The sequence below is a fragment of the Scomber japonicus genome, chromosome 4, assembly GCF_027409825.1.
Source record: "Scomber japonicus isolate fScoJap1 chromosome 4, fScoJap1.pri, whole genome shotgun sequence".
Lineage (NCBI taxonomy): Eukaryota > Metazoa > Chordata > Actinopteri > Scombriformes > Scombridae > Scomber > Scomber japonicus.
Window position 1 is genome coordinate 30,149,672 of NC_070581.1, and position 72,089 is coordinate 30,221,760.

Sequence of the window (72,089 nt, forward strand, 5' to 3'; positions counted from 1 at the left end):
CCTTTAGCTTATGAGATTGAAAGAAAGAGAGGAAAAGGAAAAGTCATTTGCTCATGTAGGTGAGTTACTCTCATTAAACATGTCAAAATCAGAAATTCAGATATTCCTGTTAAATTTTCCTCCAAACAATACCAGGCAGCTCTTTGTTTCATGTTCAGTGACTGAAGTTAGAAATTTACGAAAAGTTAATGTTAAAGGTTAACTGTCTAATATACTATAATTATTTGAGTAAAACATGCAGTGCTGCAGGACATTATACTTCTAGATGGTGTTTGCTTACCTGTCATCTTCAGCACAAATAGTTCAGTCTGAAAGAAAAAGAAAATGTCACCAGAAGATTAGAACTGATAATAAACTGTATCAAGTAAAGTGAAAATATTGTTGGTAATGGAAATACATGGTAAATAGACTGTGCTTATATAGCACTTTTCTAGTTGTTGTGACCACTCAAAGTGCTTTTACACTATGTCCGTCATATTTGCAACATTAAAACAAAGATACCATTAATATTTAACTATTCTGTTGTGACAAAAAAACAGGCTACTGATCTCTTGTATGAAAACAAATTAAATAGTTCTTACCTGAACGAGGCTTGGTTTGTAGCAGATGTTATATGTGGAATAAAGTCGATGCAATTGCTGGAGTTCATCTACTGAGGCTGTATAAATACCATACTCTCCACCCTCCCTGTATGTGTGTGTGTGTGTGTGTGTGTGTGTGTGTGTGTGTAAAATCAAAACTGAAAGTATGACTATGAAAGCTATGACTTCACTTTTTTAAAAATATTAACATATATATCATACATAACATGTATAATCTTATCTTATGTAGATCTTAATATCAATAAGGCTTTTCTCTTTAATGTTAAAACTGTGACTTATAAACATAGCGTTATAAAAATATAAGATAATTATATAAAATATAAGATTTTGGATTGTTTAATTGGGCTCTGCGTGAGGGATCAGCACATACAAGAAACCTACTCGCACACACAGGGAGATTTACTTTAAAGCCTTAATCTTCCCTGAAGCTTTTATTTTCACTTTCTATTTCCTGTAATAGAGTGGAAATCTGAGAAAACAGCCATAGAGGGCCATCCTTTCTGATTTGCTTGTCATTGTTTTGTTTCTGCATCCTGGGTGGAAGTGAGAGACTGAAAACAAAGAAAACGCTAGGTCAGTTTAGTTTAACTTTTTACTTTCATACTTTCTGCATCAGAGGTTCATTATTTTTGCAGGACTGGTAAGTAAAAGGTTCCAGTGGTTAATTGTTGTGACTTTATCCCCTGCTCTCTTGATACTTTACAGGAGGAATGGGCCGAACACTGCTCTCTGAGGGTGAACCTGACCATCTTGTTCCAGTAGCATCAGAGGTGCTTATTGAAAGTGAGCTATTCTGGGTTGCAGGAAGTATGTTGGCCCACAGCTTTCTGCATGACGGCCCCCATGTCAAAGGATTAAGTCCTGCTGTAATTCATATACTGTTGATGGATACATTATAATTTGGGTACCCCAGCTTGCAAAGACACATCCATACCCCCGTCACATCAAGTCCCAATGAAAGTCACGAACCAAACAGCAGTGAGTGCTAGTGTTGGAAGAAGTATTCAGATCTTTTATTTAAATAAAAGTACTAACACAGAAATGTAAAAATACTCTATTACGAGCAAAAGTCCAGCTTAAACACCCCTGCTCAGGTATATTAGTATTAGAAGCAGAATGTATTTTAGGCATTTGAGTAAAAGTATGAATTGAATCCCTCTGAATAATATGTTATTATATATGACATCATTATATAATTGATACGGAAGCATCAGTGTGTAAGCAGTGTGTTACTGTTGTAGCTGCTGGAGGTAGTTTACACTACTTTATCCCAATATAAGAGTTGGGTTCCTCAAAAACACTGAAGTAACAGGAGAATTAGCACATACAAGAAACCTACTTGCACACACAGGGTGATTTATTGTAAAGCCTTAAACTTCTCTGAAACTTTTACTTTCACTTTCTATTTCCTGTAACTGGTAACTGGAGTGGAAATCTGAGAAAACAGCCACAAAGAATAGATGAGATCGACAATGACACAGCACTATTGAAAGAGAAACACTATTAACACTACTACCACAGATGTAATGGAGCATCTTAGCTTTTTCTGACTGATTGAGACTTTGTGGTGTCTGATAGACATATTTAATAAGAAAACAGACAGGAGCATCAGTGTGTAAGCAGTGTGTTACTGTTGTAGCTGCTGGAGGTGGAGCTAGTTTACACTACTTTATATACAGTTAGCTAGTTTACACTACTTTATATACAGTTAGCTAGTTTACACTACTTTATCCCAATCCAAGAGTTGGGCCCATCAAAAACACTGAAGTAACAGGAGAAACTATTAAATGAAAAAAAAAACAATATATGTACTCAAAATAAACCATAACTATTTCTTTGTGACACGATTTATCTGAATTCAAAATCAAGTATCATATTGGCTGTCCCAGTGTGGAGTACAAGTCATGAGCCATGGTGACTGCATTGAGGGTCTGGTAGATGGATAATGGATTGACGTTTTCGTAGCCAGACTCCTCCAATGTGGAGACTGGAGCAGAATTCTCATAGATGACAGACTGAAAAGAACAACAGTATAATTTAACAAGGTGGCAAGTAATGATAACATACATGAGATATACAGTCATTTGAACAGCTCAGACACTCCTCTGTTATTTAAACATTTCGAGCACAGATACCATGATGCAAAGTAAAAACGGAAAACAAAAGGTTGGAAAATAGTCACCTCCATGTTTGTGTCGGTTAAGTAGCTTTTCAAAACTGTGGAAGACAAAGTACAAAAAAGGTGTTTTCATTGGTCTTGATTTGTGAGTATTTAAAGAGTTAAAACAGGAAGGTAACTCACCACTGGAGCTTTTTCTTTTCTTCCACTTGTACAGGAGTGGTAGAAAAACAGCCAACAGGACAACAATCCCAGCCACAGAAACAGCCACATACAAGATGTTACCTGGATGAGAAACACAGTGTTCAAATTAGTTCAGTCTATTTGGACTATTTATCTTACCTTTATCAGTTATGTTTCATATGTTCATCAATATGCAAGGTCATTGATTTGCAGAGGTGATAATATGTTTCGTTGTCACCGAAAATCTCTGTAGGCAAACTTTTTTCTACACAAATAATTGATGGGGAATTGATAAAGAATAACAATAAAATCTTACCAATTCTCATCCCTAGTCATTATGGAAAAAACACAGGTAACTTATCTCGGAGAGTCCTCTTATTGAGGTTGTCCTTAAAAGTAAATGTACCTCCAGTTGTTGCCTGAGTTTGCTGCTGGTTGGACGTTTTAGGGGAAGATGAAGTTTTGGGGCTTCTTCTGAAACTCTGTGTTGTTGTTGTTGTTGTTGTTGTTGGAGCTGATGAGGCCGATGTTACAGAAGGTTTGAGAGTCCACTCTAGTGTTGAAGTGGACGGAGCTGTGAACAATTTAAAAAAAAACACTTATACAAAATAAATCCTGATGAGAGAAATAAAATGTTCCTTTATCTGATCGGCTGCTTATAAAAACAATAGCAACTTTGAATGGAAGTAATCAGTATATCATTTTTATTTCTAAAAACACTGATACAGTAAATAGACACTAACAGTGATTTAAATAGACCAAATATCAAAATTCTTAAAATATCAACTGTAGTCAGAAAAATAATAAAACTTTCCTCTGACCTCCAGAAACATGAAGAAATATTTTCATGACTTTCAGTAGAAACTCACCATCTGTGACGATGATCTTAAACTCCTGGTATGGATCAAAAAAGAATTTGTCCAAACCACAGCCATAATGTCCAGAGTCAGATTTGTTCAGATGTGTGATGGTCACATACAGACAACTTCCTGTATGTGTGGTTTCATATCTAATGCTGTATCTGTCTCTTTGTTGACTGACAGTAGTCATTGTAATAGGACGTTCTTTACATTCGTCCTTACAGAAGTACCTCGTGTCTCCAGTCTTGGTAAAGATACATGGAACTGTGATATTTTGTCCTTCAGTTCCTCTAAAAATGGGGATTTCTGCATTGACGAGACCAATGTTTCCATCCTGCAGCACTGCTGGGAAAAAAAATCAACAGTCAATATTTCACATTTACTCTGATCCAGAGTCACACTGGGAGCTGCCCAGTTCAACCAGTCTGTGATTTGATTTAGTCTCTGTCAGGAAGGACTCGATGGATGCAGAATGAATTCTCACATTTTTCCAAAGATTTTATTCCAATTAAATTACATCTTTGTCCTCTTTACTTCTTTTAGCTGCTGTCTTTCATTTCCCCAAGTGTCTTTTCATAAACTATTGTACTTCCTTTTTAAAACATTTTTTCTTGATGCCTTTTACGTTTGTAAAGCACAATGAATTGCCTGTTGCTATTTTGTGTTATAAAAATAAACTTGCCTGTATAATCACTCTTTCTTTCTATTTCAGCAACATAGTATAAATTCCCACTAACTAGCTTTATAAATATCTAAATATATTTTTGTCTCAGTTGGTTTGTGTGTATATCAGTGTTTGATAGACACTAGCTGGCAGTCTACAGGTGTTGCATTTTTCATATTATCTGGATCAGTATGTTTTTATCTGCCAGCAGACGTTATATAAAGTTCCCACTCTGCGATGCAACATGCACTCCCATGTACTGGGGAGAATGTGTGGGGGCACAGCAGCAGCAAATATGCCGAGTTAAGAGAAACCATAAGCATAAAACTCACTCAGCAACATTAGTTGGTAAGAAGAGCCAGTCATAGTTATAAAACTCAATGCTGTAAAGTAAGTTTTTACCCCTAAATGGTGTTAAGTTTAGAGGCATGCATTGGTGGTTATTGAAGTTTTAATGATGTCATAGATAATCTAAACTTGGAGGGGCAATTCCTAGGGCATTTGCCTAAAGGGAGAGAAAAGAGTTTGCTTGTTCTTGCATTTCTGTGTAACTGAAGGCATTGAGACGTAATGCAAAGGAGATACATTATACAAAAAAGAAAAAAAACAAACAAATGAAAATACATCAAAAGAAAAGGAAGGACAAAAGTAAAGTCTTCAGCTTCACAGTAGTGCGGTTTCTGAGGGTGCTTTTAGCTGACATTCTTGACTTCTGGCATTGCAACACTTGCTGTATGTGTGAAACGAGTCTAAAAACATGTGAAGGAAGGTGTTAGAGTGTCGTTGTATTAAACAGAGAAGCTAAAATGGGTGACTATTGCTTTTACTAAGTTTTGGCCAAATGAAATGGTCAAAGTTAGTCAAATATATATATATATTTTTTAACAGGTATTTGTTGTATCAATCCACCACATGATTAGGTCCTTTCTGATAATAATGTAATTAAGTTATAAAACACAGGAGGGAATTAGTGAGGAACTGAAAAGACCTTCAGAACTCAGCTTGGTTGTTTTGTCGTTGCATTACAAGATAAACAGTGATGTTTGTGTTAAAAGGGTAAAAATGACAAGCTGCAGCTTCCGCCCACACCTGTTTCAAGTGTGATGTCAAACTAACACAGAGACTCAGACAATGACTGAGCTGAAAACCAAAACCTATATAGACGATGATAGATGATTACAACAGGACACAGGTGAGTGAAACAAGACACAGGTGAAACACATAAGGAAATTAACTAAGGTGGGATAGCACAGGAAGTAAAACTAACTACATACACGAGGAGAAAATATCTTTCTTTGATATCTGAAAGAATAGCTCTTTCAAATTATGACTATACCTAATAAAAACATACCTTGTTATTACATTTAAAACTGGCAAAATTATGTTATAGGCCATTATTAATGTATTGGCTGCTACACCATGTAACACCAGTAACACCTTTACACATGGCAACACATTTTACTCAGCAACAACAGACAGGTAATTGGTACTTGCCTGATAAGAAGCAGTAGAGCAGAACAGGGTGGATCTTCATTCTGAGGTTGTTTCTGATGAAGAAAAATATTTAAAATGAAATTATGACTTCAGTATCTTCTGTTTTTGTACAAACTTGTGTGTGTGTGTAGTTCCTCTTTTTAAGTTCCGCATGGCACCACAAAGTTACAACACAGTTTCCTGAACTCCCACGCTCTCAGAAATGAGCTCTAATCAATGTTATATACGATCTTCCTTGCTTATAACAATTCATTCAAAATGGTGACTTTGATGTGTCTGAAAATGCTCTTAGAGGCAAGTGAAAAAAATTCTGCTGATGCATTTTCTATGTCTGATCTAAGTTTTTGTTTTTCTCCTGTGCCTATGACACACGGAGGAACAGGTAAAACACATCTGTATCATATACCATTTAAGTTAAACAAGGGACCATTTTTTCCAAGTTGTAAGATTTTAAGTTGAAAATAATGTTTTGTTCTGCTATAACAGTTGATTGTTTTTTGTGTTCACTGTTGTAATTCTCATTTTGGCGCATGTCTTAATTTCTCACTAAACTAAAAAAAACAAGTTGCATATATTGTGTGTTAACAAGTTATGTAACATTACTGTGTCATATCTGTCTTTTATGTAAAATGAAAATGAAACCAATCTGTTTATTTGAAGAGATTACATAATCTATCCGGATTACCCTGATTGGCCCATTAGTCAATTTGTCAGTAGTTGTAAAGGATATCAGCTTGTTTGTCCACACACAAGTAATGGAAGTAGTTTGCACCAATGTAGTCAATAGATTAGATTAAATTAGATTAGGAGTGGTTCAAAAACAAGCAAAGGGACAATGTTAATCTCTCATAGTAATTGATGACTGTGCTCACATTTGAAAGCTTTATATGTTATGATACTAAACTGGCATCTCTTTCAATGAACAGGAGACCACAACGCCTCAATTTTCTGAGAGTTGGCTGTGCTCAGAGAGGGTGCACGAATACATTTATAACAAATCAAATGATAAATATGAAAAAATGACCATCCACACATTAACATTATTAAGTCTTTAAGGTCTCAGTCTGAAAGCATCCAATAGCATCTATATTGATAGCATAAAACAACCTGTGTCATCAGAAAACCTAATTTACAGAAGTAAAGAGTTGTGGAAAGCCTCTGGTGTTGCAAAGTTCTTTTAGCTTTCTGGTGAACAACTGTAGCAACGTGGTAAAACAAAACCCCACGTCACTTCTGGTTTCTATTGTTTGCAACAGATGCGGCATTTTCTTTTTACATTTCTGTAGAAAACACATGTTGCAACAATGCATTTCAATCCAATGCAGTATATTATGAGCATGTGAACAAGTAGAGTTTGGATTGAAAACATATATAATGTATAATCCAAATAAAACAACAGCCGAAATATGTTTTACTGTTCATGTTTATTTACTGTTCATGCAGTCGTTATGTCCTCCAAAACTTTAGGCACAACTCTGACAAATTAACACATTCCACAGTCAGTTTATGATTTTTTTGTCTCTCAGTGATGGAGAAGAGATTTGATTGTGATGTGATGTTAAACCTGAGAAATGTATAATAAGTGTCTCTATAAGAAATAACAGAAATGGTCCTGTCAGTTCTGTATTTTGAATATGTGCAAATGATATAACAGTCTGTGTCATGACTGTGTGCTGTTTTCATATTACGTACCCCTATGCTATAATGTGTTAGGTGTTAACTAGTCTTTCAGCAAACGGTGTATTGGATGAAGGATGAAGAACCACGCACATTTTTGAGAGACAGTAGAAAGTTTTTATATGTTTAAAACAATAAAATAAAATAAAATTTTCAAGATACTGTTTATTTTACAGTCGTTTGCAGTTAAATAAAAGTACCATACCAAACCAATTCCATTTCAAGTATCTTCTTTGTATCTGAAACCGCATACTACATAGTACAGTACACTGACTATGTCTATTTATGTTATTGTTGTGGTCGTCACTACTGCATTGCATTGTGGGATGTTTATGCTGGCATAGTGTCCACCGCTTGAACACCTATATTTCCCCAGAAATAGTATGCATCTATCATCTATTATTGGTTTCATATTAAGGTGTCGGACATATCAAAATATCCATACTGTTTTAGAGCATGTTAGTGCAGCTCGTCTATCTTAGTGTAGAATAAAGTTGATTCTGATCCCTGGTGGCTGGATTGAGGTTCTGGTAGGTGGAGTCTTCACGTCTTGAGAATGAAGGCCAATTTTCATAATTGACAAACTGATTAAAAAAAGACAAAACAACTTAATGACAGTACACCAAAAATACCATCAGAGCCAAATACTGACAACAAATACTTTTTAATTTTATAACATGAACCAGTTATAGAAGCAAAGATCGGTGAGGACTAGTATAAACTGAAATACTTAATTTCTTTCTCTTTTTCTTTCTCTTACCTAATGAATGTAATAGCTGAAGCTTAAAGGACAGGTTCAGAGTTTCTCAAATATGTCTTAAAACAACAGTCAGGTGTCCATATGAACAATAAAAGAGGTTTTCCTCTCTGTAATCATCATTCCTGTTCATACTGACTATTTGAAGATCTCCTTCAAATGTGCTTTCAGTGTAAAGTGATGGAGGACAAAATCCAAAGTGTGTCCACACAGTCATTTAAAAGTAGATGTGAAGCTTCTGTTCAGCCTCAGCAGTCTGAGTTAGTCATATCACGTGATATCTGACACATTTACAATCTTTTTAGCATCAAATTCCCTCATTGTGTTTCCCCGTTGAGCTGTGGTGGAAGTATAGTTACAAAAAGAGGAACTTTGGCACTAAAAAGACTGTAACGTTTAAACATATCTTCTTGATTTGACTCATTTGGCCAGTGTTGGGAGGGTTAATTTTAAAATGTACATGTCCTAAAATGCAATCTGTAATGTATTTCCTTGGATTACTCAAGTAAAGTAATGTATTCTAAATACTTTTAGCAAATACTTCAAAATCGTGTAGTTGAACGTGTTTATCTAGGACACTGATTTTATTTAACATTTGCCTTAGAGAATTATCTTATTCCTGTCATCAGAGAAAAAAGTTATGCAAATTCATAAAACACAAATGTGGTACGTGTTGTCCTGCAACTGATACTATTTTTTTTTAAAAAAGGCATCCAAGAATGAATATTCTTCAATTTATTTTACCGTTATTATTTCCACACCTCAGAAATTAGGGAAATTAAAATTATTTTTTTTATTCTTCAATATTGATGAATGAAGAAAAAATTGTGCTCCAGCAGCACAGTTAAAACACTAGATGGAGACAAAAACAGTGTTCGCATGAGGCAGACTATCAAGGCAGGCTAGCAATTCATCCCTCATGCCATGTAAATAAATGGAAACTGGCTTGAATCGACTCGAAATGATCCAGAGACATTGGAGTAGCTGTTACTAGGAATATTATGCGACCAGACACAACTTTTAACCATAAAACAGCGAAGGTATGACATCATTTGTAGTTGTAAATGTACAATGGGAAGTTTGTTCCGCGAGTTACGGTGTCTAGTGATGTTACCTGTGACCATAGACATATAAAGAATGGCTCTCTCTTTATATGTCTATGCCTGTGACACCAACGATTCGAAGCGTGTATCAGAAAAATGAACCACCGAGCAGTGAACCACTGTGTCGGAGCGTGATTCGTTTGATGATGATCACATGACCAATGACGTCCGAAGCTTCATTTGTCACGCACGCCCACATGACTGGTTCAAATCTTTAAAGCGCCCTGAAAACGGACGCGCACTTGTGGGTTGTGTAGGAGTTGGTTTGGAGTTTGTGATTTGTGAGTATTGTAAGAGCATGGAATCTGTGGCGAAGAGAGGACGGTCGAGTATGTGGGAATATTTCCACTTGATTTCCCCAAACAAGGTTGGCAAATATGCCAGATATTGAGCTTTATTCCATTGATAACCCGGACCTTTTTTGTATTCATATGTATGTTTATACTGTCTATGTTTTAGGTCCAGTGTGTTATTTGTGACCAGCACTTCGACAAGAGCTGCAACCATCAGCAATGACGGTGTCATATGACTATATTCGTGCTTGTTTAGCTGCCCTGAGACGTTTTGAATTTATGGGGGGCGCTGTTTCCTCCACCGGCGGCTTTCAGGTTTAAGAGGTTAATTTTTTGCGGGTTAATTGATCTGTTATTGTGTTAGTCCCCACTCCCCACCCAATGGTTATAATTTACATCACCCGACCGGCTAGCTAACGATAATTAGCCAATTTAAGTCAAGATGCTTCTTCAAATTAGACGTGGAGTCTCTCGATGCTGAAAGCAGTTTCGTTGATGGTAAGCAAAGCTTGCAATGCACTCTGATGTTCCAACCTTCTTTACCAGGTGTGTAGGTAAAATGTGCTCTGTATTTCCATGCCAAAAAGGCATTTTTGTCCTCCTCCTCTTCGTCATTCATGTCATTTGGTGTTGTGTGGAAAGTGCTCTCCCGTATTGATTTGCAGCGTATTTGCTCGTGCATAATGCCACCTGCATGCGCACAGTGAAAGTAATCTTATTTTATAGTAATCTTTTTTAAGAAAGTTACTGTGTTCTGAATAAACCAATTTAAACTGTAACTATAACGGAATACAGTTACTTTTATTTTGTATTTTAAATACGTAACGCCTTTACATGTAATCCGTTACTCCTTATTAACTTCAGAAAAGGCTAGGCAAGTTTAATTATCAAGTGCATTTGAACATCAAGGCAGTTCAAAGTCCTTAACATTAAACATAAAAGGCATCAAGACATAATGTAAAAGCAGCTCAAACGCAATATAAAAATGCGTTTTTTTATTATTTGTAAAAGTGGTCAATTGGAAATAAATATGGGCTAAAATATATGGACTTTTAAATACATTCTTGCACAGGAGGAGGACTGTGGATTTTGTCCCCCATCACTTACATTGAAAATACATCATGGAGGGATCTTCTAGTTGTCAGTAGAAATGATTACAGCAAGACTAATTTGACTGTTGTTTTAAGACAGATGTGAAAAAATGTGAGCCTGTCTAATTGTAATTTTACAGTAGGTTTTGCAGCCTGTGCTCTTATCTTCTTATCTACAGTTTTGATTTCTTTTCACTGTGTTGTATAATCATTTTTAGACACTAACACAGAGAGTCAGCTATGAGATCAGAGTCATATATGAAAAAAAATTAAGTCACCTCCATGTTTGTGCGGTGAGAGTTTCCACTGTTCAAGTTCAAACCTGTGGATCAGAAAGGGCAGACCTTGTATTTGGTTTGTGTATACGTGTGTATTTGAATAAAGTACAGATAAGGCGGGAAGGTCGCTCACCATCAGCATTCCTCTTTGTCTTCCATTTGTAAAGCAGGAATAGCAAAACTGCCAATAATGCAACGCTGCTCACTGTCACACATATGGATGCAACCAGGGGGTAAACTGAGTGAGATAAAAGAAGGAAACAGATAAAAAGGAGAGAGGAAAAACAATAAGAAAACAATTAACACACGTAAATTGCTTAATAATTCGTATGTATTGTATACTACTTAATTGGCATGTTTGTTTGTTTGTTTGTTTTTTACCTACATAAACTGAAAAACGACTGGACTCTGTTGCGGGGCTGATATTGCATTGTTTTTAACTATCCAGCAGAGGGCGCCAAAGAATAAAACCAGGAGCCAGAAAAAAAATAAGACGAGCTTGGTGTGGATGCAAACAAGGTAAATAAATAATGAGTAACCGTTTCTTTTTGGTTTTTGAAGTTAAACATCAAAGTTTTTTTTAGCTGTGTTCAATGTTGTTGTTTTTTTGTGACCATATTGCCTCAGAAACTGGAGATGTGGAGAGGATTTAATAATAGATATTGGTGCATCCGGGACCAGGACTAAGAATCAGACCAGAATATCTCTACCTCCACTGCTATCTCTTGCAGGTCAGCCAACAGTACCTTTTTTAATACTCAGCAGATTTTGACTGGTTGCAGTTTAGTAAGAACTCTACAGTGGGTTCTGCCCTATTTATCACAATGTTAATTTAGGTTTTTTTTTTCTATTATTATTATTATTATTATTATTATTATTATTATTATTATGATGAATAAAGGAGAATAAAGAAAAAATACCTATAATGTATGAAATGAGATTTAGCTAGAATAAAAAGATGATTTTGGATGAAAAAGGAAGATTATACAAAGACTCCAAGCCATAAAAATGATTCAAATAGATGCTGCTTTTTTAAAATAGCCTTGCACTTAGACGATGCTCATGTAAATATATGGTTTAGGATTAGGGTTAATAGTTCTAGTAATGTCAATGTATGTGCAGAATTTGGCTTTTAATGCTCTTCAATGTTCACATGGCAGACATTAAAAGCCTTCTCAGAGAAATAGCTTCCAAGATAACCACCAGCACCCTTGACGTTCATGGCAGTGATGTGTCATTGAAAATAAGTGATTGAGTTAGTATTTTTATAGAGAAGTTGATGCTTTTTTCAGTGGCATTGCACTTTAAGATCCACATTTTTGCTCCCCTTTATTAAAAATTCTATAAAATAAAAATATAAAGGAAGAAACAAATAAATAAATAAACCAGCACCTCTGTAGGTTTGATCTTCGATGAACTGAACCGTAATTGTAGGTGATGTTTTCTCAGTTGGCTGCTGGTCAAACTGATCCTTGGTTGAAGATAAAGTAGTAAAATCTGTGAACAGTAACAAATGTAGTAAACGCCACCGTCACTCCTCAATCAGGCTGTTTAGCTTAATGGAAGTGAAAAAAAGAAGCTGTGCAAATATTCATGGAGTCATTGTTAGTCATGATCTTTGACTAGCTAACTGTCTAATTCATTGTGACTAACATGACCTATTTGAACTCTTTCTGGGCTTTTAAAAGCAGAACTAAACTTTCTCAGTATTGTGTCGACATCATTACACACTAACGCCCTGACGCCCACACATGTTGACACTGCTCCCTGTAACACATCTATAAAAAACTTGACTGTGAAACTGACTGAAGAATAATAATATTTTTTTTAAAATATGCTTAAAAGCCCCTATTCAGATTTACCTTCTGTTACATTGGACATTACAGTGCTTGGTAAGATATGGAAATAATAATAAAAAGATGCAATAGTACTGATAAAGAAGAAAACTGAAGAGGCCACATTCACATCTCAATAACCAAGTTTCTGTCTAAAATTTAACAACAGAATATGGTTTGTGCTAAACGGTGAGACAACGAAAATAGTAATCACAACTGTAATTTGCAACTTGTGTAAGCGCAGTTTGGAGTTTGCAATTGTAACTTCCAACTGGGAAGACCTCAGGTATTTTAGGATGGTTTGTTATGTGGAGGGTTGCATCATGCAGATGTGGCTGTGGTTTAATCCAAACTGGGTTGGAAAACCATAGACAACACCGCCACCTACTGGATGCATGTGGTAGAGCAGAGATTAAGTTAATGGTTTCTTGAATGCAAGTTGTGTTTTGTTGAGTTGCGCTTCTTTCATTTTTGGCACGTAATGGATGACGCACCTGAGCCTGCAGACTGGAGGATAGAAACGCAAATCCGCTTGTGCAGTTTTACAAGTGTAAAATTATAGTTACAATTTGTTTTTTGCAGTTTTGCAAACTCACCATTTTCAACTCTGACCTCAAAACGCTCCTCATATAAATCTGGTAAAGAAGAGCTGCCAACGCCACACTTGTAAAAGCCTGAGTCTGACCTTTTCAGCTCTCTGATGGCCATTTGTAAATATCCATCATGATATCTGATGCTGTATCTTTCACGCTGAGCTGAGGTGAGGTGTGTTTCAATGAGCACGTCTTTGCTTTCGCACTCTGCCTTGCACAAGTACTTCCTGCTGCCTTCAGCCAGAGTGAAGGGGAACGCAATAGTGAAGTTTTGCCCTTCAGTCGCTGTGTAGAAGAGGTTTCTGGAGTGGGTTTCTGTTGGAGTGTTTCTGTGACAAAGCGCTCCTACAAAAAAAAAAAAAAGATCAACTACAAATGAAAAGTTTAATGTAAGCATCTTTTTTTCCAATTAGGCTGAAAACATAGAAAGAAGTGTAATGCAGTAAAAGCAGAGAAGTATCAAAAGTAAAACTACTCCTAGTGTTTTCTAGTGGAATGATGTCAGTGTTTTATGATTATATAATATATAATACAATTACTGTGGTTTAACAATTCATCATATTTTAATAAATTATTTTTTATTTTTACTGTAGAATCATAAAATGCAAACGTAACCTCTGACAAATAAATGAAGTGAAGGGTAAAGCATAGCTAATATTTTCCACTAAAATGTAATAAAGCAAAAAAATTAAAAGTAGGAAAAAGATATAATAAAGTAAATTAAAGTTGTACTGAAGTACAGAACTTGAGTAAATGTTCTTAGTTTTGGTAAAGCAGCAGCACTATCTTTGTTTTTTTTGTCTAATTTTTTGTAGTCATAGAAACATGAAAACATCTTACTCAGATTACGCAAAAAAACTGGATTTCTGATAGTCGATCAAGAATTCCACCAAATCAATCGACTTAGACTAAGCTTGAAGAGTAAGAATGGATTTTAATGTCTGTGAATAATAGCTAAGTGAAAAAAGTAATAGCGTATACGTATATAAATATTCAGTAAGGTAATTCATCTTTACCTGATGAGAAGCAGAAGAACAGAACATGGTGGAAATTCATTTTGAATGTGTTGAAGAAAAATCAGAAGAACGGCTCCTCTCTCTCGCTTCACTCCGTTACTTCGTCTCAGATGAATAAACCTTCTAATTTTTTTTAACCCGTTCCTCTCTCTGTCTGTCTGTTGCTCTCTGTGAGGTTTACATAATACTGATGATTAAGTTTAAATGTTTCTGCTTACATCTGCGGTTTTATTTTAGTCGGTGTGTCACCCTTTGACTCTTCACACATTTCTTCAGTTTAATTCACAAACAACAATAATTTCCAAATCAGCTTCAGTGTGTTATTATGTAAGATGTGTTATTGGAAGCAGTCTTGGGGTCAGCAACCCTTTTAGGCTTCAGATCTGTGCTCAAACTGTATGTTGCTGCCACTGCACATTAAAAGCTGGTCGTGTAAAATTGGTCCGTAAATACTGAAACATCACAGCAACTATAGTGTCTCGAAATACTTCTGAGCAACACATTGAATTGCCACCCGCCTGTGAACTCTGCTGGTTTTCTTTTTCTTTCTCTGTCCAACTTACAGCAGTAAAGTGATCAATATACATTTTCCTAAGCTGCAGACACAGCTGGAGCGTGTATTGTGTGTTTGGCGTTATCGTTCATAAGTGGACGCTCACATCAATGTCATTATAGGTTATAGTGATTGATGTGGATGGCCATTAATTCATTTCCCAGAAAAAGAAACTACACTGTAATCAAAGTTAAAGATTATTTGACTGATAACATTTATTTTGTTTTATTCATTTTCTACAGATATCACGTAGATATCTTCACAATAGAATAGATTTTGATATTGTGATTTATCATGGTCACAATAATCATGTCGTGAAAATCTGATAATGTGACAGTTCTGCCTCAAACATTTTCTTTCTTTTGGACATCTGGAGACATTTTAACATGCTTTGCTTACGTCAAGACTTCTGCAACTCCTGTTATGTGGAAGTCTGTCAGTTTCGTCTGGTTCATGTTGCAACAGTGCATTCATACCAAGAGCAGAGTCCATACCTCTCCCCCGATACTGGCCTCCCTCCACTTGTTATCAGTAAAATATTGAATATGTTTTTAGGGCATTAATGATTCTGCTGATTACTTCCTTCTTTCTTCTATAAACATCAGAGAATAGTGAGAAATGTGAGATATAATTTCTAGGATCCCATGGTCATGTCTTCAAATGTCTTGTGTGCATAATGAAAATAGTTGCAGCTCTAAAACCTTGCATGTATTCGCATGCAAATTCAGACCTGCAGTATAAATAGAGACTGAGGGGCGGAGGAGCAGAGCTGTGGGCATGTTTGTTTGTTTGGAGGAGGGACTCCATCATTTAGAGAAGTGAATAAGAAGTTCCTGGTTTTAAGACAGAAGAGAAGATTAAACCATCAGAGCGTCAACATGACAGTTCATCACACTTTGATCTGCCTTTTCTTCTTCAGTGAGTAAATTCACTTCATATTTCTGTCTCTTTATTATGTTATATTCTTTACTTAAAGTTAATGAGTGATACATTTTAACACCTTCTCATTTCTCTGTAGCACTTGATGAACAGTCACTTTAAAATGTGAAGTGCACTTGTTACTTACTCAAAATAATCCTTTAATCTGTGAAATTTTACTCACAGAGAACTTTCAGTAATTGATTTTTTATTTTTATATTTTTATTTTTGGCAGACAAACAGGTTTTATTTCAGTTCATTTGACAGTTAATGACTGTAAGTCTTTATTACAGTGACAGTAGAGAGTAGACAGGAAACGGAGGGAGGGGGGGTGAGGAGGTAACATGCAACAAAGGCCTGCTGCCGTAATTGAACTGCGGATGTTGTGGTTATGTGGTGTCCCAATCCCAAAGTTCTTCTTTTTTTAGAGAGTTGGGGTTTCCCTTTGTTGTATTTTTTTGTCCATATTCATAACAAAGTGTGTGTTCTGTTTCAATCTCTTTTAGCTGAACTGCTTTTGAAACTATCTTTCTTGTACATTTTGCAAACAAAAACAAAAAACAGACGTCTTACTGAGAACCAGAGAAACATGAGTAGCAGCCAAAGTAAATCAGCATTTCAAGTGTCTGACTGTTGAATCATTATGTTCACGTTCATGGCAGTGATGTGTCATTGAAAATAAATGATGGAGTTGATGCCTTTTTCAGTGGCATTGCATTTCAAGATTAAAATTTGTATAAATTAAAAATATAAAGGAAGGATTAAAAAACAAACAAATAAATAAATAAACCAGCACCTCTGTAGGTTTGATCTTGGATGAACTGAACCGTAACTGAAAGTGAAAAAAAGAAGCTGTGCGAATATTTATGAAGATTCATGGTAGAATTGTGCCATAAATACATATAAGGGCAGACTATGGTTTGCGCTTGTAATCACAGTAATCACAACTGTAATTCACGACTTGAGAAAGCGCATTTTGGAATTTGCAATTGTAACCTAAAGTGTTTTAGGATGGTTTGTTATGTCGAGGGTTGCGTCATGCAGAAGTGGGCATGGTTTAATCTAAACTGGGTTATTTAATATCTTTCCATCACCCATTTATCAAAATCAGATATCACAATGTGTGTTTTTACCAAATACCTTTTATATTACTATCGTGACAATATTGTATGGATGACTTTTGGTGCTTTCACAAAACATATTCTATGTGTGTACATGTGCATTGTGACACTGGGAGCATGTGTGATGCAGCAGCTTGGACCCCAAGACAAGTTTCCCATGTGGGACAATTAAATACATATTATCTTTAATATTATCATATTATATTTACAAGTGAAGACTTTTGATAAATCATCATCAGTAATGTGGATATAGTGACTAAGTGGGTAAAGAAATAATAGAACAGTTAGAATAGTCTGTTTAGTTCAGAAAATCTAATCACTTTACTGTAATGCAGCCTTTAAAACCAAGAAAAGACAACACTTATATCATGATATCCAAAATATACGACAATATCTAGTATCATATTGTGATATTAATTTAATATTGATATATTGCCCTGCTTAAAGCTGGGGTCCTTTTTTCAATTAAGGAAATACAATTTTTAATAAACTGTACTTTACGTAAAACATAAAGGCATTAAATTAAATGCAAAAGAAACACAATACTTCATAAAAGGCATCTGGAGAATTAAAAGACAGCAGATGAAATAAGTAAAGTTAATGAGGTCAAAGATGTAATTTAAACATTTAACTTGAATTAAATGATTTGGGAAAATGTGAGAATTTATGCTGCATCCATCGAGTCCTTCGAGTATTTTTATAACACGAGTCCTTCCTGACAGAGACTAAACTAAATCAAATCACAGACTGGTTGAACTGGGCAGCTCCCAGTGTGACTCTGGATCAGTGTAAATGTGAACTATTGACCGTTGATTTTTTTTTTTTTCTCCAGCAGTGCTGCAGGATGGAAACATCGGTCTCATCAATGCAGAAATCCCCATTTTTAGAGGAACTGAAGGACAAAGTATCACAGTTCAATGTAACTTTACAGAGACTGGAAGCCAGAAGTACTTCTGTAAACACAAATCTGAAGAAAGAACCAGACCTAAATTCATTAATGACTGTGATAGAAAAGAACGCATTCTTGAAATGGATGATGACAGTCATCAAAGAGACAGATACAGCATGAGATATAAAACCACACGTACAGGAAGTCGTCTGTATGTGACCATCACACAGCTGAGAAAATCTGACTCTGGACGTTACACCTGTGCTTTGGACATACCTCGGTCAATAGATCCATTCCAGCAGTTTAAGATCTTCGTCACAGATGGTGAGTTTCTACTGAAAGTCATGAAAATGTTTCTTCATGTTTCTGGAGGTCAGAGGAAAGTTTTCACATTTTTCTGAATGCAGAAACTAATCACTGGTTTAACTAATCACTGTAGAGATTGATAGTTAGTGTCCATTTTCTGTCTCAGTGGTTTTAGGAATGAAATTAATAAACTGATTATTTCAATTAAATGTTGCCATCGTTTTTTAAGCAGCCGATCAGATAAAGGAACATTTTATTTCTCTCATCAGGATTTATTTTGTATCGGTGTGTTTCTTTTTTATTGTTCACAGCTCCGTCCACTTCAAAACCAAAGTTGACTCTGAGACCTTTTTCCACATCTTTACCAACAGCTTCAACAACAACAACAACAACAACAACAACTTCCCCTAAAACCACCAACCAGTCTGAAGAGGAGCAAACTGAGACAACAACAGCTGGTTCAGGTACATTAACTTTGAAACTTTACTTTAGTAAACAAAAAACCCAAATATCTTTCATATTTTAGGAGGTTCCTCAGAGTAGCCACTGTTTGACTTGATGATAGGTTAGGACAATAATTATCAATATTATAACCAGCTTCATGAGGTCTTCATCTGGAATGATTTTCTGTTAACAGGTTTCTATTAATGTGTTTGAGACCATCAGTTGTGTAATGTCAAGGTAGTGCATCTCAAACATAGCTGAAATGTGTTGGTCTAACAACAAAGTAGTTCTTTACACTACACCGTAAAAAATAAAGGGCTATGAAAACTCAAAAATTCTAGGCTGCAATAGATTTTTGCGTTTTGAGTCCAACTAAAACTCAAGTTTTGAAGAAAACTACATACATTTAAGACAAATTATCTTTTGTTGAGATCATTTATAAATTAACTTTGAGATAACTTCGATTTTAGATTTTTTAAACACTTAAAATTCAGCAGTCTCAACTAATTATTTTTGTGTCAGATAAGTTACCTTTCAAATGCATCAAAACTCAACATTTTGAGTTGTACTCATAAATACTCTAACATGAGAAGTTATGGCAACTAAAATGTTTCTATTATGCCTATATATGATACAAATACTAGCTCAGTAAAACATGTTTATTCAAACATTAAATGCAACATTCCAGCAAATATGCAGGAGGATGAAATCGCTTGGTATCTACTAATAGTGCAATTACTAGACTGCACACAAAGAAAAAGATGCAGACTGGTGTGCCAGACGATAGTGCTTGAAGAGACCCTCTTTCTTTGTGCAGGCAAAATCACAAACTTTGCACCTCCATAGGATAACTGCAACAAGAAATAGAAGTCCAGTTACTTGATAAAATAAACAAATAAATAACAAAATATACACTCTCTGTTGGTGCTGTCTCATAGGATGTATAGTATGTGTTGTCATACATACTGGTGGTGTAAACTGATTAGATACATGGTCTCATTTTTCATCTCCTACACTTTTCACTGTGGTCCAAACCGCATCACTGACAGAGCGTCATGTTTCCATGGCGACCGGCCGGAACAAGACGAGCAGTATGTCATGTTTACATGACTCCCGATTGTAAAAATGAGTCTCTAAAGTAACACTGAACTTTAACATCAAAGATATACGTGCACAGTATACCGGTTATTTGTAGCACTGCTTATTTTGTTTAATAAATGAGCTCCAGTTTGACTGTAGCCGCATTAACAGAGCCAACAGGGCTAACAGAGCTAACAAAGCTAACGTAGCTAACTGGTAAACAGATGGCAGTATGAGAGGCATATCTGATACCGGTATTGGAATCAGAACAACTCTAGTCCGGTTCCCTGTTATATCTTGATGACTCTGGCTGTAATTTTAACTTGGTAACACGTTTTGAGTTGCTAACAGGCTACCTTGCTAACACGACATACACAACGTGTACACAGCCCTCATACAACAACCACAGGTAGCGAGTGAGCTCAGTGTGTCTGTGTGCTCCCCAAGTGCCTGTTCATAGGCACCCATTTGTGCACCCATTTGTTTATTTAACAATGGTTAAGTTACTGGCATATTTAAACGAGTACTTCCTATTTAATTTTATACATAATGTATGCATTGAAAGAACTCTCTTTAGCCGTGAGAGGGATACTTCTCTGGATCCCAATGTTAAAAGGTCAATAAATGTATAATATAATAAAGTATAATCTACACGCGTGAACCCCCGACTTTTAGTACCATATTGAGCATAATACTCACCTTGAGAGTAAAAAATCTCGAAGAGATGTCGGCAGCACATGGACACAGTGTGGTTGTGATGGAACCCCTGCAGATATGCATTGGAGACCCCGAGTTCTTGTTCTCTAACTTTTTAGAATTTGACCTCAAATACACAGTTTTGAGGTTTGTTAACTAAAATTATTAAGTGAGACCAACTTTAGCCAAGAAACTTGAAAAAGATAGTTGGAATACATAGGTTGATTAGTTTACAACACAACTCAACCTTTTTAGTTTAGTTAGCTGAAAAAATATGGTTAGGCCAACAACTTTAAGTTTTCATTTTTAGAGTGTACAAGTGTTGTTGTGCTTTGACGTTTTTAGTCTTTTTGCCTTCTCTGTCCACCTTGGAAGTCGGCGAGGTGACAGAAACCTCAACTCAGCTTCTCTTCTACTGTTCAAACTACAACAGGTTCACTGCTGTACGTTGCTCTGACTCTGGCCATCGTCGTGCTCTTGTTCTCCGTGGCTCTGCTGATATTCTGCAAGAAAAGATCATCTAAACCCAAAGGTGAACATCAAAAACAGTTTCTCACAAACCTAACCAACCACCAGTTTTTACTCAGCTGAAGGGACCATTTTCAGAGTATTGTTTCAAGACAAACTAGGTAGATTAATGCATAACCGATAGATAGATAGATAGATAGATAGATAGATAGATAGATAGATGTCCAGCTTAGTCCTGGATATTTGGGCACACATAAGTCTTTAGTCAGATGATCTTCAGTACTGTGCAAAAGTTTTAGGCCACCACCATTATATAAACAGAAAATACAGGAAGTATCTACAAAAATGTAACATTAATTATTAAATATTATTACTAATTAAGGTTACATTCCTTTTAGTTTCATGAGACCCGGGTTTCTGCTATTGCTCAGGTGTAAGGGGAGGTCACACTAAATACTTGACATTGAAGTCTAGGATGGTTGTAATATGCTCCCTCTTTTTTTGACCTTCTAAAACACCTTGCTGCTGTATTTTGACCTGGTTGGAGGCACGATAAATACGTTTAAATGATAACAGACTATAATGAGTTGCAATTATCAAACAGGATGTGAAAACATGGACGACTTACTCCTGGTCATATGAAAAGAGAATTGAGTGTGGAGATTATACAGAGCTTCATGAAGTTTAATTTTACTACCTGATTGATTTGTTTGTCTTAAAGTCAGGTATGAATTTGTTTCACATTTGTGCTTATCAAGCTCTGGTTAACTCTAATAACTGTCCTTTTAGCCGCTCCTATTTGTAGACTAGTAGCTAAAAGGAGGAAAATAGTTGAAAAACCAACAAAATACACAGTATTCAGTTTTCAGTCTTCTTTTTATTCATTCATCACATTCAACTCAAACATCAGAGTCAACAGGATGACTGTGTGATGTGATGAAATGTTTTTTAACCTGTCATCAGTCACATTTAGCTAATCTTAAGGAACTCAAAGAGGAACAGGCAAAAGTGTTTACTTCCTCTTTTGACAAATGTTTTAGCATGTACTTATTCTTCTGAACCTCGTGTTTTTCAGAACAACCTGAGGAAACAGAGTATGCTAATTTCACAGAGGTGAGTTTAAATTAATTCAACTTTATGGTTGAGTGCTTCTTAAAAGGAGTAAGAAGACCACAACCTGTGTGTTCCTTGGCATGTGTGTTAGTGCTTGTGGCTCATTCCAACATCAGATCAATGAATGATGCTACCTCCCGAGTGTCGGACTCAGTCATTCTGCTTTGTACAGCCATGCATGCTAAAATCCCTCTCAGTGTATGAGAGCCATTTCTGCATATTTAGTTTGATTATTGTTATGTTTAATAAGACGGCATTATGGACAATAAATAATGAATGGCTTCAAGTAAAATGTTTATATGATGAGGTCCTCCTCCCAGGAAATGACAGATAGAGGAGCGAGGGACAGGTGTTGTTGATGAGACAGGGGAGAGCCGTATCTCAGGTTTTGTTGTGGAGACAGTTCCATCTACAGTATAATAAAACCTCTGTTCGATCCAAGCCAGACAGTGATAGTTTTATTGGAGCGCGTCAGCACCGTAGGTCTCCTCTGAATTAAGGAAGGCGACCTAAACCCAAAGAAAGACCGCCACACTTTGTAAGCATAGTTAGTACAAGTGTGGGGTCAAGCATGGACCTTGACGTCACAGTAAAGGCAGAAAGACATACTGTCTCTCTCCTTGAGATGGTGAAGGCAACTGTGGTGTTTTGGGGAAAGCAGTGAGTCACTTTGATAACGGCGGCGCAGCATTGCTGTGGCACCCAACGTCAAAGGAGATCACTGTCTGACTCCCTAAACCTACGGATGGGTAACTGTGTTTCCTCGTTTGTAGAATAATGAACCAATAAGCTAATTCCATTACTGTAGATGCATTGAATATGACCATTTATGGGCATCGAGTTTTCATGGTACTATCTGTGAAGGCTTAAAGACGAGTTTCCTCAGAATCGTGGTGGCATCATTCATTACTTTGATTTTACTCTGCCTTTTCCTTCCTTCCTTCCTTCGTTCCTTCCTTCCTTCCTTCCTTCCCCTGCTGTATACGGTGGTTGCTCTCTGCTTGTCCCACCTCAGCTTCACCACTTTTTAGGTTTCCTTGTTCCAAACAACTGACAAAAGTGGCTTTAGCACAAGATGGTAATTTGCGAAGTCCGTCACAGCTTTAGGGCTCCGTCGGTTATTTAAAGAAAAGAAAATGTAATCAATTACTAACTGAAGTAGAAGGTTTAAGTTGCTATTAAGACTAAAACAGTCTATAACATATTAAACTTGAGCTCTTTCTTTTCTTCCAGACTGAAGGCGACTCCAGTGATGTCGTCTACACTCAAGTAGATTTCTCCAACAGACCTGCCGCCTCACACAGCAGCGCCCCCAGTGTTCAGGTCGATAATGTTATCTACTCTGCACCTCGGTAACGCCTTGATGCCAAAGAAGTTTCATGGTCCCTGTAACCAACTAGCACTTCACCTCAGCAGTAGTTTTAATGCTGTCGACATCTTGTTTCCTCCCTCAGTGACAAGCAGGTTTTGGTTTGGATGAGTGTCACTCACACAGGAAACAGTTTTTAACGTATGATAAGAAGTCATTAACAACAACAGCATGCTACAAGTTAAGACTTACTTTTACTACTCCAGTTAACCTAAAAGAAGCTTGAAGAGTAAGAATAGATTTTAGTGTATGTGAATGATAGTGATGCATTGAACACCTTCAACTAAAAAGTAAGAACATGTAATTAATCCTCAGCTGATGAAAAGCAGAAGAACAAAACATGGTGGAAATCCATTTTGAATGCGATGGCGTAAAATCAGAAGAAACTGCTCTAGGCTCTCTTTTCATTCCATAAAGAAGCTGAACTAAGTACATGATGCATGAATGTTTCTGCTTACATTTTCAATTTTATGACGTATATTTGGTGTATCTTCTCCTGTCAGTCACCACTTTTAAATCCGTCCTAAAGACATACTTTAATTCAAGCGCCTTTGTTTCCCCTTAATGTTTAATATAGTGATGAAATTGTTTTAATTGTCTTTGTTATCGCAGATTTTTTATTTTTTTTTGGTTTTATAAACTTTGTCCTAAATTTCTCTGTAAAGCACTTTGGTCATCAACACCTGTTGTTTTTAAATGTGCCTTGCAAATAAATTTGACTTGATTTACTTCGCCAACCTTTTAACATATCATTCACACAATGTGGATCATCAGAAATGATGATTATTTTAATGGTCCCAAAACTCCAGAGAAGTGTTTGGAGCTCTGGGAACCAAACAGCTTAATGTGCAATTTAGCGACTCCTGCACACTTGTACTTAAGAGTTTCTGGCTCACATGTAGACATGGACACATACGGGACAGCAGCACATTCGTAACTATTTCAACAAACGAAGGATCAATGTTTCTGAGTGTGCTGCTTTCCCATTGTAAGGCTGCAACTTAACAATTGAATTAATGATTCTGCTTATTATTTCCTTATTGTGCCTGTAAATGTCAGAGAACAGTTAGAAATGTGCGTTATAATGTCTAGGATCCCATGTTGATGTCTTAAAGTGTCTTGTTGTGTTTGATCAACAGTCCAAAATCCAAAGAGATTTAGTTTACGTTCATATATAACACTGAAAAGCATCAAGTCATAACATCAGCAGAAGCAGCAACCAGCATGTTTGTTATCTTTGCTTAACAAAATGACTTAAATGATTATGTCATGATGAAATTAGCTGCACTAACTGTTGCAGCTCTAAAACCTTGAATATATTTGCAGACCTGCAGTATGAATAGAGACTGAGGGGAGGAGGGGCAAAGCTGTTTGTGTTTGTTAGGAGGAGGGACTCCATCATATAGAGAAGTGAACGAGAAGTTCCTGGTTTTAAGACAGAAGAGAGGATTAAACCATCAGAGCATCAACATGAAAGTTCATCACACTTTGATCTGCCTTTTCATCTTCAGTGAGTATATTCACTTCCTATTTCTGCCTCTTTATTATGTTATATTCTTTATTTAAAGTTGGTGAGTGATACATAGCCGCACATTTTTCTGTGGTTAAACATGATGAACAGAGTCACTTTCAAATGTAAATCATTAGCAGCACTTGTTGTAACATTGAAGATTTTACACACTGAGAATTTTAAAGTTACTGACTTTTTATATTTTTGAATGTAAACAGGTTTTACTTGAGTTAATTTGGCAGTTTGTAACTGAAAGTCTTTATTACAGTGACGGTAGAAAATAGACAGAAAGTGAGTGATGTGTTGGGGGGAAGTCTGCTGCTGGACTCAAACCACGGTTGTTGTGGTTGTTATTTGGCGCCTTGGCCTTTAGACTACCGGGTCTCAACTCTTGTTCTAACGGTTTGTTTTCTATGAAGCAGAATTCAGTTTCTCTTTGTTGTATTTTTCCCCATATTCATAACAAAGTGTGCGTTCGTCGGCTTCAGTCTGACTGTTTCAGCTTAACTGCTTTTGAAACTACCTTTCTGGTATATTTTATAAAAAACTATTACTTCCTGCTGAGGACCAGAGGAACATGAGTAGCATATGACTAGCAACTTTTGTTCATTTGATGGTTATTGAACCAAGTTCCCCTTTTTGGAGCTAAGAAAAAGAACAGTGAAATAACTTCTCAGAAAAATAACTTCTCAGAAAAATAATTTACTGTGTTTCGTAAGGATACTTTGTGATTCATAAATGTTTCTGTAAATAATAGTGAATGTTTAACGTGCAATTAGCAGCAATGAATAAGATTGCTGTCTGTTTCAAAGCAAGAGAGAAAGTGTTACTACAATATGAGATCTCATGTTCATTTAATGTCAAAGAAAATGTTGAGAAGATAAAAGTAAAACAGCAAAGATTCAAAATAAATGACATGGAAATAAAATATGTTGACTTGAGATTAGGGATTCTTCCTCTTTGTATTGAAACAGGGTGTGTTTGAAACTGATTATTCATTTCATTTGGTTCTATATTCTAATTTTTACCTCTGTGTGAAAGTGTTAAAGAGAAATGAACAAATGAACATAATTTTGCTATTTGATACACAAACCACCTGAAACGAAAAGGAGCGTTTCCTTTTTTTATTTATTATTAAAACATTTAAATTGAATCAAATGTTTGGAAAAATGTGAGAATTTATGCAGCATCCATCGAGTCCTTCCTGACAGAGACTAAATCAAGTCAAATCACAGACAGGTTGAACTAGGCAGCTCCCAGTGTGACTGGATCAGAGTAAATGTTAATTAGTTAACACTAATACACACACAGACCATTCTTATAATACAAAACTACTAACTACATAAAATCCAAAAAACAAAGTAACAAATGTATTATAAAAGCTGTAGTTAGTGGGAGTGTATTATGTTGCTGAAATAGAAGGAGAGTGATTATACAGTAAAGTTTATTTTTATAACACAAGTCCTTCCTGACAGAGACTAAATCAAATCAAACCACAGACTGGTTGAACTGGGCAGCTCCCAGTGTGACTCTGGATCAGTGTAAATGTGAAATATTGACTGTTTTTTTTTTCCCAGCAGTGCTGCAGGATGGAAACATTGGTCTCATCAATGCAGAAATCCCCATTTTTAGAGAAACTGAAGGACAAAATATCACAGTTCCATGTAACTTTACCAGGACTGGAGACTGGATAAACTTCTTTACAGAGACTGGAGACAGGAAGTACTTGTGTAAACACAAATCTGAAGAAAGAACCAGTCTTAAATTGTTTAATGACTGTGGTAAAACAGAACGCATTCTTGAAATGGATGGTGTCAGGGCTCAAAGAGACAGATACAGCATGAGATATGAAATCACAGGTAAAAGAAGTCGTCTGTATGTGACCATCACACATCTGACCAAATCTGACTCTGGACGTTACGGCTGTGGTTTGGACATACCTTTGTCAATAGATCCATTCCAGAAGTTTAAGATCACCGTCACAAATGGTGAGTTTCTACTGAAAGTCATGAAAATGTTTCTTCATGTTTCTGGAGGCCAGAGGAAAGTTTTCACATGTTTCTGACTACAGCTGATATTTTAATAATTTGATATTTGGTCTAACTAATCACTGTGAAGATTGATACATTTAGTGTCCATTTACTGCATCAATATACAGTTTTTAGGAATGAAAATGATAAAACTATTATTTTAATTAAACATTGTCATTTTTTAAGCAGCCAGTCAGATAAAGGAACATTTTATTTATCTCATCAAGATTTGCACAGCTCCATCTACTTCAAAACCAAAGTTGACTCTCAGTCAGACCTTTTTTAACTTGTTTCCCATCAGCTTCCACTAAAACCACCAACCAGTCTGAACAGGAGCAAACTGAGAAAAAAAGAGATTCAGGTACATTTACCTTTAACTTTAATAAACAAAAACCCAAATATGTTTCATACTTTAGGTTCCTCAAAGTAGCCACTGTTTGTCTTGATGACAGTTTTGCACAATAATTATTAATATTATAGTCAACTTCATGAGGTCTTCACCTGGAATGATTTACTATTAACAGGTTTCTATTAATGTGTTTGAGACCATCAGTTGTGTTGTGTCAAGGCAGTGTTGGTATGCAGATAATAGCTCTATTCAACTATTGTAGTAATCCATACTATGACAGAAACTAGTCAACTAAGAAGAAGAAACAATAGTCTTTGTTTTAAACTTTGTTTTAAACTTTTTGACTGGTACTGTATATGTAATGACAAACTAAACAATGGAGAGTCGTTGTAGACCACAAACCTGTTCTACTGTTCAAACTACAACAGGTTCGCTGCTGTATGTGGGTCTGACTCTGGTCATCATCGTGCTCCTGTTCTGCATGGCTGTGCTGATACACAAGAAAAGAGCCTCTAAACCAGAAGGTGAACATCTAAAACCATTTCTAACAAACCACCTGTTCATGTGCCTCAAACAAGCAGTTTGTACTCAGCTGGTCCATTTTCAAGAAATATAATGGTCCATAATGGTCCAGGCAGAGACAGTGTGTCTTCACAATAGTTTAAATTTCACCACATTATCTTTAGGAGGACTTTTACAAGGAAAATAGATTTTGAGTTCCTGATAAATTTGGATTAGTCCATGTTGGTTGGTGTCTGTGTCAGTCTGTGTTTTCATTTACTACAAACTGTCCAACTGCCAAATTAACATAAATAAAGCCATTTGCTTCACATTTGTGCTGAAAACACTGTTACACTCCAGCTAATATAATAACTACCTTTTAACTATTCCTATTTGTGGACTAGTGGTTAAAAGGAGCAAATGGCTGAAAAAAACAACAACATATTTTTAACCAACTAACATTTTAACCATTCATCACATTCAAATCAAACATCGGAGTCAACAGGATGACGGTGTCGCTATGTGTGAAAATGTTTTTTTAACCTGTCATCAGTCTAATTTGACTAATCTTCAGATGTTTTAGCATGTACTTATTCCTCTGAACCTCATGTTTTTCAGAACATCCTGAGGAAACACAGTGTAATAATGTCACAGAGGTGAGTCTAAGTGAATTTGTGACATCTGAGCATCATTAGTGTTTGAAACCAGCTGATATCAATACAAACCAAACCCGTCCTCTTCTTCTTCTGCTGCAGGACAGCCGAGTGTACGAGGAGATCAGAGAGGGCGAAGGACAGAGCAGATCTCCTCCTGTGGAAAACTCAGTTGAAGCCTCAGATGACTACAGTGTCGTCACTGCTCCAGCACCCCGTCCTCTGAGCAAAGTAAGAACAAACTGTTGCAGCATTTTATCTCTGTAGTCAGAAGACAGTCGTGTTAACCACATCATGGAGACTTAGTTTGTTCTCCAGTGTTGAAGTTACCACAGTTGCTATAACTTCAGTGTTAACCTTCATTTTACTCAGCAGTTAACGAGCAAGACACAGACTTCACATCACATTTACTACCGGCTGACTCTGCTCTGCTTCAATCAGCAGCAGCCTCCACTCTGTCATATACACACTAAACACCAAAGGTCCAAGTACATTTACTCCAATACTGTACTTTTGTACAAATGTTGAATGTTCTTCAGAACTACTCCACTATGTTTCAGAGTGAAATATTCCACTTCACTCATTGAAAGCTTTAGTTACTTTTTTCGAATTAAGATTTTACACAAAGGGAAATGTATTAAGCTTATAAAATACAACAGTCAAAGATTAATTCAGTGGATGTATCCCATCATTGTTGGCTTATGGCCTCATAAAAAATGCAGTGCCTATATGAGGTCCTTTCTCACGTCATCAGATGTTGTTAGCAGTCACATAGTGATTTCCCCTCCACACTTCTCACGTGATTTAATTAAAAAAATCATTCCCAAAGATAAAACACATATCCAAGTGGAGGAGCTACACTAACATTATAACACCATGTCTATTCTGAATGGTAATTATAATGTAATTCCACTCCAATTCTCTCTCTATCATTTTTTTTAGTTTCACCAAATTTAAGACATACAGTACACTACCTTGCAGCACTGCACCCTCGTCTGGTGTAGGGCTGTGTGTCATTAAGACCAAATAATCGAATATTCGTTTGCGGGGTCTAAAGTCGACCTTGTTCTGTAGTCTCTTTTTTTTTCATTGAAAACTTTAATCAAGAGTTGAGCTGTGTAGTCTACTATGAAGGGTCCATTCACTATTACAGAGCAATTCTCACTTTCAGCCACTAGGAGGAGCTCTACGTTTTTGTAAACCACGTCCATCTCATTCTGAAGTAGAGTTAGACACGGAGTGAATTTTTACTGCTGCCCTTAGCTACTTTGACTCCGTAGTAAGTTAGCCTGCTAGCTATCTGACTAGAGGGAACATGATGATGGAAAAACGGCGGACTCATGTGAAAAAGCTGCTGCAGCTGTGACGGTTTCTGAGGGAGAAGGACCTGACGCTAATCACCAAACTAATACATCAATATTTGTAACAGCTCCTCAAAAGTGTGACAAAAGTCTCAGAGAGAAAACTAACGGTACGTCTCTAATTGCTCACATGATTGTAAAGGATATGCTCAGCTTGTTTATCATGGGTAGAAAAAGTGCATGCTGTTTTAGGGGTCTATAAAGCCTGTAAGATTTTTTTCTTTTAATTCACGTGTTTCTGTACATAAATGAAAACTGATTATCATTTAAATTAATACAAGATTGCGCAGTTAAAGCTTGTTGTTTGTTATGAATATTAAAAGTTATCATTATCTGTTTAGCCCCTGTGAATGTTGGCATGCAGCTAATATTTGATTAGTCGTCGGTTTTACCCACGGACTAGTCGACCCTGAAAAAATGGGCCCATGCACATCCCTCCTCTGGTGCTATTGATGGCTTTCGGGATTTTTTTTGGGGTTCCAGCTCATACCTGGGGATGGTCAATTATTTTGTTATCCTGTTATTAGATTTAGACTATAACATATAAACCTTGAGCTCTTTGTTTTCTTCCAGACTGAAGACGACTTGAATGAATTCGACTACACTGAGGTCGATTTATCCAACACAGCTGCCACCTCACTCAGCAGCGCCCCCTCTGGTCAAGTCGATAATGTTATCTACTCTACACACGCTGATGCCAAAGTAGAGTCACAGCCTCCGAACTCAACTATTACTTTACTTCAGCAGTAGCTTGGATGCTGCTGACATCCTGTTTCCTCCCTCAGTGACAAACACACAGGTTGTGGTTTGGATGAGTGTCACACACACAGGAAAGGATTTTTTTTCTCTGACATATGATAAGAAGTCATTAATAATGATAGCATGCTTCAAGTTAAGACTTTTACTACTTCAGTTAGCCTAAAAGAAGCTTAAAGAGTAAGACTAGATTTTAATGTGTGTGGATGATCTCTGTGTAGTAATGATGATCAAGGATGGATGCTTCTGCTTACATCTGCACTTTTATGACGTAGTTGGTGTTATCGCCCTTTGACTCTGTCACTTCATTAGTAGTGGCACTCCTTAAACAAAAGGTGTCATGATATAATAGTATTGATGAGAACTGTGGGTCCCACATGGATTTTTTCCGCAGTTTCCAAGGTGGTCCCACCTGTGTTTGTTCATATGGGCTTGAAGTGGGGTTATGACTGGGTTTCAGATGGGGCCCAACTGGGTGAGTTACACAGATGGGGCCCATGTTTCTGAAACAATACGGGGCCCATACAACATGCCCTGTTAATGCCCATGCCCCACTTAGGCCACTTGCATCTCTTATGGGGCTCATACAGTGAACCCATGTGGGCTTCACATGTTACTGAAACCATGTGAGACAACATTTGCCCAGTTTAAGCCCATGCCCACCCTGTACCCACATAGCCCACATTTAACCCATGTGGGGCCCACATGGACATGCTGGCTGGGATGTTAATGATACACCTATGATAACATGATTTAAATAATTCACAACCTCTTAAATCATTTCCATTTCTTTCCATTCTCACTTTGTCTGCCGCACACACAGACATGCGCACACACATACACACACTGGAGATCTTTTATTTACAGACTATCTTTCCACCTTCCCTACTCTCATATTTTAAATGTAATTCATTTGCCAGAAAAGAAACAAAATACACAAAGTTAAGGATGTTAAAGATGATTTGACTGATAGCATTTTTTCTATGGATATAACAATTAATTACAATATTGTGAATTATTTTCACCATGATGTTCATGTACTTAAAATCTGATATTGTTCTGCCTAAAATATTTTCTTTGTTTTGGACATCTGGAGAACATTTTACATGCTTTGTTTACCTTAAGTCTCAACTTCTGTTGGTCAGTCTCCCCTGACCTTCCTTGACTGGTTACTGGGGAAATAATGAATAGATTTAAATTTTGGAGGGAACATATTATGCTTTTTGTAGTTTTCTGTTATGTATATACTGTACTGCTATGCTGTTGGATATCTATGTTAAATATAGTTAAAGTTGCAAAACTTGACGTTACTGTATGAAGAAATTCTCCCTGCAGAGGCAAGGATGATAACCTGCTCTGAATTCTTTGTTGCATTTCATTTCAATAAATGTAAGATCAGTTTTTCTGCAAACTGCATCAGAGTTATGCTACTAACACCAGAATAGTTTCACAGTCTCTGGACTCAACTGTGTCAGCTTCACCTCAGCAGTAGCTTTGATAATACCGACATACTGTTTGCTCCCTCAGTGACAAAACAGGTCAATAGGTTGTGGTTTGGATGAGTATCACTCACACACAAAAGGGTTGTTTTTTTCTCTGTGACACAGAAAAAGGCTTTTTTTTTGACATATGATAACATAATAATAATGATCCAGGTTGAATGTTTCTGCTTACATTTTATGATGTGAAGTTGGTGTATCTGCTTCCATCCAAGTGCCTTTTATTCCCTTTAATTTTAAATAAAGTGATGAAATTGTTTTAAATTTGTTTGTTAGTTGTCACATTTTCTTTTTTGGATTTATAAACTTTGTCCTAAATTTCTCTGTAAAGCACTTTGGTCATCAACACCTGTTGTTTTTAAATGTGCCTTGTAAATAAATTTGACTTGATTTACTTCACCAACCTTTTAACATAATGTCATTCACACAATGTGGATCATCAGAAATGATGATTATGTTAATGGTCCCAAAACTCCAGAGAAGTGTTTGGAGCTCTGGGAACCAAACAGCTTAATGTGCAATTGAACGTCTCCTGCTTTGTACTTATGAGTTTTTGGCTCACATGTAGACATGGACACATACGGGACAGCAGCACACTCATAACTATGATGCATTTATCTCAACAAACAAAGGATCAATGTTTCCGCAAACTGCATCAGAGTTATGAGTGTGCTGCTTTCCCATTGTTAAAATATAAAACCTTTCAGGTCTGCAACTAACAATTCATTCTATTAACCATTCTGCTGTTTTCTTTTTTTGTCTATAAACTTCAGACAATACAGAAAAAATTGTGATGTCATGTCTAATTTTAAGTCCAAATCCAAAGAAATCGAGCTTAATATCATGTTTGACACTTAAAGTCAAACAGACATCATCAACAAAAACATCAAATCAAAACATTTGAGAAGCAGCAACCAGCGTGTTTGTTATCTTTGCTTAACAAAATGACTAAAATGATTATTTCATGATGAAATTAGCTGCACTAACTGTTGCAGCTCTAAAACCTTGAATGTATTTGCAGACCTGCAGTATAGAGACTGAGAAGAGGAGGGGCAGAGCTGTGTGCATGTTTGTGGTTGATAGGGGGAGGGACTCCATCATTTAGAGACGTGAACGAGAAGTTCCTGGTTTTAAGACAGAAGAGAGGATTAAACCATCAGAGCGTCAACATGAACCTGCATCACACTTTGATCTGCTTTTTCTTCTTCAGTGAGTACATTCACTTCCTATTTCTGCCTCTTTATTATGTTATATTCTTTATTTAAAGTTGGGGATTGATAATAGCCACACATTTCTGTGGTTAAACATGATGAACAGACTCCCTTTCAAATGTAAATCAGTAGCAGCACTTGTAACATTGAAGGTTTTACTCAGAGAATTTTCAGGAACCTTTTTTCATTTTTACATGCAAACAAGTTGTACTTGAGTTCATTTGACAGTTTGTAGCTGTAAGTCTTTATTTCAGCGACGACGGAGAGTAGACAGGAAACAAGGGATGTTCAACCTGCTTTTGAAACTACCTTTATGATACATTTTGCAAAAAAAAAAAAAAAAAAACGTCCTGCTGAGGACCATAGAAACACGAGTAGCAGCCAAATTAAGTCAGCATTTCAAGAAGTGTGTAAATACCACTTTTTTGTCTATTTGATGGTTGTTTAACCATTCTGTTGCCTTTTTGAAGCTGAGTAAAAAAAAATCAACCATTAAATCATTTATTGTCATGTGGAAGAACTTTAATACTATTTTTACTGCCTGCTGTGTGAAAGTGTTGAAGAGAAATGAACAAAAGAAAATGATTTGGATCAGTGACTAACCCTAAAATGTTGATTTGAATGTAGAGCTTTTTCCTTTGGCAGACATTATTTGCAGTTCAGTTGGGGACTAATTTAGGAGGTGTGTATTCAGTTAATGGCCAATATTCAATATTATTGACTCTACATGGGTTTTTATTTATCTATTTATTTGTCTGTGTTTTTATTTATTAAGGTTGTGATACAACACTTGTTACAATAAGGAGGTAAACAGTTTTGTTCAGTGGTTTATTAGTAATTCAGTATACACATGCATTTACAGTTTATGTGTATGCTTCAGTCTGACAGAAGTGGTGATCCGTATGAAAAGACAAAGAAATGATAATATCATTTGTTTATTCCTTAAATGCATCAACAACAGCAGGCAAGAAGAAGCCTGAAAGCTAAACATTTAAGGAAATGCTTCATATGAGGAAAGAAATGCTTCATGATACATGTGTTAGATCTTAAAGATACATGAAGTGTGTTTCTTGTTCAGTAACTTTCAATGTAAACATAACTTAGAGATGTAAAAGAAACACAATAATTCATAAAAAGACATCTGGGAAAATAAAAGTCAGCAGCTAAAAGAAGTTAAGTTAATGAGGACAAAGATGTAATTTCAAAACTTTAAATGATTCAAATCAAACCTTCAGAAATGTAAGAATTTATTCTGCATCCATCGATTCCTTCCTGATAGAGAAATCAAGTCAAATCACAGACTGGTTGAACTGGGCAGCTCCCAGTGTGACTCTGGATCAGTGTGAGAAAAAGAAAAAAAACCTAAACCTAAAAAATAAATATTGACTGTTGATTTTTTTTCCCAGCAGTGCTCCAGGATGGAAACATCTGTCTCGTCAAAGCAGAAATGTCCATTTTTACAAAAACTGAAGGACAAAGTATCACAGTTAAATGTAACTTTACAGAGACTGGAAGCAGGAAGTACTTCTGTAAACACAAATCTGAAGAAAACTATGATGATGAATGTCAACGCATTCTTGAAATGGATGGTGTCAGTCATCAGAGTGGCAGATACATCATGAGATATAAAACCACACATAGAGGAAGTCTTCTGTATGTGACCATCACACATCTGAACAAATCTGACTCTGGGCGTTATGGCTGTGGTTTGGACATATATTTGTCAATAGATCCATACCTGAAGTTTGAGATCATCGTCACAGATGGTGAGTTTCTACTGAAAGTCATGAAAATGTTTCTTCATGTCTCTGGAGGTCAGAGGAAAGTTTTATTATTTTTCTGACTGCAACTGATATTTTAATAATCTGATATTTGGTCTAATTAATCACTGTGAAGATTGATACAATTAGTGTCCATTTACTGTATCAATGGTTTTAGAAATGACAATGACATTTCTGACTATTTCAATTGAATGTTGCCATTGTTTTTAAAGCAGTCAGTCTGATGAAGGAACATGTTATTTCTCTCATCAGGATTTATTTTGTATCAGTGTGTTTCCTTTTTATTGTTCACAGCTCCGTCCACTTCAAAACCAAAATTAACACTCAGACCTTTTTTAACATCTTTGCCATCAGCTTCCACAACAACAACAACAACAACAACAACAACAACAACAACAACAACAACAACACAGATTTTCAGAAGAAGCTCCACAACAACATCGTCACCTAAAACCACCAACCAGTCTGAAAAGGAACGAACAGCTGGTTCAGGTACATTAACCTTTGAAGCTTTTCTTTATTAAACAAAAAACCCAAATATCTTTCATATTTTAGGTTCCTCAAAGTAGCCACTGTTTGCCTTGATGACAGCTTTGCACAATAATTTTCAATATCATAACCAGCTTCATGAGGACTTCACATGGAATGATTTTCTATTAACAAGTTTCTATTAATGTGTTTGAGACCATCAGTTGTGTCAAGGTAGTGTTGGTATGCAGCAAATAGCTCAATTCAACTATTGTAGTAATCCATACTAAGACAGAAACTGCTCATATCTGTTCTACTCTTCAAACTACAACAGGTGTGCTGCTGTATGTGGGTCTGACTCTGGTCCTCATTGTGCTCCTGTCCTCTGTGGTTGTGCTGATACTCTGCAAGAAAAGAGCCTGTAAACCCAAAGGTGAACATCTAAAACTATTTCTAACAAACCACCTGCTCATGTGCCTCAAACAAGCTTTCACATGCGGTGGCTGTGGCTCAGGAAGTAGAGTGGAAGATTGGTGGTTCGATTCCTGGCTCCTCCAGTCCACATGTGTCCTCAAATTGCTCCCTTTGCTCCGCCAACAGTGTATGAATGTGTATGAACGGTTAGGTTCCCCCTGATGTTCAGGTTGGCACGCTGTGCGGTAGCCCCTGCCGTCAGTGTATTAATGGGTGAATGAGACGTGTAATGTGAAAGTGCTTTGAGTGGTCATAATGACTAGAAAAGCACTACTGTATATAAGTACAGTCCATTTACATGCTTCAACTGTCTCACAAACTGTGCAGTTTCTACTCAGCTAGTCCATTTTCAAGACAAATAATGTTCCATAATGGTCCAGAAAGAGACACAGTGTGTCTTCACAATAGGTTAAATATCACCACATTATGTTCAGGAGGACTTTTACAAGGAAAATAGATTTTGAGTTCCTGATAAATTTGAATTAGTCCATGTTGGTTGGTGTCTGTGTCAGTCTGTGTTCATTTAACACAAACTGTCCAACTACCAAATTAACATAAATAAAGCCAGGTGTAAATTTGCTTCATATTTGTGCTGAACACACCTTTAAAGTTCGAGTTATCAAGCTTTAGATAATTATAATAACTGTCTTTCCACTGCTAGTTAGATTAGTGGCTAAAAGGAGCAAATAGCTGAACAACAAATAAAATACACAGTATTCAGTTTTCAGTCTCCTTATTATTCATTTATCACATTCAACTCAAACATCAGACATGACACATGAAAAACACAACAGCAGAATGACTGTTATTATGTGTTAAAATGTTTTTTAACCTGTCATCAATCTAATTTGACTAATCTTCAGAGTTCTTCAGAAGCTCAAAGAGGAACGGGCAAAAGTGTTTCCAGGAACGTTTTGGTCAGAAAAAGTTCAAGTGTCTCTCAGATGTTTCAGCATGTTATTCATCTGAACCTCGTGTTTTTCAGAACATCCTGAGGAAACAGAATATGTTAATGTCACAGAGGTGAGTCTAAGTGAATTTGTGACATCTGAGCATCATTAATGTTTGTGAAACCAGCTGATATCAATACAAACCAAACCTGTCCTCTTCTTCTGCTGCAGGCCAGCCGAGTGTACAATGATGTCAGAGAGGGGGACGGACAGAGCAGATCTCCTCCTGTGGAAAACTCAGTCCAAACCTCAGTTGTCTACAGCGTCGTGACTGCCGCAGCATCCCGTCCTCTGAGCAAAGTAAGAACAAACTGTGATCTGTCCGTTATGTGTATTCATAGAAAAGTCTATTACATATAAACCCTGAGCTCTTCGTTTTCTTCCAGACTGAAGACGACTGGAGTGAAGTCGTCTACACTCGGGTAGATTTTTCCAACAGAGCTGCCGCCTCACTCAGCAGCGCCCCCTGTGGTCATGTGATCTACTCTGCGCCTCGGAAACGCACTAACATCAGAATAGTTTCACAGTCTCTGGACTCAACTGTGTCAACTTCACCTCAGCAGTAGCTTTAATAATACTGACATCCTGTTTGCTCCCTCAGTGACAAACAGGTCAATAGGTTGTGGTTTGGATGAGTATCACTTACACACAAAAGGGTTGTTTTTTTTTCTCTGACACAGAAAAAGGCTTTTTTTTCTTTTTGACATATGATAACAATAATAATGATCCAGGTTGAATGTTTCTGCTCACATTTTCATGATGTGAAGTTGGTGTATCTTCTTCCATCAGTCACCACTTTTAAATCCTCTCTAAAGACCCACTTTAATACAAGCGCCTTTGTTTCCCTTTAATTTTAAATAAAGTGATGAAATTGTTTTAAATTTGTTTGTTAGTTGTCACATTTTCTTTTTTGGTTTTATAAACTTTGTCCTAAATTTTTCTGTTAAGCACTTTGGTCATCAACACCTGTTTTTAAATGTGCCTTGTAAATAAATTTGACTTGATTTACTTCACCAACCTTTTAACATAATGTCATTCACACAATGTGGATCATCAGAAATGATGATTATGTTAATGGTCCTAAAACTCCAGATAAGTGTTTGGAGCTCTGGGAACCAAACAGCTTAATGTGCAATTGAACGTCTCCTGCACACTTGTACTTATGAGTTTCTGGCTCACATGTAGACATGGACACATACGGGACAGCAGCACACTCATAACTATGATGCATTTATTTTAACAAACAAAGGATCAATATTTCTGCAAACTGCATCAGAGTTATGAGTGTGCTGCTTTCCCGTTGTTAAAATATAAAACCTTTCAGGGCTGCAACTAATAATTCATTCTGTTAACCATTCTGCTGTTTTCTTCTTCTCTTGTCTTTAAACTTCAGACAATACAGAAAAAAATGTGATGTCATGTCTAATTTTAAGTCCAAATCCAAAGAAATCGAGCTTAATATCATGTTTGACGCTTAAAGTCAAACAGACATCATCAACAAAGACATAAAATCAAAACATTTGAGAAGCAGCAACTGGCGTGTTTGTTATCTTTGCTTAACAAAATGACTAAAATGATTATTTCATGATGAAATTAGCTGCACTAATAGTTGCAGCTCTAAAACCTTGCATGTAAACTCAGACCTGCAATATAAATAGAGACTGAGAAGAGGAGGGGCAGAGCTGTTTGTGGTTGATAGGGGGAGGGACTGTATCATTTAGAGAAGTGAAGAAGAAGTTCCTGGTTTTAAGACAGAAGAGAAGATTAAACCATCAGAGCGTCAACATGAAAGTTCATCACACTCTGATCTGCTTTTTCTTCTTCAGTGAGTAAATTCATTTCCTATTTCTGCCTCTTTATTATGTTATATTCTTTATTTAAAGTTGGGGATAATAGCCACAAATTTCTGTGGTAAAACATGATGAACAGAGTCACTTTCAAATGTAAATCATTAGCAGCACTTGTTGTAACATTGAAGGGTTCACTCACTGAGAATTTTCAGGAACTGACCCTCTTTCATTTTTGCATGCAAACAAGTTGTACTTCAGTTCATTTGACAGTTTGTAGTTGTAAGTCTTTATTTCTGCTTTTGAAACTACCTTTATGATACATTTTGCAAAAAAAAAAACAAAAAAAACGTCCTGCTGAGGACCACAGAAACATGAGTAGCAGACAAATTAAATCAGCATTTCAAGAAGTGTGTAAATACCACTTTTTTTGTCTATTTGATGGTTGTTTAACCATTCTGTTGCCTTTTGAAGCTAAGTAAAAAAAATCAACCATTAAATCATTTATTGTCATGTGGAACAACTTTTATATTATTCTTTACTGCCTGCTGTGTGAAAGTGTTGAAGAGAAATGAACAAAAGAAAATAATTTGAATTATTTTCAGACTAAAATGTTGATTTGAATGTAGATCTTTTTCCATTGGCAGACATTATTTGCAGTTCAGTTGGGGACTAATTTAGGAGGTGTATATTCAGTTAATGGCCAATATTCAATATTATTGACACTACATGGGTTTTTATTTATCTATTTATTTGTTTATTAAGGTTCTGATACAACACTTGTTACAATAGGAGGTAAACAGTTTTGTTCAGTGGTTTATTAGTAATTCAATATACACATGCATTTACAGTTTATGTGTATGCTTCAGTCTGACAGAAGTGGTCATCCGTATGAAAAGACAAAGAAATGATAATATAATTAGTTTATTCCTTAAATGCATCAACAACAGCAGGCGAGAAGAAGCCTGAAAGCTAAACATTTAAGGAAATGCTTCATATGAGGAAGGAAATGCTTCATGATACATGTGTTAGACCTCAAAGATACATGAAGTGTGTTTCTTGTTCAGTAACTTTCAATGTAAACATAACTTAGACATGTAAAAGAAACACAATAATTCATAAAAAGACATCTGGGAAAATAAAAGTCAGCAGTTAAAGTAAGTAAAAGTTAATGAGGACAAAGATGTAATTTAAAAAATTTAAACTGAATCAAATCAAATCTTTGGAAAACTGTGGAAATTTATTCTGCATCCATCGAGTCCTTCCTAATAGAGAGAGAAATCAAGTCAAATCACAGACTGGTTGAACTGGGCAGCTCCCATTGTGACTCTGGATCAGTGTAAATGTGAAATATTGACCGTTGATTTTTTTTTTCCAGCAGTGATGCAGGATGGAAACATCGGTCTCATCAATGCAGAAATCCCCATTGTTACAAAAACTGAAGGACAAAATATCACAGTTGAATGTTACTTTACAGAGACTGGAAGCAAGAAGTACTTCTGTAAGGACGAATCTGAAGAAAACTATTATGAATCATATGTCCATGATGAATTCTTGAAATGGATGGTGTCAGTCAACAAAGTGGCAGATACAGCATGAAATATGAAACCAGACGTACAGAAAGTCGTCTGTATGTGACCATCGCACATCTGACCAAATCTGACTCTGGAGTTTACGGGTGTGGTTTGGACTTTTTTTTGTCAGAAGATCCATACCAGCAGTTTGAGATCATCGTCACAGATGGTGAGTTTCTACTGAAAGTCATTAAAATGTTTCTTCATGTTTCTGGAGGTCAGAGGAAAGTTTTCACATATTTATGACTGCAGCTGATATTTTAATAATCTGATATTTGGTCTAACTAATCACTGTGAAGACTGATACAGTTAGTGTCCATTTACTGTATCAGTGTTTTTAGGAATAAAAATTATAAACTGATTGTTTTTTCAGCAGCCTGTTGGCTAAAGGAACATTTTATTTTTCTCAACAGGATTTATATTGTATCAGTGTGTTTCCTTTTTATTGTTCACAGCTCTGTCCACTTCAACACCAAAGATGACTACTAGACCCTTTTTACCATCTTTACCACCAGCTTCCACAACAACACCACCAACAACACAGGGTTTCAGAAGAAGCTCCACATCTTCAACATTTTCTAAAACCACCAACCAGTCTGAACAGGAGCAAACTGAGAAAACAACAGCTGGAGGTTCAGGTACATTTACCTCTGAAACTTTACTTTAGTAAACAAAAAACCCAAATATCTCATATTAATGTTTTTGAGACCATCAGTTGTGTTGTGTGTGTGTAGAAATCCATACTATGACAGAAACTGCTTGACTAAGTAGAGAAACAATAGTCTTTGTTTTTAAGTTTATTTTAAACTTTTTGACTGGTACTGTGTATGTAATGACAAACTAAACAATAGAGAGTCGTTGTAGATCACAAACCTGTTCTACTGTTCAAACTACATCAGGTGTGCTGCTGTATGTGGGTCTGACTCTGGTCATCATCGTGCTCCTGTTCTCTGTGGTTGTGCTGATACTCTGCAAGAAAAGAGCCTGTAAACCCAAAGGTGAACATCTAAAACAATTTCTAACAAACCACCTGTTCATGTGCCTCAAACAAGCTTACACATGTGAAACATGTATTCTCACTAACTGTGCAGTTTGTACTCAGCTGGTCCATTTTCAAGAAATATAATGTTCCATAATGGTCCAGTCAGAGACACAATGTGTCTTCACAATAGGTTAAATATCACCACATTATGTTCAGGAGGACTTTTACAAGGAAAATAGATTTTGAGTTCCTGATAAATTTGAATTAGTCCATGTTGGTTGGTACCTGTGTCAGTCTGTGTTCATTTACCACAAACTGTCCAACTGCCAAATTAACATAAATAAAGTCAGATGTAAATTTGCTTCAAATTTGTTCTGAACACACCTTTATAGTTTTGGTTATCAAGCTCTAGATAAATATAATAATCTTTCTAGCTACTGCTACTTATAGATTTGTGGATAAAAGGAGCAAATAGCTGAAAAACAAACGAAAATGTTTTTTAACCCGTCATCAGTCTGGTTTGACTAATCTTCAAAAGCTCAAAGAGGAAGGGTCAGAAGTATTTCTTTCTTCTTTTGACAAATGTTTTAGCATGTACTTATTCTTCTGAATGTTTTTCAGAACATCCTGAGGGAATAGAGTGTGCTAATGTCACAGAGGTGAGTTTAAGTGAATTTGTGACATCTGAGCATCGTTAGTGTTTGTGAAACCAGCTGATATCAATACAAACCAAACCTGTCCTCTTCTTCTTCTGCTGCAGGATAGCCGAGTGTACGAGGAGATCAGAGAGGGCGACGGACTGAGCAGATCTCCTCCTGTGGAAAACCCAGTTGAAGCCTCAGATGTCTACAGCGTCGTCACTGCTACAGCATCCTGTCCTCTGAGCAAAGTAAGAAGAAACTGTGGCAGCATTTTATCTCTGTGATCAGAAACAGTCATGTTAACCACATCATGGAGACTTAGTTTTCTTCTCCAGGGTTAATTGTAGTACTGTACTTGTGTTACGAATTTTAATTACTTGTAATTTATACTGCTCCACTGCATTTGAATTTATTTAGAAAGCTTTAGTTACTTTTTAAATGGAGATTTTACACAAAGGCAAATATAATATGTTTATAAACTTCTTCGACACAAGATGACTTCTGTTTGCAAATCGCTTATAAGTTAATTACTGAACTATGATCGACCTCCAAACTAGTTGTGATGTCACATTTCACGCTCATAGGCCTGCCCACCCAGATCTTCAGTGAGCACAGAGAAACTTTCCACTTTCAGCAGATGAAGGTGAAAACAGCGCACAAACAGTGACAAAGTGCACAAACATCATTCTGCACAGTGACACCCAAATGTTCAACTCCGGGAACCAGTGGAGTGGAGGAGTTACACTAACATTATAACACCATGTCTATTCTGTAACATTATAACACCATGTCTATTCTGAATAGTAATTATCACGTAATCCAGTCAATTACCATATGAGGCAAGACACAAAAATTCACAAAATTGTTCAAAAAAGCTGTCATTATAGTTTAAAAAATAAAATAAAAACATGTTTTAGTTTAACCAAATTTAAGACAGTACACTTCCTTACAGCAAATTTAATGAATGCACCCTCCTCTGGTGCCATTGATGGCTTTCAGGATTCCCAGCTCATACCTGGGGATGGGCTTGGATAGCAGAGTCAATTATTTTGTTATCCTGTTATTAGATTCAGTCTATAAGATATAAACCTTGAGCTTGTTGTTTTCTTCCAGACTGAAGACGACTTGAATGAACTGGACTACACTGAGGTAGATTTGTCCAACAGAGCTGCCGCCTCACTCAGCAGCGCCCCCTCTGGTCAAATCGATAATGTTATCTACTCTACTCCTCAGACACACACTGATGCCAAAGTAGAGTCACAGCCTCTGTACTCAACTGTTACTTTACCTCAGCAGTAGCTTGAATGCTGTTGACATCCTGACATCTATGTTAAACATGCTTGATGTTATGAAACTTGAAATGAAAATATGTAGCAGTGCTTGATGCAAGGGCGAAGGCGAGGATGTTAACCTGCTCTGAACTCTTTGTTGCGATGCATTTATTTCAATAAATGAAGGATAAATGTTTCTGCAAACTGCCTCAGAGTTATAAGTGTGCTGTTCTCCTATTTTTGAAGTATAAAACCTTTTAGGGCTGCAAGTATGTAGCAATTCATTTTTTAAACAATTCTACTGATTATTTCTTTCTTTCGTCTATAAACGTCAGAAAATAGTTAGAAATGTGTGTTATAATTTTGTGGACACCATGGTGTTGTCTTCAAATGACTTGTTATATAATATTATTTATCATTTATTTTCATTTATGACACTGAAAAGCATCAAATCATCACATCTGAGAAGCAGCAGTTTGTTGTTTCTGTTTAACAAAATTACTTAAATGTTTATTTCATAATGAAAATAGTTGCAGCTCTAAAACCTTGCATGAAATTGCATGCAAACTCAGACCTGCAGTATAAATAGACACTGAGGGGAGGAGGGTCAGAGCTGTGTGTTTGTTAAGAGGAGGGACTCCATCATTTAGAGACGTGAGTGAGAAGTTTGTGGTTTGCCAGTGAAAACGGAAGAAAGGATTAAACCATCAGAGTGTCAAGATGAAAGTTCACACTTTGATCTGCTTTTTCTTCTTAAGTGAGTACATTCACTTACTATTTATGTCTCTTCATTATGTTATATTCTTTATTTAAAGTTCCGAGTGATATGTTTCCACGCTTTTCTGTGGTTAAACATGATGAACAGAGTCACTTTCAAATGTAAATCATTAGCAGCACTTGTAACATTGAAGGGTTTACACACTGAGAATTTTCAGTGACTAACTGTTTATATTTTTGCATGCAAACAGTTTAACTTGAGTTCATTTGAGAGTTTGTAACTGAAAGTCTTCATTTCAGTGACAGTAGAGAGTAGACAGGAAGTGACTGATGTGGAGGGAAGTCTGCTGCCGGAATTGAACCACAGATGTTGTGGTTGTTATGTGGCATCTTGGCCGCACTACAAGTCACCACATGACAGCAATCAGATATGATATGAAGCCACGTCATTTCTGGATGTGGATACTGGGTCACATACAAAAATGATCCTTTCATGTTTATCAACCACTCTAACTGTGCTTGTTTTATATGAAACAGAATTCAGTTTATTTTTATTGTATTTTTCGCCATATTCATAACAAAGTGTGTGTTCTGTTGCTTCAGTCTGACTGTCTCAGCTTAACTTTAACTTTTAAAACTACTTTTCTGGTACATTTTGCAAAAGAGAAAAAGAGAAACGTGTCAGTCAGCATTTCAAGACTACAGATTGTGTGATCACAGCTTTTTTTTAGTTTTAATGGTTGGAGCTGCAAATCCCAAATTTGAACTCATCAGACCGAAGTAGAGATTTCCACTAGTCTAAAGATCATTCTTTGTGTTTCTTGGCCCAAGCAATTGTTTTCCTCTTATCTTTGACTAAGACAAACCAACCAATGTATTGTAAAAGCTGTAGTTAGTGGGAGTTTATTATGTTTCTGGAATAGAAGGAAACAGTGATTATACAGGAAAGTTTATTTTTATAATACATTTCAGCAACAGGCATTTCAAAGTACTTTATATAAAACATAGAAAACATCAAGAACATTTAAAGAAAAAGAAGTACAATACTTCATCAACAGACATCTGGAAAGACAGCAGCAAAAATAAGTAGAGTTAAGGAGGACAAAGATGTAATATAAAAAATGTATGTTGAATTAAATCTTTGGAAAAATGTGAGAATTTATGCTGAATCCTTCCTGACAGAAACTAAATCAAGTCAAATAATAGACTGGTTGAACTGGGCGGCTCCCAGTGTGACTCTGGATCAGTGTCATTGTTAATTATTGACTGATTGATTGATTGATTTTATTTTAAAGTGTTGCAGGATGGAAACATTGGTCTCATCAATGCAGAAATCCCCATTTATACAAGAACTGAAGGACAAAGTATCACAGTTAAATGTCCTCTTACCAAGACTGGATGGATTAAGTACTTCTGTAAGGACGAATGTAAAGAAAACATTCTTGAAATGGAAGGTGACCGTGATGAAAACGGCAGATACAGCATGAGATATGAAACCACATATACAGGAAGTCATCTGGATGTGACCATCACGGAGCTGAGGAGATCTGACTCTGGAGTTTACGGTTGTGGTTTGGACATTTTTTTGTCCGACGTTCCCGACCAGAAGTTGAAGATCATTGTCACAAATGGTGAGTTTCTACTGAATGTCATGAAAATGTTTCTTCATGTTTCTGGAGGTCAGATGAAAGTTTTTAGTAATTTTAGTGAAGTAATTGCAAGGAAGATTGATACAGTAAGTGTTCATTTATTGTATCAGAGTTTTTAGAACTAAAAATGATGAAATGACTATTTGAATTAAACATTGCCATTGTTTTTTAAGCAGCCGTCAGATAAATGATCATTTTATTTCTCTCATCAGGATTTATTTTGTATCAGTTTGTTTCTTTTTTATTCTTCACTGCTCCATCCACTTCAAAACCAAAATTAACTCCTAAACCCTTTTACCATCTTTGCCATCAGCTTCCTCAACAACAACAACACCACAGGGTTTCAGAAGCAGCTCCACATCAGGTAAATGTACCTTTAGAACTTTACTTTAGTAGACAAAAAACCCAAATATATTTCATATTTTAGGTTCCTCAGAGTAGCCACTGTTTGCCTTGATGACAGCTTTGCACAATAATTATCAATACTAGAAAATTCCAGGGACATTTTGAGTGCCACGGGGCTGCTGCCGGGATGAGTAAAAGATTTATTTTTTCTTTATGAATGTACTTTATTCTCAACTTAACATCCCTGAAAGTATTAAGTAAATATTAGTCATATTTAAGCATATATAATATTTATTTCAACTAATTAAGTAAAGTCTACTTCATTTTTTCACAGACAGGAACATCACTGTTATGAAATTATTAAGTAAATCTTATCATTAAGAGAGTATATTTTATTATACTTTTTAATTTTTAAATTACTTATTTGTATGAAATTATATTACTCTGTATAATTATGTATATTTTGTTCATCTTCCATTGATAAATGTTGAATCTTCTTATACACCACAAATCATACAACTACAATACAATACTATACAATACAATAAAACTATTTATTTTGTCCACAGTAAACATGAATTAATCGCTCCATTCAAATGAATTAGCTCAGTTAACTGGCAAAACAGACAGACAGGAATTAACCAATCACAAAAAGGTAGGTCATTTTCTGCCCAGCGACAGGTTGCTAAGGCAGCTAAGGCCCTATGGTTGCTGTGGCGATGTGTGAGAATCTGCTTGGAAATTCTCAAAATCCCCCCAGAATTTGGCTTCTGACAAGGTCCCGAACAATTGCAAACTGTGAGAGAACCATAACTCCTGTCCACAAACTGAAAACACTGTGAGAGACACAGATTCTGACAGTGTTTATTTTATTCAGATATTCCTTAAAATGAGCGAGTAAGCTCAGTGCGAAGACAGAGTGAGTTTCTTTTGAAAAAAAAAAGACGATTACATTAGGGTCAATGGGGAGCGAGACAGGTATTGCTGCCGGTCTCGGCTCCCCCGTTTAAATTTTGTGCCGACCCCACCTGTCAAAGTCACATTTTATCAATCCCAACACCTATGTCTACATTTTGACCAAAAATTATTTGTCTCCTTTTCACGGTTTGGCCGTGAGCTCGAGTTAAAAATAAAAATTAAGGTTATTTTTTACTGGTACTCGCACTTGCTCGCGCCTTTCGTCAACCCCCTTCATCCCCTCCAAGGTTCAGGGAGCCAGCCATTGCATATTGCATTTTTTTCAGGTCAACTTAGTTTTAATGATTCTCTTATTGTTCTACAAAGTAGAAAACATAGAAGTAAAGAAAACCCTTTGAATGAGGAGCTGTATCCAAACTTTTGACTGGTACTGTATATGGAATGAAAAACTAAGCAATCGAGTATCGTTGTAGACCACAAACCTGTTCTACTGTTCAATCTACATCAGTTGTGCTGCTGTTTGTGGGTCTGACTCTGGTCATCATCGTGCTCCTGTCATCTGTGGCTGTGCTGATACACAAAAAAAGAGCCTGTGAATCCGAAGGTGAGCATCTAAAACCATTTCTAACAAACCATCTGTTCATTGTCTCAAACAAACTTTTACATCTGGAGGACATTTACATGCTTTGTTTGTCTCAGGTCTCAACTTCTGCAACTCCTGTTTTGTGGAAGTTGGTTAGTCTCCGCTGGCCTTCCTCCACTCTTTACCACTGAAATATTGAAAAGACTTTATATTATTCTTCATTTTATTAAAGGGAACACATTGTGCTCTTTGTGGTTTTCTGTTATTTATAAACTGCTATGATGTTGAATAGATATGTTAAACATGGTAAAGTTACAAAACTTAGTTAATGTAAAAGTCAATGTATGTAGAAATGCTGTAACCTGCTCTGACCTCTTTGCCCTGATGCATTTATTTCAATAAATAAAGGATTTATGTTTCTGCAAACTGCATCAGAGTTATGAGTCTGCTATATTTCTATTTTTTAAATATTCAACCTTTTAGGGCTGAAACTAGCAATTCATTTTAGTAGCAATTCTGCTGATTATTTTGTCTAAATATCAGAAACTAGTGAGAAATGTGTTTTATAATAATAATAATAATAATGCATTTTATTTAAAGGTGCCTTTCAAAGCATTCAAGGTCACCTTACAAGGCACACATAACACAACAACAGTACATCAAACAATATAAATCAGGTAACAATTAGTGCAAAGATAATGAATAAATATTAATGTGACTACAAAGTGCATTAGTACAAAATGACTTAAATGTTTATTTCATAATTAAAATAGTTGCACTAAATGTTGCAGCTCTAAAACCTTGTATGAATTTGCATGCAAACTCAGACCTGCTGTATAAATACAGACTGAGGAGTGCAGAGCTGTGTGCATGTTTGTGGTTGTTAAGAGGAGGGACTCCATCATTTAGAGAAGTTAGTGAGAAGTTCCTGGTTTGCCAGCGAAAACAAAAGAGAAGATTAAACCATCAGAGCATCAACATGAAAGTTCATCACACTGTGATCTGCTTTTTCTTCTTCAGTGAGTAAATTCAATTACTATTTCTGTCTCTTTATTATGTTATATTCTTTATTTAAAGTTCCGAGTGATATGTTTCCACACACTTCTGTGGTTAAACATGATGAACAGACTCACTTTCAAATGTAAATCATTAGCAGCACTTGTAACATTGAATGTTTTAACCACTAGAGTAAGAGAATTTCCAGTGACTGACTTTTCTTTTAAACATTTTTTGCATGCAAACAGTTTAACTTGAGTTCATTTGACAGTTTGTAGCTGAAAGTCTTTATTTCAGTGACAGTGGAGAGTAGACAGGAAACAAGTGATGTGTGAGGGTGAGGTCTGCTGCAAGAAACAAACTATGAATGTTATGTGTTAACTTCCCCTTTTTAGAGATGAGAAAAACAACTTTCAACCACTAAATCATTTCTCATCATGTGGAGAAACTCTGAAAAATAATTTACCAATTTGTATTCTAATGATTGTGATTCTTAACAATAGTGAATGTTTGATTCGCAATTAACAGCAATTAATAACATTGTCTGTTTCAAAACAAGAGAGGACGTGTTACTACAATATGAGATCTAATATTAGTTTAGTTATTATTAGTAATAATAGTCAAATATTGAGAAGATAAAAAGCACAGTTCTGTTCAGCACAGATCCCAGAAGCACATATCTGAATGAACTAAAATGTTTAGTAAGATGTAGACATTTTCCCATTGTTAGATATTATTTGCTCAAGTAGGTCCTAATGGAGGAGGCAAACCTTAATTAATGGCTAATTTTTAATATTGTTGACTCTACAAAGATATCTACATATTTATTTTTCTAATTTCTGATACAACACTTAAAATAAGGAGATAAACAGTAATCTCCATGAAGTCCTTCCTGAAAGAAACTAAATCAAGTCAAACAGACTGGTTGAACTGGGCAGCTCCCAGTGTGACTCTGGATCAGTGTAAATGTGAACTGTTGACTATTGATTTTTTTTCCAGCAGTGCTGCAGGATGGAAACATTGGTCTCATCAATGCAGAAATCCCCATTTTTACAAGAACTGAAGGACAAAGTATCACAGTGCCATGTTACTTTACCAGGACTGGAGACTGGAGGTACTTCTGTAAGGACGAACGTAATGAGAAAATCCTTGAAATGGATGGTGTCAGTCATCAAAGAGGCAGATACAGGATGAGATATGAAACCACACATACAGGAAGTCATCTGTATGTGACCATCACACAGCTGAGAAAATCGGATTCTGGACACTATGGGTGTGGTTTGGACATACCTGCTGCAATAGATCCATACCAGCAGTTTAAGATCATCGTCACAGATGGTGAGTTTCTACTGAAAGTCATGAAAATGTTTCTTTATGTTTCTTGAGGTCAGAGGAAAGTTTTCACATTTTTCTGACTATAGCTAATATTTTAATAATCTGATATTTGGTCTAACTAATCATTGTGAAGATTGATACAGTAAGTGTTCATTTACTGTTCGAGTGTTTTTAGAAATAAGAATCATTTAAAGTTGCCAGTCAAATAAAGGAACATTTTATTTCTCTCAACAGGATTTATTTTGTATCAGTGTGTTTCCTTTTTATTGTTCACCGCTCCATCCACTTCAAAACCAAAGTTGATTCTCACACCCTTTTTAATATCTTTACCATCAGCTTCCACAACAACACTGGGTTTCAGAAGAAGCTCCACACCTTCAACATTTTCTGCTCAAACCACCAAACAGTCTGAACAGGAGACAACTGAGAAAACAACAGCTGGAGGTTCAGGTACATTTACCTTTGAAACTTTACTTTAGTAAACAAAAAAAAAACAAATGTGTTTGATATTTTAGGTTCCTCATAGTAGCCACTGTTTGCCTTGATGACAGCTTTTCACAATAATTGTCAATATCATAACCAGCTTCATGAGGTCTTCACATGGAATGATTTTCTATTAACAGGTTTCTATTAATGTGTTTAAGACCATCAGTTGTGTTGTGTCAAGGTAGTGATGCTATGCAGCAAATAGCTCTATTCAACTATTGTAGTAATACATACAATGACAGAAACTGCTTGACTAAGTAAATGGAAATAATAGTCTTAGTTTCATACTTTTTGACTTGTACTGTATATATAATGACAAACTAAACAATGGAGATTTGTTGTAGATCACAAACCTGTTCTACTGTTCAAACAGGTGTGCTGCTGTATGTGCGTCTGACTCTGGTCATCGCTGTGCTCCTGGTCTCCGTGGCTGTGCTGATACACAAGAAAAGAGCCTCTAAACTCAAAGGTGAACATCTAAAACCATTTCTAACAAACCACCTGCTCATGTGCCTCAAACAAGATTTTATTTGTGAAACAAATATTCTCACAAACTGTGCAGTTTGTACTCAGCTGGTCCATTTTCAAGAAATATAATGTTCCATAATGGTCCAGAAAGAGACACAGTGTGTCTTCACAATAGATTAAACTTGACCAAATTATGTTCAGGAGGACTTTTATGAGGAAAATAGATTTTGATTTTGAGTTCCTAATAAATTTGGATTAGTCCATGTTGGTTGGTGTCTGTGTCGGTCTGTGTTTTCATTTACCACAAACTGTCCAACTGCCAAATTCCCAAGGCTGAACTCCGTGCTGAACACACCCAGCCTTGAGTTCTTCTGAGTTCTTCAGAAGCTCAAAGAGGAATGGACAAAAGTATTTCCAGGAACGTTATGGTCAGAAAAGGTTCAAGTGTCTCTTAGATGTTTTAGCATGTACTTATTATTCTGAACCTTGTGTTTTTCAGAACATCCTGAGGAAACAGAGTGTGTTAATGTCACAGAGGTGAGTCTAAGTGAATTTGTGACATCTGACCATCATTAGTGTTTGTGAAACCAGCTGATATCAATACAAACCAAACCTGTCCTCTTCTGCTGCTGCAGGCCAGCCGAGTGTACGATGAGATCAGAGAAGGCGACGGACAGAGCAGATCTCCTCCTGTGGAAAACTCAGTTGAAGCCTCAGTTGTCTAAAGCTTGGTCCCTGCTGCAGCATCCTGTCCATGAGAAAGTAAGAAGAAACTGTGATCTGTCAGTTTCATGTATTTAAAGAAAAGTCTATTACATATAAACCTCGAGCTCTTCCTTTTTTTCCAGACTGAAGACGACTGGAGTGACGTTGTCTACACTCGGGTAGATTTTTCCAACAGAGCTGCCGCCTCACTCAGCAGCGCCCCCTGTGGTCATGTGATCTACTCTGCGCCTAAAAAACGCCAGAATAGTTTCACAGTCTCTGGACTCAACCGTGTCAACTTCACCTCAGCAGTAGCTTTAATAATACTGACATCCTGTTTCCTCCCTGAGTGACAGTTATGTTAGTAATTAACCCCAGAGAAGTGTTTGAAGCTCTGGAAACTGAATGTCTTAATGTGCAATTGAGCAAGTCCTGCGTACCCTTTCTAATGAGTTTCTGGCTCACATGTAGACAGGAACACATATGGGAGAGAAGCACACTCATAACTACGATGCATTTATTTCAATAAATGAAAGATCAATGTTTCTACAAACTCTATCACAGAGTGCTGCTTTCCTTTCGCATCAGAGTTATGAGTGTGCTGTTTTTCTATTTTTTAATATTGTTTTTCTATTTTTAGGGCTGCAACTAGCAATTCATTTTATTTACTATTCTGCTGAATAGGGTGCCAACCTGCTCATCAGGGGGAATTTAACCCTTCATTCTCATTCATACACCATTGGTGCAGCAATGGGAGCAATTTGGGGTTAAGTGTCTTGCCCAAGGACACATCGACATGTGGACTGGAGGAGCCGGGAATCAAACCGCCAATCTTCCAATTGGAGGACGGCCGCTCTACCTCCTGAGCCACAGCCGCCCACAAAAAGAAAAGGAAAGGAAAGAGAGAGCAGCCTTGCGCCTCTCCTTTTGAAGAGACATTGGTTGTCTCTCAGCCAATGAGGGACGAGAAATCAAAGCAGACTACCTGGGTTTGGATTGAGTTGAATTTGAGCTTTTGGCTTGGGGGAAGGGTTTCTGTGTTTGAGTATGTGAAGAAAACTCAAACTCAGGCTTTGATTTGTACATACAGGCCTGAGAACAAAAACAAGGGAACAAAAGGAGCCATGTGTGGATGTAGAAGCCCAACACAAGGTATAAAGGATTCAGTATTTTTCTATTGCTGTTTACATTCTTGTCCTGTTATATCGTGTATTTGTATTCAGTATCAGATACAATAATTGCACTGACCATTTTTGCACCACTACACCACTTCCACTATGCGTACTTCTTGGTATCTGTAAGCATCTCACAATTCTCTTCTGTGAGTGTTCTCTCTATCTGAAATCATAAACAGAAACATCAAATCATCACATTTGAGAAGCAGCAACCAGCATGTCTGTTATTTTTGCTTAACAAAATTACTTTAATGGGGATTTCATAATGAAAATAGTTGCAGCTCTAAAACCTTGCATGAAGTTGCATGCAAACTCAGACCTGCAGTATAAATAGAGACTGAGGGGAGGAGGGTCAGAGCTGTGTGCATGTTTGTGGTTGATAGGAGGAGGGACTCCATCATTTAGAGACGTGAGTGAGAAGTTCCTGGTTTTAAAACAGAAGAGAGGATTAAACCATCAGAGCGTCAACATGAAAGTTCATCACACTTTGATCTGCCTTTTCTTCTCCAGTGAGTGTATTCACTTCCTATTTCTGTCTCTTTATTATGTTATATTCTTTATTTAAAGTTTGGGAGTGATACATTTGCACACATTTCTGTGGTTAAACTTAATGAACAGAGTCACTTTCAAATGTGAATCATTAGCAGCACTTGTTGTAACATTGAAGGTTTTACACACTGAGAATTTTAAAGTTACTGACTTTTTACATTTTTGCATGCAAACAGGTTTTACTTGAGTTCATTTGAGAGTTTCTAACTGAAAGTCTTTATAACAGTGACAGTAGAGAGTAGACAGGAAGTGAGTGATGTGTTGGGGGAAGTCTGCTGCTGGACTCACGGATGTTGTGGTTGTTATGTGGCGTCTTGGCCTTTAGACTACCGGGTCACAGATCTTGTTTTAACTGTGTTTGTTTTATATGAAGCAGAATTCAGTTTCTTTTTGTTGTATTTTTTGCCCATATTTATAACAAAGTTTGTGTTCTTCGGCTTCAGTCTGACTGTTTCATCTTAAATGCTTTTGAAACTACCATTAGGTGACATTTTGCAAAAAAGAAAGAGAAACGTGTGAGTAGCAGCCGAAGTCAGTCAGCATTTCAATAATACAGAGTGTGTGATCACAACTTTTTTACATTTGTTTTGATGTTCGTTGAACCATTCAGTTCCCCTTTGTAGAGATAAGAAAAAAACAACTAAATGATTTCTTGTCATGTGGAGAAACTCAGGAAAATAATTTACCTATTTGTTTTCTAATGATAGTTTGTGATCCTTAAAAGTTTCTATTTACAATAGTGAATGTTTGACGTGCAATTAGCAGCAATAAGAAGTAATGACATGAAAAATATGTTGAGTTGAGATTAGGGATTCTTCCTCTTTGTATTGAAACAGGATGTGTTTGAAACTGATGATTCATGTCCTTTGGTTATATATTCTTCTTTTTACCTCCAGCTGTGTGAAAGTGTTAAAGAGAAATAAACAAATGAACATAATTTGGATCAGTGATCTGGACAGACTAAAATGTTGATTTGAATGAATTTTTCCATTGTTAGATTTTATTTGCTCAGTTAGGGACAATCAATCCATCCATCCATCCATCCATGTCAAATATCAATCAATCAATCTCAAATAAAAAGTTGACTGAAATTACATTATGTTGCAGCATAAACATCTCTTACGAGAAAAAAAACTGGAAAAAGGGAGAAATTTATATTGCAAATTATTTGATTTAATGATGACATTTCCAAGTTTTACATGATTACATTTACTATTGTTCCATCATCTGCATATGTAGCTGTAGTAAAGCTGGATGAAGGGGAAATTACATAATTTTACTAACTTTAAAACCATGAAAAGACAACACCATGCTTTATATTGATATTACAATATCCAGAATCTAAGATGATATGTATGCTCATATCATGATATCAATATAACATCAATCTATTGCACAGCCTAAAGCTGGAGACCTTATTTAAGTTTAGCAAATAAAATCTAGAATAAAATTGATAACAACAAATTGGTACGAGTCATAGACTCTGATCAACAACCCACATTAAGTCTTCTTCTTATCTAACTTATAAACATGAAAACATGTCTTGTCCTGCAGCTTAGCTTGTTGAACGAGCAAACAAACAAACATTAACTGTGAAAAGAGATTTAGCCGACCAGATCACTAATTAATGCTGCAGCACATTAAACAACAGCATGTTAACATTGCTGCTTGTTTCATTATTGTTCCTCAAAGTCCCTGTTAGTGACTCGCTGCCTGTCCATGACTTACTACAGCAGTTGTCTCTGTCCAGTGTCACACTTGCCAGCTAATGTCAATCACAGACTGATACACACACAAACCAACTGAGACGAAAAGAAGCATTTCTGATATTTTCTTATAATACAAAACTACTAACAATATAATTTTAAAAAAATGTTGACATTATTTTTGACTGTAAAAAGAGAAAATTGAAAGGAATTTCAGTTTTAGATCCAAAAAACAAACTAACAAATGTATTGTAAAAGCGGTAGTGGTAGTGTATTATGTTGCTGAAATAGAAGGATACAGGGATTATACAAGATAGTTTATTTTCATAACACATTTCAACAACAGACAGTTCAAAGTGCTTTACATTAAACATGACAGGCATCAAGAAAATCTTTAAATAAGAAGTACAAAGTACAAATCTTTAAATAAGAAGTACAAAAAAAAGACATCTGGGAAATAAAAGACAACAGCGAAAAGAAATAAAGTCAATAAGGACAAAGATGTAATTTAAAGTATTTATATTGAATCAAATCACATCTTTGGAAAAATGTGAGAATTTATTTTGCATCCATTGAGTCCTTCCTGACAGAAATTAAATCAAATCAAATCACAGACTGGTTGAACTGGGCAGCTCCCAGTGTGACTCTGGATCAGTGTAAATGTGAAATATTGACTGTTGATTTTTTTTTTCAGCAGTGCTGCAGGATGGAAACATTGGTCTCATCAATGCAGAAATTCCCATTTTTAGAGCAATTGAAGGACAAAGTATCACAGTTCCATGTAACTTTACCACGACTGGAGACTGGAGGTACTTCTGTAAGGACAAATGTAAAGAACGTCTTATTACAATGACTGGTGTCAGTCAACAAAGAGGCAGATACAGCATGAGATATGAAACCACACATACAGCTAGTCGTCTGTATGTGACCATCACACAGCTGAGAAAATCTGACTCTGGACATTATGGCTGTGGTTTTGACAAAACCTTTTTTGATCCATACCTGAAGTTTAAGATCATCGTCACAGATGGTGAGTTTCTACTGAAAGTCATGAAAATGTTTCTTCATGTTTCTGGAGGTTAGAGGAACATTTTCACAATTTAATGTTGCCATCGTTTTTTAAGCAGCTGATCAGATAAAGGAAGCTTTTATTTCTTTCAACAGGATTTATTTTGTGTCAGTGTTTCTTTTTTATTGTTCACAGCTCCGTCCACTTCAAAACCAAAGCTGATTCTCAGACCCTTTTTAATATCGGCCCCAGCAGCTTCCACAACAACACAACGTTTCAGAAGAAGCTCCACATCTTCAACATTTTCTGCTCAAACCACCAACCAGTCTGAACAGGAGACAACAGCTGGAGGTTCAGGGAACATTTACCATTGAAACTTTTCTTTAGTAAACAAAAAAAAACCCAAATATGTTTCATATTTTAGGTTCCTCAGAGTAGCCACTGTTTGCCTTGATGACAGCTTTTCACAATAATTGTCAGTATCATAACCGGCTTCATGAGGTCTTCACATGGAATGATTTTCTATTAACAGGTTTCTATTAATGTGTTTGAGACCATCAGTGGTGTTGTGTCAAGGTAGTGTTGGTATGCAGCAAATAGCTCTATTCAACTATTGTATTACAGTTTTTTCCCATTGGTTTGGCTCATTTCTTGAAACAGAAATTACATTCTCAAAACAACATGGACAAACCTCCAAACCACTTGGCAATTGTTCACTACAGACTTGTATTTCTCATTGATTTCATCACTTTGCAAATGTCTTTGTACATCTTTGCAAATGAATAAGTACAGGTAGCCTACAGTTAGCACAGTTAGCCTACATTTAGCACAATTTCCAAGTGAATAGATCCTGTTGATCTAAACTGATTGATTGATTCTCAGTCTAGTGGTTGTTCTCTCCAAAACATGTCAGCATCATTTCATTCTATAAGTCATCACATGCAAAATAGTCTGTTCAATTGTCAAAATAAGTCAAGAACCTAATACCATGAATATCATATATGAATCTCTTGGAACATTGATAAATTGATTAATTGACAGGAGGAGGAGGAGGTGGAGGAGGAGGTCGAGGTGGAGGAGCAAGAAGACACCATGCGGTTCCAGATGAAATTCGGGCTCCACTTATAGACCATGTTATCAACCATCGGCTCTGATTTGATCCTTGAAAATGAGAAAGGTCTCGTAGGGCCTCACCTACCAAAGTATGTAATTGTGTGGGACAATGTGAATTTCCACCGTGGCCCACTCATCAGAGCCTGGTTCACTATTTATTCAAGGATGGTCATGGTGTTCCTACCACCTTACTCTCCTTTCCTCAATCCTATTGAGGAGTTTTTCTCCGCTTGGAGGTGGAGAGTGTATGAACATCAGACTCAAAATCAGAGGTCCTTGCTCCATGCAATGGACGCTGCGTGTGATGATATTACAGGAGATCAGTGCAGGGGATGGTTGTGACATGCACGCCGTTTCTTCCCTCGTTACATCGCAAGGGAGAATATACGCTGTGATGTGGACGAGAATCTGTGGCCAGACAGACAGCAGCATGTGGATGGCCAGGAGAGGGAGGGTGAGGACAGCGACCAGTGAAGAAATGTTAGTTTTGAATCTCCGGCTTTATTTACAGCACTGTAGGCTACATATAATTTTCCTTGTTTTTTGTGTGTATGTGTTTATATTACAGTATATTGTGCTGTATACATTTTCTTTTAACTCTGATGTATGGAAGTTACTTCGTGTGTGTGAATAAAAATGGTTACAATTTCCTTGGCAGTATGAGTGCAATGTGTGAAGTCAAACCATGGAGGGTACTCTTACTGTAAAGTCCTATTTTTTTTTCAGTTTTATACACAATTGTATTCTGTTAGCTAGACAAAAAAAACTAGTACAGTAACCATTGTGAATGAAGGACTGGGCTAAGACTGAGAGGTGGACATAAGGGATATTTCAATGGTCCTCTGCCATAGTGACAAAACATCTAACCATTTTGACTTGCAGTGCTCACACAATGCCAAAGGGACGATGCATTTTGGGGGCACTGACAGTTTATATGAGAAAGAAAATTTAGTTTTGACACATGAGTGAACTGTTTTGGGAGAGATATGAGCTTTTGGAGGTGAACCATGGTGTTGTGCTGAACCATCAAGGTTATTTTGGCAAAAGCACCAAGAGTGTTGAGAACGTCCAGTCTGTTTCGAGAAATGAGCCAAAGCAATTGAGAAGGATCTTTTGCCTTTTGGTGGCACTGACTATTTATATGGGAAAGGAATTTAGTATTGAAGCATGAGTGAACAGTTTTGGGAGAGATATGAGCTTTTGCAAGTGAACTATGTTGTTGTGCTGAACTGTAAGACTGTTCTGCCAAATGATCTTAGAGTTTTGAGAATGTAATTTCTGTTTCAAGAAATGAGCCAAACCAATGGAAAAAAACTGTAATCCATACAATGACAGAAACTGCTTGACTAAGTAAAGGGAAATAATAGTCTTTGTTTTATACTTGGACTGGTACTGTATATGTAATGACAAACTAAACAATGGAGATTTGTTGTAGACCAAAAACCTGTTCTACTGTTCAAACTACAACAGGTGTGCTGCTGTATGTGCGTCTGACTCTGGTCATCGCTGTGCTCCTGTTCTCCGTGGCTGTGCTGATACACAAGAAAAGAGCCTGTAAACCCAAAGGTGACAACTAAAACCATTTATAATAAACCACCTGTTCATGTGCCTTCTCACAAACTGTGCAGTTTGTACTCAGCTGGTCCATTTTCAAGAAATATAATGTCCCATAATGGTCCAGGCAGAGACACAGTGTGTCTTCACAATAGGTTAAATTTCACCACATTATCTTTAGGAGGACTTTTACGAGGAAAATGGATTTTGAGTTCTTAATAAATTTGGATTAGTCCATGTTGGTCAGTCTGTGTTTTCATTTACCACAAATTGTCCAACTGCCAAATTCCCAAGGCTGACCTCCGTGCTGAACACACCAGCCTTGAGTTCTTCAGAGTTCTTCAGAAGCTCAAAGAGGAACGGGCAAAAGTATTTCCAGGAACATTTTGGTCAGAAAAGGTTCAAGTTCAAGTGTCTCTCAGATGTTTCAGCATGTACTTATTCTTCTGAACCTCATGTTTTTCAGAACATCATGAGGAAACAGAGTGTGTTAATGTCACAGAGGTGAGTCTAAGTGAATTTGTGACATCTGACCATCATTAGTGTTTGTGAAACCAGCTGATATCAATACAAACCAAACCCGTCCTCTTCTGCTGCAGGACAGCCGACTGTATGATGAGATCAGAGAGGGCAACGGCCAGAGCAGATCTCCTCCTGTGGAAAACTCAGTTGAAACCTCAGTTGTCTAAAGCGTGGTCCCTACCACAGCATCCTGTCCCATGAGAAAGTAAGAAGAAACTGTGATATGTTAGTTACATGTATTTAAAGAAAAGTCTATTACATATAAACCTTGAGCTCTTCCTTTTTTTCCAGACTGAAGACGACTGCAGTGACGTCGTATACACTCAGGTAGATTTTTCCAACAGAGCTGCCGCCTCACTCAGCAGCGCCCCCTGTGGTCATGTGATCTACTCTGCGCCTCAAAAACGCACTAACACCAGAATAGTTTTACAGTCTCTGGACTCAACTGTGTCAACTTCACCTCAGCAGTAGCTTTAATAATACCGACATCCTGTTTCCTCCCTGAGTGACAATTATGTTAATAATTAACCCCAGAGAAGTGTTTGAAGCTCTGGAAACTGAATGTCTTAATGTGCAATTGAAGAACTCCTGCGTACCCTTTCTAATGAGTTTCTGGCTCACATGTAGACAGGAACACATATAGGAGAGGAGCACACTCATAACTATGATGCATTTATTTCAATAAATGAAGGATCAATGTTTCTACAAACTGTATCAGAGCGTGCTGATTTCCTTTTGTTCTTTTTGCATCAGAGTTATGAGTGTGCTGTTTTTCTACTTTTGAAATATTTAACCTCTTCGGGCTGCAACTAACAATTCATTTTATTTATTGTTATGTCCAATCAACAGTCCAAATCCAAAGAAATCTAGCTTACTATCCTGTATGCCACTTAAAATCAAACAGATGTTCAGCCGCAGACAGGTTGAGGAGGTCCTTTGTCCCCAGGTCCATCGAGCAGTTCATTTCCACACAGAAGGTTCGATGGACTTTTAGTCATGGGTCTGCCTCATTCTGGCAGGATAAGATAAGACTAATTGCTGAAATCAGAGAAATTGAAATAAAGTTGTTTGAAAATGGCTGCACTGGTTGGACATATTGGACCATTCGAGGAAAACATAGAACAATGGAGTTCATACACTGAGAGATTTAAGTATTTTGTACTTGCTAACAAAATTAAAGAAGATGTCATCGTGCCAACTTTCTTAAGTGTTATGGGAAGAAAAACATTCAATCTATTCCGCAGTTTAGTGCAACCTGACAAGCCAGGAGACAGGTCATATGACCAAATAGTTCAAATATTAGGAGCTCACTACTCTCCAAAGCCACTGCTTATCGCTGAGAGATTCAGATTCCATAAGAGGAACCAGGAAGAGAGTGAATCTGTTGCACAGTTTGTAGCAGTACTGAAACGCTTATCTGTGTATTGTGAATTTGGACTTTCACTCAACGACACCATACGTGACAGACTGGTGTATGGTTTACGCAGTGAAGCTATGCAAAAACTACCTGACATTGGAAAAGGCCATAGATATAAGTACATCAATGGAGAAGGCAGCCCAAGAAGCACAACCGTTAAGTGCATCAACCCAAGTGCATAAGTTATTCTTTGAGCCCAATAGCAAGACAGGAGCTAGCAAGCCATGCTACCGTTGTGGAAAAACAGGACACCAAGCATCAGAGTGTTGGTGTAAAGACTTGGACTGCAGAAACTGTTGTAAGAAAGGCCATATCGAACTTGCATGTAAAAATAAAAAGGCCCAGTCACACAAACAGCACACTGACACAAAGAAAAGTGGTTTCCACAAATATAAGAAGAAACAGGTGAACAAGATGGAACAGGACGAGCATAGTGATTGTGAGTCTGATGATGAAGATACAGTGCATGTGTTATCTATGGATGACGAAGATGATGATGAGTACTGGCTGTTCAGCTCTGTTTGGTCGCAGCTGGCTAAGAAAGCTCAGATTAAACTGGCAGGCAGTGTTCCTGGTTAATGATGGAGACACAGGCATCCTTCAGGAGATCTTAAGGAAGCACTCCAAAGTGTTTAATGAAGAACTTGGCAGTATGAAAGATATCGTGGTCAAGCTGACAATCAAACCAGGAAGCACACCCAAGTGTTTTAAAGCCAGACCTGTATGCCATCAAACCCAAGATGGAAGCAGAGTTAGACAGGTTAGTGGAGAGTGGAGTTTTGGAACCCGTGAGCACAAGCAAGTGGGCTACACCAATTGTTCCAGTCATGAAAAAAGATGGGGCTCCAAGGATCTGTGGTGATTTTAAAGTGACTGTGAACCCTGTCTTGACTGTAGAACAGTATCCATTACCCCTCATCGATGACCTCTTCTCAGGTTTGGCTGGAGGGCAGAAGTTTAGTAAAATAGACTTATGTCAGGCCTATCTTCAGATGCATGTTGATCCATAGTCACAGGAACTGTTGACCATAGTGACACACAAGGGTCTCTACAGATATCGGAGGCTCCCTTTTGGGATAACCTCTAGTCCGGCGCTTTTCCAAAGAGCAATGGACCAGATACTAAGTGGGCTTCCGGGGGTCCAGTGCTACTTAGATGACCTGCTCATCACTGGACCAGATGAACAGTAACACTTGAGGAACTTGGAGACAACACTGCAAAAACTGGAGGAATATGGTCTGAGAGTCAGGAAAGACAAGTGTGAGTTTTTCCGACCATCTGTTGAGTACCTGGGGCATGTGACGGACAGCTTTGGACTCCACAAAGCACCATCAAAAGTGAAGGCCATTGTGGAGGCTCCATCCCCAAAGAACATGAGTCAGTTGAGATCATTCCTGGGCTTGCAAACTGAAGCCGCTGCATGAGCTTCTTAACAAAACCAAGACATGGACATGGACAGACAAATGTGAGACAGCTTTCAAAGGAGTGAAGATAGCTCTTTCTCAGTCTGAGGCCCTCACTCATTTTGACCCTGCACTACCGCCTCACCGTATGGGGTAGGTGCAGTCGTGTCACACATCATACCTTCAGGGGAAGAGAGGCTGATCGCTTTTGCATCACGAACACTGAGTAAAGCTGAAAGCAATTACGCACAGATTGAGCGTGAAGCCTTGTCAATAGTGTTTGGAGTGAAAAAGTTTCATCAGTATATCTTCGGCAGAAAATTCACGCTGCTCACTGACCATCGCCCTCTCACCACTATTTTTGGTCCTCATACTGGTATTCCATCACTGGCAGCCAGCCGTATACAGCGATGAGCTCTGTTATTGTCCGCCCACCAGTATGACATCAAGTACAGAAAGTCGGAGCAGCATGGAAATGCTAACGGACTCTCAAGGTTCCCATTGCCTGTCATACACACTGAGCCAACACGAACTGAGATCTTCTACTTCAAGGATGTGACTGCTGCTCCAGTGACCTCGACTCATGTTAAGAAACACACACGCACAGACCCAGTCATGTCTGAGGTTTTGTACATTGTCACTCGTGGGAGGCGAAGAGAACTGACACCAAGCTTGAAGCTTTGTCTGGTGAGAAGAAATGAGCTCTCAGTCTAGTCTGGATGCCTCTTGTGGGGCTATCGTGTCATTATTCCACCACCACTAAGACAGAAAGTGCTGAGTGAGCTCCACTCTGGACACTGTGGGGTCGTGTGAATGAAAGAAATAGCACACAGTTATTTTTGGTGGCCAGGCTTGGATGCAGCTATAGAGGAGAAAGCAAAGTCATGTTCTGCCTGCCAAAAACTGAGGAATCTCCTGCAGCTGGCTCCATTACATCTGTGATGGCCGCACTCGCAGCCACACAACTGAACTCAGTTTGTATGACTCCCACTACACTCACACTCTTTTACATTTAGTTCATTCTTTTTCATCACTTAATTCATATTTTACATTACAAATAAATAACACACATTTGGTTTATAAAGTATTCATTTTATTTCACATTTGGCAGTACATTAGTTTCTATTTGTAAGCGTGCACATTTAGTTAACTTTTGTAAGGTCATTAGTTCTAATTTGTTCTTTTAGGAGTTAGTTTATATTGATTTATTTTCTCTTTATTTGAATATTTAGTCAGGTATTTTTGGGTTTGTTCATGTAATTGAGTTAATCTTTTTTGGGGGGGAATTATTGTATTTATTTGTTTCATTGGTAGTGTTTGTTTGTTAGTCATCCCTCTTGTGTCATGTATGGTCTGATCAGCCAGTATATATATTCCCCATGTCTTCACTTGTGAGGTCAGGTCTGTTAGTGTTAAGTTCACTTTATTTGAGTTCTGTTTATTTTGACCTCTTTTATGGGCCCAAAACTTTAGTTATTTTGTTTTTGTATCATTTTGTAATTTTTGGGTAAAATAAAAAACCGTCTTTCTTTAAAAAACACCTCAGTCTCCTTTGTCAGCCAGCTCGGTCCCTTACAACATCCGTGGGACTGGCCAGAAGCACCGTGGCAAAGAGTCCACATAGACTTTGCTGGACCACTAGAGAACCACATGTTCTTAGTCATAGTCGACTGAGGTTGTTGTCATGAAGAGCACCTCCTTAGAGAGAACCATTGAAGAGCTAAGGTCTATCTTCAGCTGTTTTGGTTTGCCACAACAGCTTGTCAGTGATAAAGCTCTTAATGGTCAGGCTCCATCATATCTTAAAGAGCTGATAGTACCTTATGTACCTACTAGAACACTGCGCTCCCAGCATGCAGGTCTACTTGTGGTTCCTAGTATCTCTAAAAGTAGAACAGGAGGCAGAGCCTTCAGCTATCAGGCTCCTCTCCTGTGGAACCATCTTCCAGATTTGGTCCGGGGGGCAGACACCCTCCCTACATTTAAGAGTAGGCTTAAAACTTTCCTTTTTGATAAAGCTTATAGTAAGGGCTCTTTGAGCTCTTAACTTATGCTGCTATAGGCTTAGACTGCCGGGGGACTCCCATGATGCACTGGGCTCCTCTCTCCTCCTCCCTCTCTCTCTCTATCCATCCATCTATATCCATTAACATTCTTGTTCTATTAATGCATTCAATAACCTAAACTTCTTCCCCGAAGTTGTCTGTGCTTTCTCATCTCACAGGTAATCTGGGCCTGTAGACGTCCGGATGACGGATTCCAGTCCCGGACCTTCTAGCTTCATTGTTGATTTTCATTGTGCTTCTCTCCTCTATCCTTCCTTTGTCCCCTCTCAACCCCAACCGGTCGAGGCAGATGTTCTCCCACTCTGAGTCTGGTTCTGAGGTTTCTTCCTGTTAAAAGGGAGTTTTTTCTCGCCACTGTTGCTCGTGTGGGAATGTTGGGTCTCTTTAAAGTTAAAACCTGAAGAGTTCGGTTTAGAACCTGCTCTATGTGTAAAGTGCCTTGAGATGACTTTGTTGTGATTTGGCGCTATACAGATAAAGATTGATTGATTGATAATGGCCAGCAACTAGTGTCTGAAGAGTTCGAGACATTCATGGAGGAGAATGATATTCAGCAATTCTGCACCTGATCACCCAGCTACCAATGGGCTCGTTGAAAGATTTGTACACACTATGAAGCAAGCTCTCACATCATCTCAGAGCACACAGTCTCTTAACAGGTGCCTCAATGCTTTCCTGTTGTCATACAGAAACACATCTCATGCTACCACCAAGTTGTCTCCTGCCTCAGCGATGCTCAAGAGACAGCTCCGCACTCGACTTGACCTCCTGAGGCCTCAAAAGACAAAAGAGGTCGTGTACCTTCAACAGAGAGCTCAGGTGGAGAGTCGAGCAAAGGCAAAGTTTCGCAGCTTTGTAGCTGGAGACAGTGTTCTCGCCCAGTGTGAAGTGGATGCCTGCAACAGTAATTGCAAGAACAGGTCCTGTGTCATACACAGTAGAAACCAGTGATCATCTCATCTGGAGAAGACACATCCATCAGTTGCTTCACACTTCTGGTTCTCCTGATTACTCACCTCAACCTGCATCCCTTGTTCCAGAGCCCGAGATCTGTCAGGAACAGCATCCATCACTAGAACAATCTCAGATGCAACCTTCAGCAATGGACACTGTTCCTGACATCACTTCACCCAGACCAGGAGTCATACACTCCTCACCAAAAGACAATGAGACTGATTTATCCATAGGTCGTACTTACCCCAAAAGAGACAGACGACCTCCTGATAGACTGACGTGGTAGTTAGAGACTAACCCCCAGGGTTTAGTCTGGGAATTGAGGCAGTCTACCCTCTTTCCCTAGTTAAGGCAAAGCTACAGCTAAAGAAAATGTTATTACTTATATATATATGTATGTATATATATATATATATATATAGGTAAAAAGATATCACTTCAGTAAGTACTGTGTGATAGTAAAATGTTTAGCTTTTGTTAAGGGAAAATCAAAAGTAAAGGGGGAGGAATATGTTGTTGTATCTATCTATCTATCTATCTATCTATCTATCTATCTATCTATCTATCTATCTATCTATCTATCTATCTATCTATCTATCTATCTATCTATCTAGCAGCAACCAGCTAGTTTGTTATTTTTACTTAACAAAACAACTAAAATATTTATTTCATAATGAAAATATTTGCAGCTTTAAAACCTTGCATGAAGTTGCATGCAAACTCAGACCTGCAGTATAAATAGAGACTGAGAAGAGGAGGGGCAGAGCTGTGTGCATGTTTGTGGTTGATAGGAGGAGGGACTCCATCATTTAGAGAAGTGAACGAGAAGTTCCTGGTTTTAAGACAGAAGAGAGGATTAAACCAGTATCAACATGAAAGTTCATCACATTTTGATCTGCCTTTTCTTCTTCAGTGAGTACATTCACTTCCTATTTCTGTCTCTTTATTATTTTATGTTCTTTATTTAAAGTTGGTGAGCGAAGCTGTACATCTTTACACATTTCTGTGGTTAAACGTGATGAACAGAGTCACTTTCAAATGTAAATCATTAGCAGCACTTGTTGTAACATTGAAGGTTTTACACACTGAGAATTTCCAGTAACTGATTGTTTAATTTTTTGCATGCAAACAGTTTAACTTGAGTTCATTTGAGAGTTTCTAACTGAACGTCTTTATAACAGTGACAGTAGAGAGTAGACAGGAAGTGACTGCAAGTTGGGGGAAGTCTGCTGCTGCACTCAAACCACGGATGTTGTGGTTGTTATGTGGTGTCTTGGCCTTTAGACTACCGGGTCACAACTCTTGTTTTAACTGTGTTTGTTTTCTATGAAGCAGAATTCAGTTTCTCTTCGTTGTATTTTTTGCCCATATTCATAACAAAGTTTGTGTTCGTCCGCTTCAGTCTGACTGTTTCAGCTTAAATGCTTTTGAAACTACCTTACTGTGACATTTTGCAAAAAAGAAAGAAAGAGAAACGTGTGAGTAGCAGCCGAAGTCAGTCAGCAGAGTGTGTGATCACAACTTTTTAAAATTAGTTTTGATGTTCGTTGAACCATTCAGTTCCCCTTTGTAGACATAAGAAAAACAATTTTCAACCAGTAAACAATTTCTCGTTACATGGAGAAACACTGAAAAATAATTTACCTATTTGTTTTCTGATGATAGTTTGTGATTCTGTAAAGTTTTCGTTAACAATAGTGAATGTTTGACGTGCAATTAGCAGCAATGAATAAAATCATCTGTTTCAAAACAAGAGAGAAAGTTTTACTACAATATGAGATCTAAAGTTAGTGGGAGTGTATTATGTTGCTGAAATAGAAGGAAAGTTTATTTTTTATAACACATTTCAACAACAAGCAATTCAATGTGCTTTACATAAAACATAAAAGGCATCAAGAAAATTTTTTTTAAAAGTACAATACTTAGTACAAAAAGACATCTAGAGAAATAAAAGACAGCATAGAATAAGATAAATTAATGGGGACAAAGATCAAATCAGATCATTGGAAAAATATGAGGATTTATGCTGCATCCATCGAGTCCTTCCTGACAGAGACTAAATCAAATCAGACCACAGACTGGTTGAACTGGGCAGCTCCCAGTGTGACTGTGGATTAGTGTAAATGTGAAATATTGACCATTGATTTTTTTCCAGCAGTGCTGCAGGATGGAAACATCGGTCTCATCAATGCAGAAATTCCCATTTTTAGAGCAACTGAAGGACAAAATATCACAGTTCCATGTAACTTTACCACGACTGGAGACTGGAGGTACTTCTGTAAGGACAAATGTAAAGAACGTCTTATTACAATGACTGGTGTCAGTCAACAAAGAGACAGATACAGCATGAGATATGAAACCACACATACAGGAAGTCGTCTGTATGTGACCATCACACATCTGAACAAATCTGACTCTGGACATTATGGGTGTGGCTTTGAAAAACTCTTGAAAGATCCATACCAGGAGTTTAAGATCATCGTCACAGATGGTGAGTTTCTACTGAAAGTCATGAAAATGTTTCTTCATGTTTCTGGAGGTCAGAGGAAAGTTTCATTATTTTTCTGACTGCAGCTAATATTTTAATAATCTGATATTTGGTCTAATTAGTCACTTTAAAGATTGATACAGTAAGTGTCCATTTACTGTATCAGTGGTTTTAGAAATAAAAAATGATAAGTCAGATAAAGGAGCATTTTATTTCTCTCAACAGGATTTATTTTGTATCAGTGTGTTTCTTTTTTATTGTTCACAGCTCCATCAACAACAACAACAACAACAACAACACAGAGTTTCAGAAGAAGCTCCACATCTTCAACATCTTCCACTAAAACCACTAACCAGTCTGAACAGGCAACAGCTGGAGGTTCAGATACATTTACCTTTGAAACTTTTCTTTAGTAAACAAAAAACCCAAGTATGTTTCATATTTTAGGTTCCTCAAAGTAGTCACTGTTTGCCTTGATGACAGCTTAGAACAATAATTAGTGCCACCGGGTGCTCAGCTCCGAGGCACTCCTCTACAGCATGATATGTAAAGCCCTGAGGCATCTATTAATCTTCTCCATACTTATTATTCTTCTTCCGTCAAATTTCAGCACGTAACTTGTCCTGCAGCTTTGAGAAAACCCCGACAATATATACATCAAAACGTGCAGCTCAATCGGGAGGTGGTGCTATGACTTTTGGTGTTGAAATTCAAATTTTTCCCAAAGTTATTCCCAAATAACCAGGAGATTTCTCTATTGGAAATGAATGGGAATTTGTTTCTTGAAACCCACATAATTTCACCTTTTTTCAAAGTCACCTGCCTTTTCATACCTGCACGTAGAAATGTGATTCAAAATTTAAAACGGAGGAAAACTTGTGCTATCTGGAAAAATACCAAACAGTTTTTACATAAAATGTAAACTTTTCAAACTATGAGCAGTCAAACGAGGAGTGGAAATCACTTTTTCTTCAAAGTTAGAGTGGAAGCGTCAGTTAGCTTGAGTGTGAGAAGCAGTAATTGCCGGCGGCAATACCTGTCTCTCTTCCCATTGACCCTAATGTAATTGTCTTTTTTTCCAAAAGAATCTCACTCTGTCTTCGCACTGTGCTTACTCGCTCATTTTAAGGAATATCTGAATAAAATAAACACTGTCAGAATCTGAGCTAATTCATTTGAATGGATTAATTCATGTTTACTTTAAAAAGATTCAACATTTATCAATAGAAGATGAACAAAATGTACATAATATAATTTCATACAACTAAGTAATTTAAAATAAAAAGTACAATAAAATCTACTCTCTTAATGATAAGATTTACTTAATAATTTCATAACAGCGATGTTCCTGTCTGTGAAAAAATGAGGTAGACTTTAAACTAATAAGTTTAGATAAATATCATTTACGCTTAAATATGATAATAACATTAACTTAATATTTTCAGGGATGTTAAATTGAGAATAAAGTACATTCATAAAGAAAAAATAAATCATGTACTCTTCCCGGCAACAGCCCTGTGGCGCTCAAAATTTTCCTGGAATTTTCTAGTTGTCAATATTATACCGTTATAGTTGTGTGTCAAGGTAGTGTTGGTATGCAGCAAATAGCTCTATTCAACTATTGTAGTAATCCACACTAAGACATAAACAGCTCAACTAAGTAAATAGAAACAATAGTCTTTATTTGAAACTATGTTTTATACATTTTGACTGGTACTGTATATGTAATGACAAACTAAACAATGGAGAGTCGTAGATCACAAACCTGTTCTACTGTTCAAGCTACAACAGGTGTGCTGCTGTATGTGGGTCTGACTCTGGTCCTCATTGTGCTCCTGTTCTCCATGGCTGTGCTGATACTCTGCAAGAAAATAGCCTCTAAACCCAAAGGTGAACATCTAAAACTATTTCTAACAAACCACCTGTTCATGTGTGTCAAATAAGCTTTTACTGCTTTTACTACCATAATGGTCCAGTCAGAGACACAGTGTGTCTTCACAATAGGTTAAATATCACCACATTATCTTTAGTAGGACTTTTACAAGGAAAATAGATTTTGAGTTCCTGATAAATTTGGATTAGTGAGTGTTGGTTGGTGTCTGTGTCAGTCTGTGTTTTCATTTCATCAGAAGCTCAAAGAGGAACAGCCAAAAGTGTTTCCAGCAACATTTTAGTCAGAAAGGTTCAAGTGTCTCTCAGACAACATGTACTTATTCCTCTGAACCTCGTGTTTTTCAGAACATCCTGAGGAAACAGAGTGTGCTAATGTCACAGAGGTGAGTCTAAGTGAATTTGTGACATCTGAGCATCGTTAGTGTTTGTGAAACCAGCTGATATCAATAGGAACCAAATTTCTTCTGCTGCAGGCCAGCCGAGTGTACGAGGAGATCAGAGAGGGCGACGGACTGAGCCAATTCCCTCCTGTGGAAAACTCAGTTGAAGCCTCAGATGACTACAGTGTCGTCACTGCTACAGCATCCCATCCTCTGAGCAAAGTAAGAAGAAACTCTGGCAGCATTTTACCTCTGTAGTCAGAAAACAGTCGTGTTAACCACATCATGGAGACTTAGTTTTCTTCCCCAGTGTTGAAGTTACCACAGCTGCTATAACTTCAGTGTTAACCTTCACTTTACTCAGCAGTTAACGAGCAAGACACAGACTCCACATTACATTTACTACCTGCTGACTCTGCTTTGCTTCAATCAGCAGCAGCTTCCACTCTGTCATATACACACTAAACACCAATGGTCCAAGTACATTTATTCTAGTACTGTATTTGTGTACAGATTGTAATCACTTGTAATTGATACTACTCCACTACATTTCAGAGGGAAATATTGGTTTATGGTCTCTTAAAAACAATTGTTTTCAGATGTTGTTAGCAGTTGTATCATGTTGTATTTTCCCCTCTAAACTTCTCACATGATTTATTTTAAATAATCATTCCCAAAGATAAAAGTATCCAATATCCAGTATCCAGCTCATAATACTTATGCACTCTTTCTGTAATCCTAACTGGATTCAGTCTATAAGATATAAACCTTGAGCTCGTTGTTTTCTTCCAGACTGAAGACGACTTGAATGAACTCGACTACACTGAGGTAGATTTGTCCAACAGAGCTGCCGCCTCACTCAGCAGCGCCCCCTCTGGTCAAGTCCCTAATGTTATCTACTCTGCGCTTCAGACACACACTGATGCCAAAGTAGAGTCACAGCCTCTGTACTCAACTATTACTTTACCTCAGCAGTAGCTTTAATACTACTGACATCCTGTTTCCTCCCTCAGTGACAAACAGGTCATCAGGTTGTGGTTTGGATGAGTATCACTCACACAGGAAAGGTTTTTTTTCTCTGTGACATATGATCAGTATTATGAATTATTTTTGCCACGACAATCGTGTAGTGAAAATCTGATATTGTGATAATTCTTCAAGTATTTTCTTCCTTTTTTACATCTGGAGGACATTTACATGCTTTGTTTGTCTCAGGTCTCAACTTCTGCAACTCCTGTTTTGTGGAAGTTGGTTAGTCTCCTCTGGCCTTCCTCCACTCTTTACCACTGAAATATTGAAAAGACTTTGTATTATTCTTCATTTTATTAAAGGGAACACATTATGCTCTTTGTAGTTTTCTGTTATTTAAATACTACTATGATGTTGAATAGATATGTTAAACATGGCAAAGATACAAAACTTAGTTAATGTAAAAGTTAATGTATGTAGAAATGCTGTAACCTGCTCTGACTTCTTTGCCCTGATGCATTTATTTCAAAAAATAAAGGATCAATGTTTCTGCAAACTGCATCAGAGTTATGAGTCTGCTATTTTTCTATTTTTTAAATATTCAACCTTTTAGGGCTGAAACTAGCAATTCATTTTAGTAACAATTCTGCTGATTATTTTGTCTAAATAACATAAACTAGTGAGAAATGTGTTTTATAATAATGATAATAATAATAATAATAATGCATTTTATTTAAAGGCACCTTTCAAAGCATTCAAGGTCACCTTACAAGGCACACATAACACAACAACAGTATATCAAACAATATAAATCAGGTAACATTTAGTGCAAAGATAATGAATAAATATGAATGTGACTACAAAGTGCATTAGGACAATAAATAAACAAAATGACGTAAATGTTTATTTCATAATGAAAATAGTTGCACTAAATGTTGCAATAGACAGTTGAGGCTTCGGCTGAGTTGTGTGTCTATCTATCTATCTATCTATCTATCTATCTATCTATCTATCTATCTATCTATCTCACACACACACACACACACACACACACACACACACAATTACAAATGTTTTCTATATTAAGATCATGAAGCTGCATGAACTGAATTAGTTTGACCGACCGTCCAAAATCCACCAAAAGTAGTGAGTTCATATTAAGAGTAGAAAACCCAAATATGCACATTCGAATATCAAAAATCTATCTAATCATCACATTTGAGAAGCAGCAGTTTGTTGTTTTTACTTAACAAAACGACTAAATTGATGATGATGATTTTATAATGAAAATAGTTGCAGCTCTAAAACCTTGCATGAAGTTGCATGCAAACTCAGACCTGCAGTATAAATAGAGACCGAGAAGAGGAGG

At 37.0% G+C, this 72,089-nt stretch overlaps 2 protein-coding genes and 2 long non-coding RNA genes across 4 annotated transcripts; all 4 read left to right on the plus strand.

The window, feature by feature from the left end:
- Window positions 1–21,031: 21,031 nt before the first annotated feature.
- Window positions 21,032–59,265, plus strand: LOC128356997 (uncharacterized). Its single transcript, XR_008321210.1, has 3 exons — window positions 21,032–21,104; window positions 22,116–22,153; window positions 59,228–59,265. It is a non-coding gene; the product is annotated as an uncharacterized LOC128356997 (long non-coding RNA).
- Window positions 40,913–43,444, plus strand: LOC128356994 (uncharacterized). The gene is made up of 5 exons (XR_008321208.1): window positions 40,913–41,064; window positions 41,326–41,424; window positions 42,030–42,067; window positions 42,169–42,297; window positions 43,163–43,444. It is a non-coding gene; the product is annotated as an uncharacterized LOC128356994 (long non-coding RNA).
- A 2,042-nt stretch (window positions 59,266–61,307) lies between the features above and the next one.
- On the plus strand, window positions 61,308–61,991 carry LOC128357690 (uncharacterized protein K02A2.6-like). The gene is given in 1 exon segment (XM_053318058.1): window positions 61,308–61,991. A coding segment is annotated over 1 exon segment (684 nt).
- Window positions 61,992–67,336: 5,345 nt separating this feature from the next.
- Window positions 67,337–70,729, plus strand: LOC128357691 (uncharacterized). The gene is made up of 5 exons (XM_053318060.1): window positions 67,337–67,481; window positions 69,261–69,368; window positions 69,717–69,754; window positions 69,845–69,973; window positions 70,544–70,729. The coding sequence occupies exons 1-5, from the start codon at window positions 67,337–67,339 to the stop codon at window positions 70,727–70,729; spliced, it is 606 nt and encodes a 201-aa protein (XP_053174035.1).
- Window positions 70,730–72,089: the final 1,360 nt, after the last annotated feature.

Coding starts and splice junctions, on each gene's coding strand:
- LOC128357691 (XM_053318060.1), top strand. CDS start 67,337: ATGAGATATGAAACCACACATACAGGAAGTCGTCTGTATGTGACCATC. Junction 69,369..69,716: donor AATAGCCTCTAAACCCAAAG/GTGAACATCTAA, acceptor CGTGTTTTTCAG/AACATCCTGAGGAAACAGAG. Junction 69,755..69,844: donor AGTGTGCTAATGTCACAGAG/GTGAGTCTAAGT, acceptor CTTCTGCTGCAG/GCCAGCCGAGTGTACGAGGA.